The sequence below is a fragment of the Triticum aestivum genome, chromosome 4A (genome assembly GCF_018294505.1).
Source record: "Triticum aestivum cultivar Chinese Spring chromosome 4A, IWGSC CS RefSeq v2.1, whole genome shotgun sequence".
Lineage (NCBI taxonomy): Eukaryota > Viridiplantae > Streptophyta > Magnoliopsida > Poales > Poaceae > Triticum > Triticum aestivum.
The window spans coordinates 43,279,397-43,351,485 of record NC_057803.1 but is presented as its reverse complement, the minus strand read 5'-3'; the positions used below and the strand labels follow the sequence as shown (position 1 = coordinate 43,351,485).

Genomic DNA, 72,089 nt, shown 5'->3' with positions numbered 1-72,089 from the left:
TACTTGTAAACACTGTTGGTGCTACCCCACTCGTAAGCAGTTGTGCAATACACGACACATTGGCTCAGCTCGCTTCAACACTAGGCTATCAACCAGCTAACAATCAACAATCTGCTGTCTGACATATAAGCAATTATGTATCTTGTTACAGTGGTTCATGCAGTTAATTGAGGCCACAATGTAATAAATTCCAAATGTTCACACGCTACTCCAGCGCTCATGTGGAACACTCACATTAAACTCATCTTCATAAAAAACTTGAAAAGCATAAGTTAAGCAATTTTATACATCTCAATGATTCATAGAACATAACAAACATATACTAGTTCACAGTAAAAGACAAAGTTGTGAGAAGGTTTACAAATCAGGAAAAAACAAGCAAGGCTTCTCTCTGAGCAAAGGGCCTCCCGGCAGGCTTAAATTTCCTGGAGTTCACTCTGGTTTTTTCTTGTTGCCACCATTCAGGGTTCGGTTCTCTCATTCCAGAATAACCAATTATAATTGTGGTATCAGCTGGAATGCTGAACTGAACCATGCAGTGTACTGACCAGCTGAAATGCTTGTGCATTCCACTAAATTTAAGCACCGCTATTTGCAGAAATAAGCAGACCACAATGCCTCTTGTCCGCGCACCTGTCCAAAAAACCGTCGTGCAGCCGTGCCAGCTAGTCCTTGGTCCATGGATGAACTGGTAGAAAGTGCATTTCGGACTAGGATGCAGTTGTTTTCGCTCGTCCCTGCACTGCAATCAGGAAGTAAAACGTACGAATCAGCTTCTTTTAGATTGCGTTGGTCATTCTACCTTAGTTACTACCAATGTAGGGATACCTTGAAGACGGGAGGTTAGACGATGGCAGCGAGGGATAGTCATCTCATTTTGCGCAGTTGTACTAAAACTGAGGTGTGTGCTTTTGATTGCACGGATAGAAACGATATGGAGACAGACATCCCGAAACGATATGGAGACAGACATCCCTGTTTGCACAAATAAGATATACAGTTATCTAAACAGTGACAGATATTACTACTTTCCCCCATTTCCTCTTAGAACCAAGTCCTAGATTCATGCTACAGCTTTCCCACTTTCTTCCCTGTTTGAACCAACGCTTTGAGTCGACTGTATGAAATAGCTTTACTTCTAATCTACTACTACTATAATGCGGCAGTTTTGAAATTGGATTTACCGCTCCATCTTCAGTTCTCCCGCCCAAACAAGCATTGGCTCAAAATCCACCGTTCATTTCCCCTCTCATGCATATCACTGTCGTCCATCAAACAAAGGATGACATGATCTAACGGCTAAGAGCTGCCGGATTCGCTCCCGCTCCTTGTGCACATGGCCGACTCTGCTCTCCAAGTAAACAAATAAAGAAGTCCCCGTTGAATTTGGATTGCACCTACTGAAGTTAAGAAATGTCTAGAAACTGTTGCCACCTCCTCACATGCAAGTACGACAAGTTGGCAAATAGCTAGCACATTTTGGTTCCCCATTGTCACCTGGGAAATAAACACTCTTCTACTAACTTATTTTTTTAGATTACTGTAAAAATGGATTTTTTAGATGCCGCTATACTGCAAAGTTTACACTGTTCACATAACATAACATTGCATGGCTGATGCTAGCTAAAGTTTTATTCTGCTTCATCGAGAAATGTAATATTTTTATTATTCGCAGAAAAAGTGTAATATTTTATTTCAGCCATACATAAGCTATACCTCAAGCTAATATAGGACATGAGTGTCTGTCAGACCTAAATGACTTATTTAGTTGCACAAAATAGTCCATAAACATGCATGTAAACTGTCAAACAACTCTGGAACTATACATCAGTGGAACCCAGGAAACAGCATATAATAAAACTACAACTTTTATCTTGTAATCAAATTCTTACTTGGGACTCAGTTTGATTTGTGCAAGTGATTTGCTTCTTATTTCAGAATAGTCCTTAGATCATGCAAACAAACACACTATGATATCTACTCAAGATACGAGTACCCATTTCTCTCTCTAAAAAGAAGGTATATGAGTATCTATCATACAGAACATACGTGCAAAGCACGTGCCTTAGTAGAAGTCTAGGTGGCTTTGAAACGGCGGACGGAAGTAGAAAAGGATCCACACGAAGGGAGCTGGGGCAGTAGAGCAAGGCAAGTTTCGAAGGAATATATACCTGAGGGTCATCGACATGTCGCAAAGACGGCGTCCGGAGGCCGCATCTTGGCCACAATACCGCAGGGAGGAAGAAGGGGTCGGAGGCCCTCCCGAGTCAGCGCTCTCTTGGAGAGAACGGCACGGTCGCCGATCGGGACGCGCGGGCAGCCATTGGTCTCCTCCCTCGCCGCCGACGACAGCGTGAACGATGCACCTACACCCCTGCCTCGGTCGAGGTTGTTCGGCCGGATTTGTGACCAGCCGTGAGCTGAGAGAGAGTGTGGCCACCTATGTGTTGCTTAGATCTGGAGAGCATGAGAGAGTGAACGAGAGGAACCCTAGTAAAGCAAGCGCTAAGGCTCCTGCTTTTATATATAGTGGAGTGATTTTGTTGTACCAGCTTCAAAAAAATGCGCTCCTACGTGTACCCACGAGTGGGTGTGAGAGAACTAGTGTGTGCGTGCACCGCTTCTCTTCGTGAGAGTACAATAGACTATGCCCAAAGAATGTTCGCCGCAAGAGTAATAGTACAAGTGTGTGACGTGTGAGCTAAAATAAAATGTGTGCGCCGTCTTTTGTTTTTTAGAAGTTCTGAGGGTAGTGTGTGAAGAGCACATATGTGTGTGACGTCTACCTGCAGATAGACGGTGGGTGCGACGTGCGAGTCTGCGAGAGGACTCGGGAGAGTCGTGACTCGTGAGGGTGCGTGTGCGTGAGAGAGAGGGGGCACGTATCAATGTAATGCATGTGTTCGTAAATCATTATCCAACAAACGTTTGCCACAAGCCTTTTCCTGACGAACGCCATAAGGACCGTTAGATCGGCATCCGACAGTGTCAGTTTTGCCATGTCATTTAACAGAACAGCCACTCCTCCTACACACAAATCTTCCACGTGAGTGTTAGCAACTGCCGTATGCTCCCTCCGTTCTGAAATGCAGTGCATATAGCTTTATTGAAAATTTGAACCTCGCAAACTTTTACCGAGTTTTTGTGTACCAAATTGCACATGTAGAATACCATGTATATATCATTTCATTCATCTTCCAGAGGTAACTATAAAGTTGGGTGAGGAGTCTACAAAGAAAGACCATCGTATCACCCGCAGCAATTTCAAGCATCCTTTAGTGTCAAGGAATATCATAGGAACTCTATATGATATGATTTTTATAGGATTTATTCCTTTAGAGCCAATTGGTTCATAGGAATAGATTCATATACTCCACATTTCAAAGGAAATAAACATGATATCATTTCTATAGTTTTAGAGCCACTTGGTTCATATGAATGGATTCCTATACTCCCTTAATTTCAAAGGAAAATAAACATTAGTGTATATTCAATAGAAAAGTTCCTATGATATGAACCAAATTACATCTCTTTTCTAATCCTTACTCATAAGAATTGAGAAACATGTCATCTCTATATTCAATAGAGAAGTTCCTATGATGTGAACCAAATGACATCTCTTTTCCAATCCCTACTCATAGGAATTGAGATGCTCCATGTCATCTCTTTCCCTACAACTTCCATGTATACATCTTCTATTCCTAAATAGATAGTACAACCCACTAGTAGCTTTTTTCCAAAACATGCAACTATGGCACAAGAACTATATAGTGTGCCAATAACTTTGAAAGATGGTCGCTGGATGAAGCTAACCCGACAGTGCAGAGATAGGCAAATCCGAGCACTACTGGACGTTGGATATCATCAACATTCCACCAGATCTGCCACATGTACAATTTAGAAGACTCCATGGTTGAACTTAAGCATAATGCACAAACCTCAAAACACAAGCACTTCTCCTTTGTTCTAGAATCTTCTGTATCATAATTGATTATTATTTTTCTAAATGAATTGCCATTATTTGTTTTTTACTTTATGATTTACTCCCTCCGTTCCAAAATAGATGACCCAACTTTGCACTAACTTTGTACAAAGTTAGTGCAAAGTTGGGTCATCTATTTTGGAACAGAGGGAGTACAATGCACAACTCCATGAATCTTAACATTTTTATAGAACTTATTGATTTTGAATGAGATGAACTATAAGAACTAAACGAACATCTACATCATGCATATATGAATCAAAGCTTTACATCCTATAGTGTGTGTTTATTCATAATTTGGTTTCGAAATCTCATGCGTTAAATAGATGTGTACCTTACTAGTTTTGAGTAGAGTAGCAAATTTCACGCGGCCCCGGGTATATCAAAATGCAGGGCCCATGCATCATTGCCTTTCGGTCGAACCTACGTCCACAATTTTTTGTACGTATTATATCTCCACTGGTCCCCGAAACCAAAATGCTGCCTCGTTCCTGTAAAACCAAGCGGCCCACACATATTTAAGGCGTCGGCTCGAACCCGTTTACTACGACGTGGCCCCGCACGCCGTAGTACTCCTACAAACCCTACCGCCGCACTCATCATCGGTTTTCTTCAAGAGGACGAGGGAGAGGCCGATTTGTAGTGGAGGCGCTTTCAAAAAAAAGGATTTGTAGTGGAGACCCCTACCCTAGGGTACCCTAGGTAGCTGCCGCATGCATCATTGTTTCCTCTTTTCTTTATGCTCTTGCACCCTAGAGTGAAATGATGGTTGCTTCGTCCGTCCAGCTTAATGCGGGAAAGGTGGGGCTTTGTGATTTGACCCCTCGTCGCTCATTTTCTACTACTGCGGCGCTACAACCGGGGTGCCTCCAATTCCAACCGCTGCTCCGAACTGTAATTCGGTGCATCGCACATGGAACAAGATGGTGGATGAGCCACATGTTGGCCAAAGGGGTCATGTTAAGTGTGTCGCCATTTTGTGTGTGGACTGACCCTGCTTGAGTTGCTACGCCAACACGACAGGAGCAGCCTACCACTTGGTTTTGCTCCTTGGTGAATCCCGACTATATTGATCTAAAAATATACGTGCTGAACTACCCTCTCCGTCTCGGTTTTTTATTTTTAGGCGTCTTGGTTTATAGGGCCTGCATGTAGTTCTAGGTCATCCATTTGACTAACTAAATATGAGTTACTATGTCACAAAAAGTATATCATTGGATTCTTAAGCGGATGTAGTTGTATTTAAAAGTCGAGGGCGGGGCTTTTCCTGCGCGGTAGGCGGCGGGGCAGTTCCGCCTAGTCGGTTCGACAGAGACGCGAGAAGACGAGGGAGTAGGCTGCTGCAAACGTAAGTCTGTGTGATTTGACAGCGAGTTACTGCTGGACAGGTGGGGCCCCGTGATTTGACTTGCCATTATCATTTTAACTACGGCGCTACGACCGGCGTGAGTCTCCCAGATTCCTGACCACCTCCATACAAGTGCCTCTCCCAATGCTCCACCATGTAGTAGAGGCTGGCTCTTGCATGAGAGCCCACTTCTCCACTTTTTCCTTGCCTCTCTTTCCTCCACATATGCAAAAATGTCATGTAAAGCGCACTATTGTACTTACTTTTACTTGCTCCTACACGTGCTTAAGCTTGCCACATAAGCATAAAGTCTGATGTGGCAAGTTAATCAAGAAGAGAGAGACTAGTTTGGTGACCCAAGGAAGAAACGGTGCTAAGCGTGTGTACCTAGGTGAAAAGACAATTTTGAGTCTATAGCTAATTAAATGAAGCAAACTTAGCAACACCATTTCATTGGAAGAGGTCACTCCTTGGCAAATGCAATAAATACACGCGCTTAGCGCCATTTCTTCCTTGAGTACGAAGAAAGAGATAGAGAGGAGTAAAAAAATACACTTATAGACAACCTTGTTGTAGTATGAGTGACTAAGTGATGACTATGTATGACATGCCAACATCAGATAGCCTAACGCACCGTGTTAAGTCTCCAAGGGCGCGACCGCGCGAGCGACGTGACAGTCGTGGTAGGCGCGACCATGATACGGGCTGCTGGCAGCCCTTGGATCTAAGATCAAACGGTCGCATGCTAAGTTGCTGAAAATTTGCAGAATAACCCTCCAGGATAAGATATTCACCCATAGGTCTAGAATCACGCCATGCAACCGTTCGATCTCAGATCCAAGGGCTCTCGGGAGCCCGTATCATGGGAGAATGGAAAGCCACTACCCTGCCATTCGCACGCTGGTAGTTCGCTCCTACTCGTCCCCACACGTCCTTCAATACTACGGCGGTTTGCTCCTAGTCGTCCCATCCATTCACATTACGGCAGTTCCACTAATCCTAACCCTCCTCCCAAATCCATGGCGTCCCAAATATCCACGATCGGCGGTGAGTACAAGGTTAGAACCATCACCGGCGATGAGTTCGACGTCATCTACACCCGTTCTTCCGCGACGGTGAAAGGATGCCTTTCTTGCTTCAGCCGCATGTTCGAAAACTCAGATGATGAGTGGGTCACTGGGCTAGATGTTGAGTACACCACAGTCCTGGGACAAGAGAAGGATCTAAAGGATGAAGAGAGGAAGAAGCCCGCCATGATCCAGGTTTGCATACATAACGTTTGCTTGGTCTACCACATATGCCATGCCGACGTTGAGTGCCAAGATTTTAAGAACTTCCTCAAGGACAAAACAGTGAAATTCGTTACTGTAGACTTTGGTAACGACAAAGAAGTCCTGCATCGAATAGGCCTCATTGTAGGCAACACCTTTGACCTCCAGAAGAATCAGCTGGTGTCCTCTCGTCAGCCTTCAATGCTGACTCTGGCAGGAGCCATGGTTCATCCTTCGTATGGTAAACTGGAGAAACCTCATTACATGTTTCATCGTCATGCATGGCAGCGGAATGTACTAGATATAGACCACATCCACTATGCTGCAATGGATGGCTACCTTTGCTTCAATATCTTCAAGGGTTGGATGAAGAGCAACAGCCAAGTGTGCGGTTCAAGCAAAGAAGTATCTCCCAAGAGGAAGAGGGACAAGGACGAAGTCGAGGACGTGGATGAGGACTCACTACAAAAAAAAGACACATCCGTGACATTTTGGGCCGAACGAATTTTTTTCTATCATACATATGACACTTCTATGACGATAATTGTGACAAAACCCGGTATCATCATAGATGTGGTGGGCTCCTACTTCTATGACAAAAAATCATGACAGAAAATGGGCTTTTCATCCTGGGCGGGCCGGAGACGCAGCTGCATGACATTCCTTGGGCCATCCATGATAGAAAAACCGTGGTAGAAGCGAGGGGGAGGAAAATTTTGGGGAGTTCCCGGTTACGGTGGGAGGTCGAGGGCTGAGCGATGCGCATTTCTCTCGTACACGTACGCGCGTGTGTGCGAGGCGTTGGCTCTAACTGAACCCGAGCGAGGCGTTGGGCTCTAACTAAACCCGAGTGATTGCACTGCAGGCTACATGTTACTGAACCCGAGTAATCGATCGATGGCTGTTAACTGAACCCGATCGAGCGATTCCTTCGCTACTGCTGCTAACTGAAGTCGATCGATGCTGCCTCTGGATGAACAGTGAGCGTTGTGGGGGGGGTTGGATGAACAGTTCCCGGTGGGGGTGGATGAACAGGACCCCGTGGTGTTGCCTCTGGATGAATAGGACCCCGATCGATCGAGCCGGTTGGGGCTGGATGAACAGGACCCTGTGGAGGGCTGGATGAATAGGACCACCCCGTGGAGGGCAGGATGAACAGTAGATGGTGGAGGGTAGGATGAACAGTAGCCCGTGGAGGGGTGGTTGAACAAGAGCCCGTGGAGAGGGCAGGTTGAACAGTAGCCGGTGGAGTAGCGCGCGGTGGAGGCTGGATGAACAGGAGCCCGTGGATGAACAGTCGCAGGTGGAGGCTGGAGGAGGTCGACGGTGGATGAACAGTAGCTCGTGGAGGCTGGAGGGGGTCGACGGTGGAGATGAATAGTATCCCGTGGAGTCCCGTTTTGCAGTACGCCACACCCCTCCCGATGAACAGGACCCCCGTTTCGACCGTAGCGCTCCAACACAAGTCCGTTTCGTTCGTTTTGCGGTACGCCACACCCCTCCCAATCAACAGGACCCCTGTTTTGACCGTAGGAGGTCCGTTTCCTCCGTTTTGCAGTACGCCAGACCCCTCCCGATCAACTGGACCCCGTTCTGAATGTAGGAGGACCGTTTCCTCCGTTGTGCGGTACGCCAGGCCTCGTTTCCATCGCTTGTTCCATCCAAGCCCTCCCGATGAACAAGACCATGCATTCTGTTCTGACCCAGCCGGTTGGCTCTCACGCGTTTCGTTGCCTCCCGATGAACACGACGCATTCCGTTGCCTCCCCATGAACACGACGCATTCCGTTGCCTCCCCATGAACAACACGCATTCCGTTGCCTCCCCATGAACACAACGACGATGTTGTTTCTCCGTTCCGACCCAGCCATGTACACAAGTCGTTGCGGTACGTATGCGCGAGTAGGCGTTCGAGACCCCGCCCATATGTACACATGCGTGGCCGTATTTTCTTTCTTGCACCCTGGCCTTTGTACGTATGTGTATATGCTACGTGTGCGCCTCTACTACGACACGTGCATGCCCCTACATCAACCAGTATGTACGTACACGTTCACAACCAGAGTGACAACGCTACGTACGCTTCGACCAGGTGGGTCCCGACTGTCAGGCACTTCCTTGCCTGCGAAGATTTAGCTGGTGGGTCCCAGCAGTCAGGGGAGAATCGGTTTTTTTTGCCCGGACGCACTTCCTTGCGTGCGAAGATGTAGCTGGTGGGTCCCAGCAGTCAAGGGGAAACGTTTTTTTTTTCACGAAATACAGTGTCCCGTCCGTTGGGTCCCAGCTGTCAGGTGGAGGAATCATTATTTTCCGCGTAATAAGGAGGCACTTCCTTGCTGCGACCGTGGACCCAGCTGTTAGCCTCTCCACGTACAGTCCACATCCGACGAAAGTCGTTCCTTGACCACGTTGACCATGCCGCACCGAGAGCGCCAGAGCGGTGGACGACGGCGAGGCCTAGGAAGGGGACGACACGGAGGCAGGGAAGACTCGGCAGTTGTTTCCCACGCGGAGGGGAGTACGACTGTACGAGGGTTTATTGGTTCGTCTGCCGTCGCCAAAGAATAATAGTAGATGTGTGTGAGTAGAAGGATGGCTAGGCCAGCGATGGGAGTACGGTCAGGCGGTGAGGCCTGCGCGGCAGCACAGCCCGCCGGGAGGAGGAGGGAGCAGGCAGTCCCTCCAGCGCTTGTTTGAGCGGCTAGAGCAGGAAGAGCAGAGATTGAAGAAGCACGACGGTGGTTGGATGGACATCCAACAGTCAGTGCTTGTGCGTCAACCTTTTTTTTAGGAAAGTCTCAAATCTGTGGAAAACAGCATACAGCCCATCTGCCATTATTTCTAATAATTAACAGCCCATTTTCTAATTCTTAAGGTTTTTTTGGAGCCCATATTCTTTTTGTTAGCATTACAGCCCATATTGTGGCAACGGTTAAAAAATTATACAAAATTTTGCATATTTCGGTGCGGTCCGAACTGTTTTTAATCCCGAAATTTCGACTCACATTCAAACTGATTTTAAAAATAAATGTATATCAATATAAAATCCAACAAATTCTCCATGCATAAAAATTAATGTAATTTAAAATCTTGAAATGAAAAAAAGATATTTGAAACTAATTGCCAGTTTGATGTGTTTTAAAAATGTACAACCCATTTCTCATTACTGATGGGCCATTTTCTCGGCCAGCCGAATGAAAGCTCTCCTCGTCTTGAAAGATTTGCAGCCCAACAGGCCTGACAAAGCGACTTACTTGGCAAATCACAAAAAAACTGGGTTGTGGCCGTGGACCCAGCTGTCAGCCTCTCCACGTACAGTACTCTTCCGATGGAAGTCGTTCCTTGACCACGTTGACCACGCCGCGCGGAGAGCACCACGGCGGTGGACGACGGCGAGGCCTAGGAAGGGGACGACGCGGCAGTGGAAGCCCGCGCGGAGAGGACTGCGAGGGTTCACTGGTTCGGCTGCGGTGTGAGGCTGCCGTCGCCGCAGGGCCTGGCCAGCGGTGGGAATAGTAGGGGGCGGTGAGGCCTCTGCGGCAGCACAGCCGGCCACGGGAGGCAGGAGCATGCGGCACGACCGGCGCTGCTTTGGGTGGCTGGAGCAAGAAGACCAGAGGTTGAAGAAGCACTACGGCCGTTGGATGGACATCGTACGGTCACTGGAGCTAGAATCGTTCATATTGACTAAGTTGACAAAGCCCTTCGTCCCCGTCAACTTAGTAGGCCCACAAGTCAGCCTCCCAGCAAGGTGGGTCCCAGCTAGCCGGGGGAGTATTCATTTTTTTGTGCGTAATAAGGAGGCACTTCCGGTGGGTCCGAGCTGACAGCGGGGGGGGACGTTTTTTTCACGAAATACGGTGGCCCGTCCGGTGGGTCCCAGCAGTCAGGGGGAAAAGATTTTTTTCGCAAAATACTGGTGGCCCGTCCGGTGGGTCCCCGCTGTCAGGTGGAGGAATAATTACGTAATAAGGAGGCACTTCCTTGCTGCGGCCGTGGACCCAGCTGTCAGCCTCTCCACGTACAGTCCACGTCCGATGGAAGCCGTTCCTTGACCATGTTGACCACGCCGCGCCGAGAGCACCAGGGCGGTGGACGACGGCGAGGCCAGGAAGGGGACGACGCGGAGCCGGGGAAGACGCGGCAGTGGATGCCCACGCGTAGAGGAGTACGAGGGTTCACTGGTTCGCTGCGGTGTGAGGCTGCCGTCGCCGCAGAATAACAGGGGGTGTGGGTGAGTAGAGGGATGGCCTGGCCAGCGGTGGGAGTAGTAGGGGGCGGTGAGGCCTCCGCCGCATCGCAGCCGGCCACGGGAGGCAGGAGCACGAGGCACGACCGGCGCTGGTTTGGGCGGCTGGAGCAAGAAGACCAGAGGTTGAAGAAGCACTACGGCCGTTGGATGGACATCGTACGGTCACTGGAGCTAGAATCGTGCATATTGACTAAGTTGACAAAGCCCTCCGTCCCCGTCAACTTAGTAGGCCCACAAGTCAGCCTGCCACTAAGGTGGGTCCCAGCTAGCAGGGGGTATTCATTTTTTTGTGCGTAATAAGGAGGCACTTCCGGTGGGTCCGAGCTGACAGCAGGGGGAACGTTTTTTTCGCGAAATACGGTGGCCCGTCGGGTGGGTCCCAGCAGTCAGGGGCAAACGTTTTTTTCGCGATATACTGGTGGGCGTCCGGTGGGTCCCTGCTGTGAGGTGGAGGAATAATTATTTTCCGCGTAATAAGGAGGCACTTCCTTGCGGCTGCCGTGGACCCAGCTGTCAGCCTCTCCACGTACAGTATTCTTCCGATGGAATTCGGTCGTTGACCACATTGACCACGCCGCGCCGACAGCACCACGGCGGTGGACGACGGCGAGGCCTAGGAAGGGGACGACGCGGAGCCGGGGAAGACGCGGCAGTGGATGCCCACGCGGAGAGGAGTACGAGGGTTCACTGGTTCGGCTGCGCTGCCGTCGCCGCAGAATAACAGGGGTGTGGGTGAGTGGAGTGGAGGGATGGCCTGGCCAGCGGTGGGAGTAGTATGGGGGCGGTGAGGCCTCCGCGGCAGCACAGCCGGCCACGGGAGGCAGGAGCAGGCGGCACGACCGGCGCTGCTTTGGGCGGCTGGAGCAAGAAGACCAGAGGTTGAAGAAGCACTACGGCCGTTGGATGGACATCGTACGGTCAGTCGAGCTAGAATCGTGCATATTGACTAAGTTGACAAAGCCCTTCGTCCCCGTCAACTTAGTAGGCCCACTATACTGGGTCCCAGCTAGCAGGGGGAGTATTCATTTTTTTGTGCGTAATAAGGAGGCACTTCCTTGCGTGCGAAGATATAGCTGGTGGGTCCGAGCTGTCAGCGGCGGTAACGTTTTTTTCGCGAAATACAGAGGCCGTTTCGGTGGGTCCCAGATGTCAGGTGGAGGAAATCATTATTTTGCGCGTAATAAGGAGGCATTTCCTTGCGTGCGGCCGTGGACCCAGCTGTCAGCCTCTCCACGTACAGTCCACTTCAGATGCATGTCGGTCGTTGACCACGCTGACCACGCCACGCCGAGAGCACCAGGGCGGTGGACGACGGCGAGGCCTAGGAAGGGAACGACACGGAGGCAGGGAAGACTCGGCCGTTGTTTTTGTTTCCCACGCGGAGGGGAGTACGACTGTACGAGGGTTTACTGGTTCGTCTGCCGTCGCCGGAGAATAACAGCAGGTGTGGGTGAGTAGAGGGATGGCTAGGCCAGCGATGGGAGTACGGTGGGGCGGTGAGGCCTGCGCGGCAGCACAGCCGGCCGCGGGGAGGAGGGAGCAGGCAGTCCCGCCGGCGCTTGTTTGAGCGGCTGGAGCAGGAAGAGCAGAGATTGAAGAAGCACGACGGCCGTTGGATGGACATCCAACAGTATACAGGCCATCTGTGGAAAGCCTCAAATCTGTGGAAAACAGCATACAACCCATCTGCCATTATTTCAAATAATTTACAGCCCATTTGCTAATTCTTACGGGTTTTTTTGGAGCCCATATTCTTTATGTTAGCATTACAGCCCATATTGTGGCCACGGTTAAAAAATTATACGAAATTTTGCATATGTCGGTGCGGTCTGAACTGTTTTTAATCCCGAAATTTCGAGTCACATTCAGACTGATTTTAAAAATAAATGTATATCAATATAAAATCCAATAAATTGTCCACGCATAAAAATCAATGCAATTTAAAATCTCGAAATGAAAAAAAGATATTTGAAAATAATTGCCGGTTTGATGTGTTTTAAAAATGTACAGCCCATTTCTCATTACTGATAGGCCATTTTCTCAGCCAGCCGAATGAAGCTCTCCCAGCAGGCCTGATAAAGCGACTTACTTGACAAATCACAAAAGAACTGGGCTAGCCATTTTCAGAAAGAAAAAAAACTACTGGGCTGGTCTGTGGTAAACATAAAAGAAAAGGCTGTCTAGACAGGCCAGAGTGTCCCGCACAGCCCAGTATTTCCGAACGGACGTGTAGGCCGGGGCGCCTCTTCGTGAACCGTGGCAAACTCGCAACCGTCCACCGACTCTTCGCCTTTCCCTCTCGATTTGGAACTGCTGTCGCACGCTCTTCCTCTCCCTCCTCCATTTTCCTTCAGCCCTTCACCCTTTCTTCTGCCATTGTTCGATCGTCTTCTCCATGGAGGGAACAGGCCGGAAACGACCCCGTTATTCTTGCCCCGATCTGAAAGATGACGTGGTGGAGGAACTCATTGATCGGTGCGACGTCATCACCTCGGCTAGCATGGCAGGTTCGTTCAAGCCCATTCTCGACTCAACTAATAACATCATTACAAAGAACCCAAGAGTCAAGGAGCGGTTTGATCTCCCCTATCTTCTTTGCCGTGACCCTGATGACTGGCGCCGGCACGACGGAGGCCTCGCCCTGTGCCAGTTGATGCCGCTTGATAATGATACGTATGATGTTAAGATGCCATCGCTCGAGGGCAAGGCTTGGGCGGGCGCAAATGGAGATTGGGTTGTTTACATTGGGTCCAACTGCGAGTGGGAACTTGTGAATGTGTACACTCGTCACCGGGTTCCACTTCCAAAAATCTCAGCACACTGCCCAGAGGTTGAGCACACCGGTAATGTACGCACGTTCAAATACGATCATGGTGACTGTCTTCTACGGAAGATAGCAATTTGTCGAGTTCCCAACCGCTCTTGGAATTACAACAACTATCAAGTTGTTGCTATCTTCGACAAGCTTGTTGCCGTCCTTCGTGGTTCGACTCGATGGATATTGCTCAAAAATCAGTTTCTGTACACGGATGAGTACTGTGATGCAATTCAATACGAGGGCCTTGTGTTTGCTGCCACCACTCGTGGCACTGTTTTTGCATGGCATCCTAGTAGTTTCGGTACGTTTGTCTTCCACCGTAATTATAATTGTTTCATCCACATGCATGCGGGTTAGCAAGTTTCCCTTTACTAATTAACCTTCTTCTTGTGTTTCCAAGGTCCTGTGAACATCCCACCACCTATACTTGAAAAATTTTATAACCAAGGGGGAGATGACGATGGTGATGATCACGAGCATGAGGACGAGCAGCGCCGATATACTCTGTGGCGCCTGGCAACTAATTCCGATGGATCACCTCTTCTTGTGTGTATACAACCCACTGATGATGTTACTGGTAAGGAAGCAGGTGTCTCCCATGGTCGCACTCTCCGGACCTATTCCAACACCCGTTGCATGGTATTCGGGATGGATACTAGTGTGCTAGCGCCAACTCCTTCTCCCTGGCACAGAATTGATAGTCTTGGAGAAAACTCGCTCTTCCTTGGACAAAACTATCCGATGATGGTGAAAGGCGATCCAACTGCTGCTGACACATTTATGAGAAGCAACTGTGTCTATACCTCGGACATTTGGGTGGTTCCCTACCCTCGTACTGATATAGTAGGCCGCTTCAGCCTGGATGATCGGTCCTGCGTTGGTCTCCAGATCGACAACAGATGGCCCGTCCCAGAGAATCAGTTGTGGTTCAAAGCAAGCGTTTCCAACGCCGCGGAATGGTTGAGTTGAAGTTCATTTCATGGCTTGTTATTTGTTGTGTGGTGAAAACTTTAGTATTTATAATGTATCCTCGTTGTCGATGTGGGTTGATGACCTGTTGTATGTAATAAAATGATATGCCTGTGATAAACTTACTAAATTTATGAATGGCTTTCGAGTCGCTTCTCTAAATTTGTACTAGCTTCACATGCTTCGCGCGTCGGGCGGGTGTTTTTACTGTAGCCATATGTTAATGTGTTCGTTGTACGTAACCAGCACCTCGAATCCTCGATACTAGTATACTATATACTAGTAGGAGTAAGTAGTAGGAGTAGTAGGGTGGCATGGGCCAGAACAAGCATTCACGTCCAGGAGTACGGCACACGCCACCACCACGACATCCATCTGACACCATATTATTTCTTGGAGTCCGTGCTAGAGCAATCTCTTCAACCTCGTCGTTTCTCTAAGGCTGGTTATAGTGGGGAGTAACTTAGACTAGTGTCATGCATATGACACTAGTCTTTGTTACTACCTTCATAGTGCAAAGTAACATACAAGTAGTATCATAGATGATTGCATTTATTACATTATAGACTCATTTTGCTTTGGTTTGCGTTATGTTATAGTAACATATTATGTTACTCCAAACATTTCTCTCCTCATTAACTATATGCCACATAAGCAAACTTGTCTTGAAATGCGCTATGTTACTTGCTAAGTTACTCCCACTATGACCAGCCTAACTTCAGCCATCGCGCGGCGGGCGAGGTGGGGGTTTGCCGATAGTCGGTTTCCTTAACTGCGGTCCCACTTGTAAGGCCAACTCCAACGCACGACCCCAAACGGACCTCCGTTTTGCACGAACTCCAACGATAATTTTGACTAGAAAAGCAAGACCAAAGAAAACAAGAACCACAAGAATACATTTTACTACTCCTGTAAGTTGGATTAGTGCCTTCTCGATGCATTCATTGTTGATCTGCGGAGGCTCGATCTTGCGTGCTTCTTTCTTCTTCGAGTGTAAAGAAGTAGACGTTGCTTCCTCGCATCTAGTCTCATGTCTAGCCTCTATTCTAGTAGGAGTATCAACAAGTGCACTAATCTCATCCGATAGCAGAACCGAAGATTTGGTCGGGTTCTTCCTCCTTTTGCCGACACGTGGGACATCCAGCATCCAGGTCGTGTCATGAAAGAAAATAGAGTGGTAGTTGAAGCCACGAGATGTGCATCTTGGGTTAAACTGTAAATAGAATCTTACTACTCTTGAGTAACTCCAAAAGCGGCCACCGAAGATCTTTATTGGATTTGTTTTTCATCACCAGCACGTCGAGGTGAAAGATGTGCAGGTTCAGTGGGTCCTCTTGCGTTTTCACTGACATGTGGGGCCGCATGTGAGCAAACAGACGATGGGCTCCGCGCGTCCGCTGGCTGGCTGAGAAGAGAGATAGAGGAGGGCTGAGCACGGACTGCAGGAAATTTGTTCTACGTACCTCGATATAGTGGGGTGGCATGGGCCATAACTCAGTAGCATTCACGTCTAGCAGTACGGCACACGCCACCCACACGAGTCCCATCCGACACCAATTTTCTTGGAGTCCGTGCTACAACCATCTCTTCTCCCTCCTGTTTTCTCAGCCATCCGACAAGATAATTACTGTAGTATCATATACTACTACATGGATTTGACGGAAAGATAAAAATACATACGGATCCATCAACGTTCAACGACATCCTCACGCCCTAGTGCGCCGGGTCACCAACCGACGTGTGAGGAGCAGCGGCGTTGGCGGCGAGCTCAACGTGCTTCTGAACAGTGCCGTCCAAGGTTGCCCTGCGCTCCAAGAAGGCCAGCGTCCTATCGTCCTCCTCTTGCATGTAGTAGTCCTTGTGGACGATTTGCGCGTAGACGTGGGTGATTATGTCGATGGTGTCTTGCTGCGCCAGGCGCTGCGCGGCGAGCGCGACCTCGAGGTGGACATTCTCCGGCGCGACGGCGGGCAGTCGCAGGGCCACCAGTGCGTCGAAGAGGTTGTTACCATAGTGGCCGTTGAGGGTGGCGGGCATCGCAGAGCCTGGGCGCGTCGGCTGGAGGCTTACGTCAAAGTCGTCCGCAAGCTTCTTGACGACGGTGAACTTGTCGAGGAAACCGACGAGGACCTCGTCGAACAAGGAGACGAAGCTGTCGTCCAAGCGGCCCCTCGCCCTGGCGGCCTCAAGCAATACTACCTGGAGACGTTCCTCGGTGCCGGGCCGCAGGCCGGCGTCGTGGACCATCTGGCACAGCCGGCTGATGCTCGCGCTCATCGCCTCCATGGGTCTAGCGTAGCTTCTAGTCAACTGATCTTGCGATTCGAGTGATCACTCAGCCCTTGGTTAGCGTGCGTAGGTGCGTAGGATTTCGTACTACTCCTCGGCCCTCTACTGCACCTGCCTTTGGCTGTATGATAGGTGGGCCAGCCACCCCCTGGGGCCACGTGTCATTCACCCAAAGGCAGTTGCCGTAAGTCAATGAAGCTGCGTCCCCCTCCGTGCCGGTGCAGTATAGTCATCTCACCGGACCTCTAGTTGGGGCCAAACGAGAGAAGTTTGATGTTTACTGGTTTATTGGTCCCCTTTGCATTTTGCGCCAAGTTTTGACCTTTGATTTAACTATTAAATGTTAATGCATGTAAACAAAAATGTTGTGTAAGTCACCTTACGAAAACCAAATAATCCCAAAATACTTAGGCACGGTGCATTAACTCCCTCCTTGTTTCTTATTTCGTGACATATCAACCAATGAGAGATGTGGGCCGTGCATGCTTTCAATGACTTGAGACTACCAAACATGACATGCAGTGTTTAGTTCATTGCATGTAATCCTATTAGTACTCTAGTTAGGAGTAGCAAAAAACATTAAGTTCTCTCGCCGATAGGAATAAAACACCATGTATTTATTTACAGAGGGAGTAGTACATTTTTGGTGACATGCATTACTAGATATTGCTAGTCAAATACTAAAATCCAGATGGACGTGGTAGTACTCCTAAATCCAGACGGTGGTGCTACTAGTACTAGTAGTAGTACTACCAATGTAGTAGTAGGAGTACTAGCACTGTACTATCCGTTGGTCAAATTATTACGTGCTGCTCCTCACAGTGAAGTGACAAGACCCTGCGCCGGAGATGACACCTGAGTATAGGCGCCGTGTTCGGCATACCATAGTCAGCCTCACCGTCTGCAGTCACTATCATCATGGCTGTAGAGCTAGCCTGCTTACAACTAGCCCTGTTCGACATAATTTCCCGTGCGTAGATGCCCGTGCATTGCACGGAACACCAAGATTGGGGGTGGACGGCTCCGGCAGCGGCCATCGCGCCAGATTTTTCCACGGCCTTCTACTCCTAGATGTGGTGGGGAGGAGATGAGGCTGATTGTGAGAGACAAGGAGTTGTTTGTAAATAGGGAACAAGTGCGGGCATCTTTTTGCAAAAATGGAGAAGCTTGGTTTGTATGCGTCAGATCTAGATCCGACGGCTATTGGTGAAAGATGGGAGGCACAACATCATCACCAACTCAGGACCTGTTTGATTCGCAGGATTTTGAAAACGCAGGAATAGGTCACCCTGTGCGTTCGGTTTATTCGGTTTACATGGTTCGATTTATACGGTTTTTCAGTTTGTACGGTATTAATACTTCGGTAAATATGGTATGAAATTAAAATACGGTTCGGTTTCGGTATATACCAAATTATTTCGGTATGGTTTCGGTATATACCATAAAAACCAAAGTTGACGCGAATTTGGAAATGACGTAATAATAATTAGCAAATTTATGACTCAAAACACATACTATTCTACACAAATAGTATATGACTATATATATAAGTATATATGCATGCATTGATTCATCTGTTGATGGTTATGGACGTGCTTAGCATTTTAAAAATAGAAAAATGACTATGTTACAAGAAAAAATTACGTGCTTAGTAGTGCATTTGACTCATGTACAAGAAAAATGACAACTTGTATGGTTGTTCATCTCAAGAAATATAAATTTATTTTTTACTTCGGTTTATTCGGTTAACCGTTCGGTTTTCCGGTATATACCATAAAAACCAAGTTCAAATCGGTATGAAAAGTTCATACCATACCGAAACCAGAAACCATAAAAACCATAAAATTGGTTCGGTTCGGTTTATTTTCGGTATGGTTTTTCGGTTCGGTTTTTAAATGCACAGAGTGAGGAATAGGACACGGCAATATTACAAGTTTCAAACTGATATTACAAATGTTAGGAGTAATGCTGCACCTACGAAGAGGGAATTACTAGGAAGTTTACGTAAGAACTTTCGTTACTTTAGGTGGATGCAGCATTATCGTACAAACTAAAATCCACCGCCCTGACAAGTCACTAATGGGCAAATAAGTTTTCGAGTCTCTGGCCACTTGATGTTTCAAAAACAAATTCAGCTTCTGCGGAGAAATGAGCTCCACCGTGTACCCGCGCGGGTGTGGCTGGGCACGAAGCGTGAGTACGTGCACGGTGCACCTATTCTCTTCTTGTATACGTACACCACCTACGTGGGGTTGTGTGAGAGAGATACAAACCTAGAGAGATATAGTGTGTGGGTTCTTGAGAGTTTTTTTGTGGGGGGGGGGTCAATCAAAAAATTTAACATATGCAATGTGTGTGAAATAGAGTCCTGGATATAACATATATATAGAGGGGGCGATCCACGAGAAGAGAGTGGAGGTATCATCGGCTTGAGGTGTCCATAGAATCGAAGAGAGGGATGATGTGTGTGTGTGTGCGCGCGCGCGATCGATAAAGAGTGCCATCGAATTTGTGTGTGCCCACGTCAAAGATATAGAGTGGCTGGCCTACTGGAACGTGAGATGGGACATGTGCAGTTTGTCTCTGTGGCATGGATACCTACCTGCAGCGCTCGACTATCGGTGTGTGGTGGGGGAAGAGGGAGGCCCAATTAACTATAGAGGTACAATGGCTGGTATATGTGTGGAGGAGGAGAGAGGCCTACCTCATGTATTAAGGAGATCGATCTGCCTCATGTATTAAGGGAGATCGATCGGCATCCATGCATATGTGCAGGAGATGAATAAGGTTGGGAGAGAGACAGAGCTAGAGTGTTGGAGGGGGTGGTAGTGGAGTTGCTTCTAACAAATGGTGGGATAGGCTTGCTAGACAAACGGAGGGCACGCCCGCAATATCAATAAGAGAGGAGATGGCTGCTTGTTGTCTGTGCACGTGCGTGTGAGAGACGGGTCAGGAGGCATGCACGAATGATGAGGGGGACGATGTGGCTGTGGTAAGCAGACGTAACTACATAGGAAGATCAATCGCCCTTTGTAAGATAAAGGAGAGACATAACTTGTGAGGTACGTCGATCGATGGGGGGTAGTTAAAGTCGATCTAGGTATATGTTGGGAGATCGATCGGTATACATGCATGTGTGTGTTAGAAGCAAATGAGGCACGAGGAGAAGGATAGAGAGAGAGGGATGCATGTAGGAGGTGGTACGAGAGGCATACTATATCGAGGGGGAGGAGTGTGCGAGTACGAGAACGATGAAAAGAGTGGTGGGAGTGAGGCATGGACGGTGACAAGAGAAGAGGGGAAGCTTGTGTTTGTGCTAGGCACACCTGGCTAGAGAGGCATATCGATCGATGTGTGCCGTAAAGAAGGAGCTGGGGGGCCTACACACACCGTGGGTGAACGACCTAAAGTGAAAAGACGAATTTGCGCGATGGAGCTAGAGAATGCTGAGGGAGGGTGAGAGGGATGCGGGCGTGTGCATGCACAAGAGAAAGTTAGCGCTAGCTACAAAGATAAGAGGGTTGTGTGGGTGTAAAAGACGAATAGAGATCATATATACTTCATTATAAAAAGCGAATTCGGATATTTGAAGAATTTATCATAGTGTTTCAAACCGACGGATGTGTGAATATATATAACGGTGATACACATGGTGTGGTTATGAACATGGTATACTACATTTAATATGTTTTATCTCTACTCTTATAAAAAACGGAGTTGTTGATGATGGTGTGCCTGCCATCCTGCATTATAGGCCGTCTGATTTATATCTGGCGGATAGCAAGGAAACTATGATGGTTGAAGTTGGCAACAATCATGATTGTAGATTCTTATTGAAATAGAGAAACGAATTCAAATTTAGTTCGAATTGCAGCGGTAGTATAGACATTTGGAATGCACTAAAATGTTGGTATGAGTAGGTTACATGCATTATACAGCAAGCGAAAAAATTTAATCGGACATAACATGGATTCATACTCCCTCCTTCCATCTATATAGGGCGTAATGAGATTTTTAAGACCGCCTTTGACTATTGACAAGATTAATAGTACATGACATGCACAATGTGAAAATTATATCATTGAAAGAACCTTTCACAGACGAATTTAACGGTGTGCTTTGTGTAAGTTGCATGTCATATATCATTGCTCTAATATTTGGTCAAAGTTAGCATCGAAAAACGCATTAGGCCCTATATAGATGGAAGGAGGGAGTAGCTTTGAATAGCATTTGTATAGTAAAACGGGGCAAGACTCTCTCTTTGTGTGGTGTGAATAGTTTTATTTTTTTGTTTTCTTTTTGGTTGAGGGAAGTGCGAATTGATTTGGTACGTACAAGTACAATATTACTACACGTTAGGCTTGTCCCTAAAATTCAACCCGCGTCTTGTTATATCCCGAAAATTCAGATATCGTGCTCCCAAAACTGGCGCCTTCACAACCCGCGCCTTGCTATCCCGAAATTACAACGCGCGCGAAAACTCCCTCCAGCTGCCAAATCCCGACACGCGAAATCCCCCTTCTAACCCTGAGCCGAAAGGGCCGCTAGTTCAAATCGGTGGGGGGTACTTTTGTAACACACCCTACATTTTGGACAAGCGCGTTCCTAAGTCATGCTTCACCCCCTCCCATCACCCCCTTTTCGCCATTCGAAATCCCAGGCCGCCATAACCTCTCCGCTCCAGCCGCGAAACCCCACCCTCCTCCGTCCGCCACGTCACCGCTGCCCAGCCGGAGCCTCTTCCCCGACGATGTCGTCCAGCGCAACAGCTCGACGTCCCTCGTCCACCTCCCCGGATGAGGATCCGTCGTCCATCTCGCCGTCCCGCCGGTTCAGCCGCCCCGTCCTCCACCTCCAAGGAGCTGCTCCGACGATCGCCTCATCTATCACAGCTGCTCCATCCCCACACCGCCGCCTTAACCTGCTCCACCGGAACCGCAGCATCCTCACTGACTCCTCGGACGAAGCCGAGGCCTACTCGGCGCCACCAAAGAGGTTGTACACTCATCGCATCGCACCTTCTCCTTAACTCGACCTCCCGGCGCCGACGGTGCTCCATCCCGCACCCCCATGGAGCGGCTACCTTGAAGCCGGCGCCGCGGGCGACATCTCCACGGCGGCTCTCCCCTAGTGTGAGGCCCCTTCGGCGGCGGCAGCCATACCAGCCGGATCTGCTTCTGCTGCTCCGGCTCTTGCTCGATCGCTCGCTCGCCCAACTGCTGCTGCTGCTCTCCCCCTCGCTCGTGCTGCTGCTCTGCTCCGATTAAGCCACACTTCAGTCGACTGAATCGACTTTTGGGTCAGTCAATTTTCAGGGGTTGGGGGGCTCGCCGGAGTTAAGGAAGAACCACCCGCAGCGGGGACGGGGGCTCGCCGGAGAGGTACCCCACTATCTATCTTAGGGTTCAGGGTGGGGGCGGGGGGCCTAGAGGGCTGGCCGGGGCGGCGGTGGCGAGTTGTTTTGGGGCGGCGAGGCGGCGCTGGGGCCGGCGGTTCGGCCGGTGGTGGCTGGCGGCTCAGGGGGGTGCAGGTTGAAGATGAACTGCAGGCCCTCCCTAAACTACATGTCAAGTGCCTCTCTGCTACCATTGCGTTCAGTTTCGACAGTAGCATTCAGATTCCATAGTAAATTTCAGTTTCGACAGTTAAGTTCAGAGTCAACAGTTTTTACCTCATCTGTTGTAGTCAGGTGGTTTTTGGTGATGTTAATTTTACATCCATTTTACATCATCTATTGGAGATGCTATTAGAATCCCACTTGAGATTGACGATGTCTGTCTTGTGCTGCTTCAGCCTTGACGTCTTACGGCTCACCGGAGCTGCTCCAACAACAGAACGATCCGTCACAACAAAGTAGTGCCCTGGACGCCGTCTACAGATTCCTCAGATCTTCCTCCACACCTCCGACAGCCACCTCTGCCTCAACTGCTTCAGCGACCAACCCAATGATGCTGAGGTCGACACGGCTACGGCAAAGAGGTTGTACACTTGTTGCATCACTTATTACTATACATTCACGTCGATCCATTAGGGCTATTTTGGTTCAACGGAAAAACATCGATCCACTGGTTGTTACCATCACTCTAAATTTCTGCATGCTCTCCTTACATAATCTCACCATATTTTTTTCGTATGCATGTCAGATATTGTACACAGTCATGCTGAACATGTAGAGAAAAAGAGAAGAGTTTTGCGCGGCAATACAATGTCATGCAGACATCGCTCCATGGTGGGTTCAATGGCAAACCCTCCCCACCCCTCTCCAGATTGTAATCCAGAGGAAGATATCTGTTCTGAGGCGGATTCGGACGCCGCTGACCACTCCTATTTACCCCCCAAGGTGTTTGCTCTACCTTGGCATGATGATGTTAGTCATATCATGCATATGTTGCCTTGCAGTGCCTACTTTTAACATCATATATGTCATCTGCTTAGTTTAGACATGTTCTGTAATGCCACCTGTTTAGTTTCTATATCATATATGGGAATTATGCAGTCTCATGTCTTTTAGCCAGCCATAATATATGTGAAATGTGCAATGCCATCCTGTTTAACCAGGCATCATATATTTGAATGATATCTTGCCCATCCTTTTCTTCATTACATTTCCATTTGTCGACAATGTTTGTACATTAAACTACTCTTCCTGTGAATCAGCCATTTGGGTGGGAGATGGAAAAATCTGGAGTGAAAACAAGGCCTTCAGAGCAGACAGTGCTACCTGTCGAAGCAGATCTCTTGTTGGGTCCCGATAGCTCCTCAGAGATGGATTCAGAGACAGATGACCAGTCCTATTCCCCCACTGAGGTGTATGCTCTAACTTGGCACGGTTATACTGCTCATATCATGCATACGGTGTCTTGCATTGCATAGTTTAGACATCATATACACAATATTCAACACCATGTTCTTAGTTCAGACATCATATCGAATGCCCTCTGTTTAGCATATAAATCACATATGTGAATTAAATGATGCGATCCTGATTACTTAGATAACATGTAGGTGAATTATGTCATGCGATCCTGTTTAGTTATTCATCATATCTTTGAATTATGTTATGCTATGCTATCCAGTTTAGATAGACATCATATATGTGAAATTATGTCATGCTATCCGTTTTAGTTAAACAATATACATGTCAACTATTTCATGCCCTCTTTTTTCCACACTATCTATTGCATCTGTCTCTCATACAATGTCTGTACATTCAACTATGTTTCCTGTTTATCAGCCATTTGAATTGGAGCGGGTGATGCCAGTATCTAGCGGACTAAAAACACGGTCTTCAAATAAAACAGTGCTACCTCTTGGTGGAGATAGCACCCCGGTTGTACATGCACAAGAACCAGCCCTACCACACATAACCCAAACTCTCGCAGATTGTACCCCTACTACGATGGACAGAGAACCAGCTTCACCCAATCTAACCCCAACCCCAGCCGATAGTAACCCAGTTCCTGTTGACACAGCACCATCTCCACCACAGAGCTCCCAAACAAGAGCAGTTAGTAAGGCAGCTCCAGTGCCCATAGGGCCAGTACTATCACGGCGAACCCCAACTCCACCAGTTAGTACGCCTATTCCTGTGGAGGAAGCACAACCAGCTAGTCGTAGTTTAGCATCTATCGCATTTGATGTTGTTAAATCGTATGTGCGTATCTTCCCATCTTGGAAATATTATACTGAAGATGAAGGAAAATGCCAGTTGCAGGTGTTTGTCCAGGAGTTATGTGTAAGTAATGTTATTCATGGCAATTACTTTGCTTCGTCCCATACATCCTACCTCCATGATGGTTATAATACAGCAAATTTTCCCATTTTTCTCTATAGAGAAGGACCGATTTGGAAACTCAGGATGAGGTAACCTGTGCTAATACCTCTGCTATCTTCAAGAATGCTTGGTGGCAGTATCGGAATTACCTGAAGAAAACGTACTTCACCGGCAAAGAAACTCATCAAATTCCCTTACGTTCTCCTGAGACACATTTACTGGACGATGACTGGGAACGCCTTGTTCTGTACTGGTCCCGAACCAAGAATGTGGTAAGGTCTATGAGCTCATTTTCTATTTTTAAGTATTATATTCTTGCGTCTTACTGTACTCTGTTCATGTAGAACAAGTGCCTAAACCTGAAGAACAACTGTTCTAATTTAAGATTCCATTGCTACCATAGGACATAGATATATGTTTGTTTGATGCTTTTATTATGTACTAGTACTTGGCAATAGAAGACTTGGTAGTTTAATCCTGTCCACCTTACTAATGAACTGGTTCACCGAAATGAGTTTCATATACTAGTACATGCTAAACTTGTTATGTGTCTGCTTGTTTCTTCTTTTAGAATGCTGACAGAATATTGGGGAAGAGTGCCTTATTAAGCAACGGTAAAGGAAGTAATGCAGATAAGGTTCAGGATAGTGACACATCCTGTCTTGGTTTAGTGTTGGAGTTACTGGCCACTACCGCTTGCACAAGCTATTCAAACTCACTGTCTGAATCAGTTCGGTTTCTTGAGTCTCAACTACAAGCTGAAAGACATCGATCAGCTGTGCTGCGACAAGAAGCGGAAGGACTGCGGAAGTCCCTGGAGCATTCAGATGCATACTTTCTGGTGCAACAGCAAGCGTTGGAGGATTTTAGCGCCAAACAGGACAAAGCTAATCAGCTTGCTAAGCTTATTGCCAGCATGGTGGATACCCAGGATAACGTTTCTTGAGCTCTTCTGAAGTTGTTTCAGTTATGCTCTTGTTTTGCTGCCGCGTTTATTTGCACTGGTGGCCAATTTTGACGGCCAGTGTATATGATATGCTGCTTTGTTCCCTATATTTGCACTGGTGGCGAACTTTGATGCCCAGTGGATGTAATATGTGTAATAGCCGTGATAGCCTAGCGTTAGTTGCTTGCTTATTTATTTCCTTGTTGTCTTGTTTATTTGTTTGCTTGTAGTCATTGCAGTTCTTTTTCCGCGGTTAACTAGTGGCTGCAATAACCTATTTTTTAAAACTAGGCCACAATAACCATGGGCTAATATTTACTGTAGTGACACTGGGCCTCCTACGGGCCGTAGAAACAGTGGGCCTTCTACGAGCCGTAGAAACAGTAGGCCTTCTACAGGCCGTAGAAACAATGGGCCTTCTACGGGTCGTATCATCAATGGGCCTTATACGGGCCGTATGATCGATTGGCCAAACATGGGCCAATAACAGGCTGCATTATGGCCGTAAACGGGCTAGAGTTGGAATCGTCCGTTCATGGGCCAACCGTAATGGGCCATCGTTAATAGGCCGTATTTGATGACGCTATGAAAACGGCCCAACGTATTAACGGACCACAAATGGGCCGATTGTAACCACGGGCTGAATTTGGCCCACAAGCAGAAAATGACAGTAACGGGCCGTAAGTAAACGAATGCTGGAAATGAGCCCAAGAATAAATGGGCTCTGAGAAGGCCGAAAGATAACATGGGCTGGAAACGGCCAAACGGAATAACGGGTCGTTAATGGGTATAAAGTGATACACTGTTCATTATGGGCCAATTTCACCACGGGCCGTTAATGGGTGTAAAGTGATACACTGTTCATTATGGGCCAGTTTCACCACGGGCCGTTAATAGGCCAAGAGTTACATAGGGCCTCATATGGGCCAAAAGACGTCATGGGCCATACATGGGCCAGAAGTGAAAATGGGCTGGAATCGTATTGGATGGCACAGATGACGCTACTGGGCCTAATTCGGATAGGGCGTAACGGGCCTTGGGTTAGCGGGCTGTAAATGGGCTATATGCGAACAGGCCGTTAATAGGCTTTCCATGGGCCGGCCGCCACTTTTTGACCAAGTCAAATGGGCCAGCCTTTTCACAGGAATGGGCCTCTGTTGGGCTGTGCCACATGTCGACGTATCATAGGCGCCTTCCGTCCAATGAGTGGTTGACATCTGTCCCAACGATGAGCCGACACGTGTTCCCTCCAGCCAATGATGATTTTACACATGGAAAATCCCCATTGGTCGGGGTTGTTAACGGGTTATCGGATCCAAAACCCGACCCGATAGCTTAACGGCGTTCCGTTACGGTGGATGCCACGTGTCGGTCACCCTTGACGAAAGCACTTCTGTGATGCGCGATTTATCGTCATGGAAGTGGACACTTCCGTGATGATAATTTTGGTAATGTCATGGAACACTTCTACGACAGCACGGGTATGACTATCTTGATTTTGTCATAAATTTGTCATGGATGTACATGCATGACAAAAAAGCGACCTACTGTGACAAACACGTATCATCACGGAAGTGTATTTTTTTGTAGTGACTCCGAGTAAGGTGGCAGTGTCGTTGCTCATGGTGGTTCTAATGCAGTGTCTACCAGAATAGTTGCAAAGTTTAATTTCAGGTGTGCTTAATTTAATTTGAGGGGTGTGTTGTGCTGAGCCCCCAGTAGAACTATGTTATGTTTCTTCTCGTTACTTTAACTCTTCAGTACGCACATACTAGTATTTCTTACATTTCATCTTTTAGTTGGTATAGTACTACCACTCGTTTCTTCACATTATATACGTAAAATATATATGGCCAACATCATATAGCCGGCAGTTTAGTTGTCAAAGAATTTCAGGGTGCTTAGTTTTGTCAAAGAATTCCAGGATGCTTAGAGGGTTCTTGGATCCAAGGGACTTATTTTAGTCTGACTAAAAATAGTCTCTTTAAGAGGCTAAAGTTCCAAGCACCCCTGACTAAAGAGGGGCTAAAACTAGTCTTTAGACTAAAAAAATTTGGTCAGGGGTACCCCTACTAAAATGTGGATTAGTCCTCTCTCTACTCATTTAACTCCTCTCCTTTAACACATGCGAGTTCTGGATTGGAGGGTTTGGAGGATAATAAATGCTCATTAACTTGATTTTAGCCTTTTTAGTATTTGGATCCAAGCATGGGTGAGGCTAGCATGTTTTAGTCCCACTACTTTTAGTCATGGGACTAAAACGTATCCAAGCACCCTCTTAGTTTTATTTGAGGGGTGGGTTGTGCTGGACACCATTATTGTGACTAGCCTTTTTAATAGTACTATATGAATAATTTGGCGACGAGCGCTCTCTATATGTACCACCTTTTTTTAATTTCAATTTTTGCTCCATGGTGCAATCCATCGATAGTACTACTGTACAAAAGTATACATTTTTTAAAAGACTATAGTATTGTTCATCACATATATAGCCAGTTAAATTCTCAACCTAGAACGACGTGCATGCCATGTAGTAAACCGATACGGAGGAAGTATAGTAAAAATGAGGTGATTTTACCGAGCGATCGGCTGGGGAGCATGGCCTGTCATGCGGTCCCACGTGTCATGATGTACCAAGGCGATGTGTGTGTCCCTCTTGAGGCAGAAGCAATACTAGTACATGGTTTGAGATGATGGCGAACCAAAGTGTGGAATAATGGTTGCTTTGTCCGTCTGGGAAAGTGCGGCATTGTGATTTGACGTCTCATTGCTCATTACTACTACTGGGCCGGTACGAGTGGGGTTCATCCCCCTGTTGTTCTGCATTGTTATTTGGTGCTTGACATGTCGACCCAGTTGCAATATGTCCCACATGTCGGCGACAGGAAGTACAGAATTCATGAAAGGGAGCGTCGACGGAGGAGTATACTACAGAATTCATGAAAGGGAGCGACTTAGTTTTGGAAAAATATGTTTTTACGGAGTATGTACCCACTAGGGTTTATAGGGCTCATCTAAAAAACATTCGTTTTTCTGTTTGATAAGTCTCAATTCTACTATGGCCCTGTTTGGATCATGGGGTTAGAGCTAGTTTGGGTTAGTTGGAGACTCAAATAACCCAAAAGTATCCAAACAGGGAGGGTTAGAGTGGGTTAGTTCCATCTAACCCAACTATCCCGGTGGAGAGGTGCTTATTTGGGTTAGAGTGGGTTAGAAAATAATCTAACTCTAATTGTGTTAGAATATCCAAACAGGGCCATATACTAGTAGTAGTACCATTACATGTTGGATTTCGAGGTGCGTTAGATCACCCGACGCAAGCAGTGTCAAGAGGAAACTAACCAATGCATGTACAAGTTCATGGAAATTTAGTGGTCATTCATGCATTCGTTCTAATTAATGCCTCGGTAAACATAACTTCTTGAGAAAAACGAGCGTACTAATTACTTGTGCAAAATACGAAATTAATTCGACCACTCACCGTCTACCTTGGTTGGAGAGATTTTGAAATTGAGCCATAAACTGGAAAGGAGGGAGTAGTAACTTTTGTCTCGATTACTATTTGTGGCCTTGTATAGATGCAAAATGTATTTTTTTATAGTGTCCATGTATAAGTAAATGGAGGGAGTACTAACCAAAGTACATAGTAGGGACGAGGAGTAAACAGAGGGAGTAGTAAAATTTTCTCCTCGTGCTGCAAGCCACCGCGCGTGTGGGCGAGGGAGCGGGCGTAAGGTGTACTAGTAAGCAAGCTTCACCTCATCCTGCAAGCCACCGCGCCCGTGGGCGGGGGAGACGGCGTACTAACCAAGCTTCTCCTCGTTCTGCGAGTTGATAGGACACATCAAAAGTACTCCAGTGTATAGAGCCTTGCCTCTAAGGTACGCCCCACATGGTTTGCCTCTTTTTTTAATTTAACATAACGCGTCAAGTCGCAATTTGTTTGTTCACCCGTGGTAGACGATCCTCCCTCCACCAAGTGGACAACCAGTACACGTGCCAAATTACCACGTGGGCTGCCTTTTTCATACAGAAATGAGCTCCACCGTGTACCCGCGCGGGTGTGGTTAGTAAAGAGACGGGAGTACGTGCGCCGTGCGTGCACCTCTTCTCTTCGTGCACGTCCCCCACCTACATGGGTGTGTGTGAGAGAGATACAAACCTAGACATAATGCGCCGTCCATCCCCATGCCTCTGCCTAGTCCGACCACCAGTCACCACCACGCCCCAGTCCTCCTCACCTTATCTCTCATCTTTCTCCCTCCATTTTTATATACAAGGGGGCACTATCAAAATTACAATTTGCAGATATACAAGGCCACTAACACTAATCGATGCAATATTAATGGTGTTTGCCTCGTGGTACTAGCAAAGGAGGACATTAATTATCCCTTGCATGCATGCGGGAGTTTGTAAAAAATGCATCTTGATGTTCCGTGCAATGCACGGGCATCTTGCTAGTCCATGAAAACAACACATGGCAAAATTCCACGGCTTGGGGCGGCAACTGGCTCCGTCGGGCGGGGGGAGGGAGGTGTATCAGTGAGCTGCATAGCTCGTATCCAGCGGGCTACCCAGCCGGCTTGGATGCGGAATAACTACTCTTCGTAAGCCATTGTAAGAGTGGACAAAATGGTGGAGAAGATAGGGGAGCGGCCCGGTCATGAACGGGCGTGTGTCCAGAGTGGGTTTCTCGGCTTCCACACGGGCGGGTTTCATGGAGGCGTTTGAATGTGGCACGGAGGTGTGTTCAGCCAGGCGTGCCGCGAGTGGCGCCCTCGACTCTGACCTAGGACACCACGCCGTTCTTCCACTGACATGTGGGCTCTTTGGGTGCATGGCATGCATGCCAGTGACCCAACGCAGGCAGCGCACAGTAGAGGAACCTTTGGTGGGCCAGGGCGGTCAGAAGCGGGCATTTCATAAACCGATGATTGTTCATTGAGTGCGATGTCATCTTTTTCATGTAGATAAGCCTACTATGTTGATAGCCCGTTTGATACATTGTGATTCATAAAGACAGCTTCAAACATCAATGTTCTGCTTATCACAGATAAGATTGATTAATACCCGTAACAATCCATGTCCTTAACAAAGGGTGCATGCACGTATAGGTTGAACGTGTGTCTTGCGTCGTGTGATGTGTGCATGCAGGTGTGCGAGTGCTGCGTGCGTGCAAGGGTACGTTTCAGTGTTGCATGCATGGGTGCGTACGTGCGCATGTTCGTGAGTGCATGTGTACATTTCAGTGTTGCACACCAGCATGCATGAGTGTGTACGTGTCAGTGTTGCATGCCTACATGCGTGCGTGTCTTGCATGCGTGCATGTGTACGTGCGGGGTGAGGCTACACGTTAGTCGACTGACTTTTTCATCTCTGATCATTAGATTTTCCAGCCGTTGGATACGAAATCAAGGGCCTCCAGTTTATCATCAAACTCCACCCCCCCTGAGCCGCCAGCCACCACCAGCCGAACTGCTAGCCTCTGCCGCCCGCGGATGGCCCGCCCTCCCCGAAACCACTCCCCACCGCCGGTCCGCCGCCGCACTGGCCATCCCTCTAGCCCCCCCCCCCCGCCGAGCTTTTTCTCCGGGGATCCCCACCCCACCGCCCAATGAACGCCCCCCCCCCCACCGCCGGTGACTGCCAACCAGAGGTCTCACGACTTCGAATACCCACCGACCACTAATTTATTACCATTTCTGTCCTTCATATACGCGCTGACGGGTGGGCCCTATGGTAATGTGCGCTGCTGAATGTGGACCATTTGACTCGTTAATTGATCGTCTTATCAACAAATTACGGAGTTGTATGGTGAGCCAGTGACCGTATGATCACCCTAAAATGTACTCCTATTTTATTAACACAGTACAGACTCAAACTACCATTTCTTTCTTTCATATACGGGCTGACAGGTGGGCCCCACGGTTACGCGCCCCGATGGTGCAACACTAGTTGCGCCGCGTGGAACATTTGACTGGTCAATTGATTGTGTCATCAACAAAATATAGAGTTGTACGGGTGAGCCAGTGACCGTATAATCATGATATGTATTTGTTTAACAAAATACAGACGCAAGGGCTCATATATACGCGCAAGCACTCACCGCTATAAGCGCACACATGCGAACCCTACCCCTATGAGCACCTTCGAGAGAGTGGGCCAGCATATATGATCTTGAGATTTTACGAAGTCACCATAGGTGCCTCGTAGTCGAGTGGAACGTCTCCTCCCACTGAACGTACGTCACCGGAAAATACTGAAATTAACACAAGATAAATGCGAGCACCGGGACTTTAACCTTGGTGGGCTCGAGAAACCACTGTCCTCTAACCATCCAACCACATGTTGGTTAGCACGACAAAATGTATGTGGTCACCGTGATGAGCTTATTCTGAAGTCCAGTGACCATATCGTGCTTTCGCTTCAAATACAATGACCGTAAGTGTCGTCAACAAAATACGGAGCACGCATCAAATGCAAAGTCCGTCAGTGTCATCAACAAAATATGGAGACGTATCGTGAGCTAGATACCGTTGTACTATTGTATATGCTTATTTTCTTAGTGGCCGATTGCGTGTGTGGTGTGGTGGGCACATCATTTCTAGTTGTGGTGGGTCAACATGAAGACTCATGGGTCGGTTCCATCCTGCGCCACATATAGGTTGGACCGAGACGTGTTATGCAAAGACCCATGTGGAGGACTCGGCGTACAACACGAAGCTACCAGAGTCGCGGAGGACTCTATCCCCACTGGTGATAAGCCGACTATATATGATTTGTAACCCTAGGCCCTTAGTATGTTATACAAGCTTGGGGGCTAGTTCGTCGATAATATACACACACGCACAATGCCTGGTATTCACGTGTACTTTGTACACACCCCTATCACTAATATACAGTACCAGGAGTAGGCTCTTTCTTCAACTGCAATTGAATTCTAGCATGTGCATGTGTTTATTTCATATTATCGATCCATAGAGTGAGAGCGGTTTGAAATACAGGCAATGGATGCTTTTGCAATTCATATATAAACATTAATTAGTGCACTCCATGTTGTTAGTGTGAAGCACTTTATACATTTGTCACTTGCATGGATACATTCCAAATTGCTAGCTACGAAATAGAATACATGTCGAATTCAACATAAAGGGGGTTTCGAAGATTCGAATTCATAGGAAGTGCATTCATCTATTTGAACCCGAGATAATGGCATTTGTAAATCAGATGTAAAAGGGGCATCAATCTTTGTTGTGAGTTTGAACATGCTATATATATTCATACGCATATCTAACTTTTTTTTGCAACCAAGGAGATTATATCTGGAACCATGCATGAACTGAGGTAAGTTGCATATTTTTTAATATATACTCGTGTACAATGTATATTCAAATGTACCCCCTCCATTCCAAAATAATCGTAGCTTTAGGTTTTTCAAGAGTAAAGATTTGTGAAGTTTGACAAATCCTGAAAGTTCAATTCAAGAGAACCGAAAATGTTAAGGCCTTCTTTGGTTCATAGGATAGGAATTTTATAGGAATAGGAAAATCATAGGAAGTGAGATGACATGCATGTCAATTCCTATAGAGAAAGAGATGTCATTTGGTGCATAGGATAGGATTTTTTCCATTGAGTCTAGGCTAATGTTTTTTTCCTCCAAAACGTGAAGGATTGATTCCTATCCTACATAGGAATAGGAATCCATTCCTACAAACCAAAGGGCTTTTAAGGAATTTTTCCTTTGCAAATCTTATTCTATAGAATTCCTACAAAAATCCTACAAACCAAAGGAGGCCTAATGCTTCTGCTCCCAAATATTGAACGAAGCGCCAAATAGGCCTCTGGTCACCCGAAACCGCGCGAGACTAATGTTTTGGTGGTAGGAAATTACTGTCCTGACTCTGGCCCGTGTAGCCTATCGGCCCGATGTCCAAAGGTCTAAACCGGGGTAGGTTTGTAACTTCACCAAGACGCCAGAGAAGCATTCATACGCCGTGGGCGCCTACCCATGCGCTCGGCCGAAATCTATCCCGCCCACATTTGGGACACCTGACATGACTGTCCTACCGCCAACCCGCAATATGTCCAAAATTTTAGATGGGGGGAAAGTTTGTAACTTTCCCCAAATTTCAAACAAGCGCGTCTCAAACCGAAACATTGTTCCCCCTTAGTTCCCTGCCTCCCTCCGTTTCCCCATTCATACTCCGTGGGCGCGAAAACGCCCTCTCCACCAGCCGCGAAACCCCAGCCTCCTCCGTCCTCCACCCCATAGCGGCCAATCCACCGCCGCCCTCCTCCATCACGCCGGAGCCGGTACCCCGACGCCCTCAAGGACTTAGCAGCTGAAGCCGAGGCAGAGCTGCCTCCACAACGCCGACGCCGACGTGCGCCGTACCAGAACCACTCCGACCACGCCGTCCTGCGCCTCACTGCTGCGGCTCCACTGTCGCAACCGTCCACCGCCGCCTCGGATCTGCTTCCCCGCCGCCGACAGACGGCCACCGCACCACACTCAACAACTTGGCCATGGGTTCGTCCAAGGCTGCACCGTCCTCCACAACTTCTGGTTTCCGGCAAACAACAAGAAGATCGTCGGAAAAACAGAAGGAGGACACAACACTGCCAGCAGAAAGAGGTACTCCTCTTCCCTTATTCGTGCAAATCTTACGTCTCCGCTCACACCGTATTCATCCCACGAAAGAAACTAGTTGAGCGCTTCTTACTGCATCTTCTTCGTGATACTAAATGCACAAGGTTTCCTCCCTTTTACTATTTCACCTTTGCTAGAGGTCAGTAGCCCGCCTGGATTTCAATTCAGGGTCAGTCGAACCGCAATTAAAAGAAGCAGCACCCGCTTAGGCGCGCGGAGCACCTAGTCCGCCTGTTCCCCGGGGAAGCGGCGCATCAGTGTCTATCATAGGGGTGTGGGGCGCAGGAGCTGCTTGCGCCCGATCTGGAGGTCGGCGGGGCTTGAATGGATGGCCGGGGGGCGGTGCCAAGCACGGCGGTGCGGTGAGGTCGAGGGGAGGGCGCAGGCAGGGGAGGAATACTGGGCCGGTGGTCGCTGGCGTTTCGAGGAAGATCGTCAACACTGACTCGCTGGAGGTAGATGAAGGCGATCTGCCCGTTCTTTGTACATCGGACGGTGCAGAAAAAATGGACTGACCTATTTGCTTTCAGTCGACTGTTATTTTCATAGAATCCTGTAGTAATTTAGTGTGCCATGCATGTTGTAGAGCTATCATATGTCTCCCGTCATTTATTTCTCACCGACCTGCTATCTGCTACCTTTACACTGTACTAATTGTGCACACACTTCACCCATACTCACACTATTGTTTTTTTATGCATGGGTATTTCAGACTCTGACGCAGTGTTGATGAATGCAGAAAAGAAAAGACAGAAGTCGCTCCAGTGTAATTCGAAGATAAGCACTAAGCGTTCCAGCGCTCTAACGGGTGCAGTGTCAGCAGTTGGAGACAGTAAACTTAGCTCTGCAGTTGATGATCTCAATTGCCACACACAACCATCCCAGGTGCTTGCTTTAACTTCGCGCTGTCAAATGTGGTTGCATGTTGCATATGGTGTCTAGCTTGTATTGCTTCCAATTTGGTTAAATTGCATCTGCTTACTTTACACATTATACCTTTGATAATGACATGCCTTCCTGTTTTTGATACATACTACATATGTCTATTAACCATGTTCGTACATCAAACTAATGCTCTTTTGTATCCCTCGTCAATCACTTATGATGAGACAGTCACCCGGGTGGGTTTCTGTGAGACGCCATACTCGTTTAAAGAGTGCAGTGTCATCCTCCCCACATGATTCTCAAGAAACAGCAAGGCTAAATGAAGATAGTCAACGTAGCTCTCTAGTTGATCACCGCAATTCCCCCACACCACCATCGCAGGTGCTTGCTCTTACTTGGCAGTGTGATATGTAGTGTTCGTCTTACATGAAAGTAGTGTTCGTCAGTATCATGCATCAATGAGTTCTGAAGAGCAAATTTTATTCCTTTTTCTTGTGGGTTTGACTTGACAAGGCAAAATCAAGAAAGAGGAAGGAAAAGAGTAAGGAAGGCGATGATGGTGGTCCTCTGCAGCAACGTAAACGGAGCATCTGTACCGATTCTCCTTGTACTGATAGTGCATTACAAGGTCCAAGTCTCCGCTCCCCTACTCCACCATCCAAGGTGCTTGCTCTAACTTGGTAGTGTGATATCTGGTTGCATGTTGCATATGGTGTCTAGCTCGTATTGCTCCTAATTAGTGTAAACTGCATCTGCTTAGCTTACACATGATACATGTGAATATGACACGCTTTCCTGTTTTTGGTACATACTATATCTTATGATAAGGCACTTTTCTTGTGTATCCCTCATCAATGCTCCTAATTTGTTAAATTGCATCTCCTTAGCTTACACATTATACATGTGAATATGACACGCCTTCCTGTTTTTGGTACATACTACATCTGCCTATCACACCATGTTCTTACATCAAACTACTGTTCTTGTGTATCCTGCCCGCGTCTATCGCTTATGATGAGACAGTCATGCGCGTGGGTTAATATGAGACGCAGTACTCTTATAAAGAATGCAATTTCATCCTCTCCACATGATTCTCAAGAAACAGCAAGCCTAAATGGAGATATTGAACGTAGCTCTGTACCTGAAGACCGCACTTCCCCTACACCACCATCACAGGTGCTTGCTCTAACTTCGCAGTGTGATATGTGGTTGCATGTTGCATACGGTGTCTAGCTTGTAATGCTTCTAATTAGGGTAAATTGCATCTGCTTAGTTTACACACTATACCTGTGAATATGACATGCCTTCCTATTTTTGGTACACACTACATCTATGTGTTAACCTTGTTCTTACATGAAACTACCTCTCTTCTGTATCCTGCATCAATCACTTACGATGAGTCACCTTTATTCGTTGCATATTGCATATTATTTCTAGCCTGTTGCCATGTATTGCTTCTAATTTGGTCAAATACATTTGTTAGGGCACCCTTTTAATTTGGCAGAGTGATATTGGTTTCATCTTTCATATGGTTTCTAGCTTGCATCGATTCTAACAAGTTCAAGCACCTTGTGCTTAGTTTACACTTTATACATCATACATGTCAATATGTCACGCCGTCCTGTTTTTCATATATATTCCATCCTCCTATCATGCGGCTGCCTTACATGAAAGTAGTGTTCGTCAGTATCATGCATCAATGAGTTCTGAAGAGCAAATTTTATTCTTTTTTCTTGTGGGTTTGACTTGACAAGGCAAAATCAAGAAAGAGGAAGGAAAAGAGTAAGGAAGGCGATGATGGTGGTCCTCTGCAGCAACGTAAACGGAGCATCTGTACCGATTCTCCTTGTACTGATAGTGCATTACAAGGTCCAAGTCTCCGCTCCCCTACTCCACCATCCAAGGTGCTTGCTCTAACTTGGCAGTGTGATATCTGGTTGCATGTTGCATATGGTGTCTAGCTCGTATTGCTCCTAATTAGTGTAAACTGCATCTGCTTAGCTTACACATGATACATGTGAATATGACACGCTTTCCTGTTTTTGGTACATACTATATCTGTCTATCACACCATGTTCTTACATGAAACTACTCTTCTTGTGTATCCTGCATCAGTCACTTATGATGGGACACCTTTAAGTTGGCAGTGTGATATTGGTTTGCGTCTTGAATATGATTTCTAGCATGTATTGCTTCTAGTTTGATGAACGCCACCTATGACGAGACAGTTTTAACTTGGCAGAGTGATATTGATTGCACCTTCCATATGGTGTCTTGCAGTGTTTCTAATTTGTTGAAGTGCCTTCTGCTTAGTTACCACATCATAGGTGTGAATATGTCAAGCCATCCATTTTTTCGTACATATTCCATCCTCGTATCATGACTTTGCCTTTCATCAGAGTAGTGTTCGTCAGTATCATGCATGAATGAGTTCTGAAGAGCGAATGATATTCCTTTTTCTTGTCGGTATGACCTCACAATGCAAAATCAATAAAGCTGAAGGAAATTGGCAAGGCATTGGATGATGGTGGTCCTTCCGAGCAACTGAAACGGAGGTTCTCTACAGATTCTACTCCGCCATCCTCCCAACAAGATTCGCAAGACAACGCAAGGCTAGACAGTCAACGTAGCTGTGTAGATGATGAGCACATCTCCCCTACTCCACCATCACAGGTGCTTGCTCTAACTTGGCACTATTATATGTGGTTGCATGTTGCGTATGATGTCTAGCTTGTATTGCTTCTAACTTTGTTGAATTGCATCTGCTTACTTTACACATAATGCCTGTGAATATGACATGTGTTCCTGTTTCTACATCAGACTACTATTCTTGCATATCCCGCATCAGTCACTTATGATAAGGCACCTTTAAGTCGCCACTGTGATATTGGTTGTGTCTTGCATATGATTTCTAGCATGTACTGCTTCTAATTTGTTGAAACGCCATACAGTTTGAACTTGGCAGAGTGATATTGGTTGCATCTTTCATATGGTGTCTAGCTTGCAGTGCTTCTAATTTGTTGAAATGCCTTCTGCTTAGTTACCACATCATAGGTGTGAATATGTCACACCATCCTGTTTTTCATACATATTCCATCCTCGCATCATGTGTTTGCCTTTCATCCGAGTAGTGTTCGTCAGTATCATGCATGAATGAGTTCTGAAGAGCGAATTTTATTCCTTTTTCTTATCGGTTTGACTTCACAATGCAAAATCATTACAGCTGAAGGAAATTAGTCCGGCAGTGGATGATGGTGGTCCTTCGGAGCAACTCAAACAGGGGGTCTCTACAGATTCTACTCCGCCATCCTCCCAACAAGATTCGCAAGACAACACAAGGCTGGACAGTCAACGTAGCTGTGTAGATGATGAGCACATCTCCCCTACTCCACCATCACAGGTGCTTGCTCTAACTTGACACTATTATATGTGGTTGCATGTTGCGTATGATGTCTAGCTTGTATTGCTTCTAACTTGAATTGCATCTGCTTACTTTACACATAATGCCTGTGAATATGACACGTGTTCCTGTTTCTAGAACATACGTGTACATGATGAGCACATCTCCCCTACTCCACCATCACAGGTGCTTGCTCTTACTTGGAACTGTTATACGTGGTTGCGTTTTCCGTATGATGTCTAGTTTGTATTGCTTCTGATTATGTTGAATTGCATCTGCGTAGCTTACAACTTATACCTGCAACGATCACTTACCCATAAGACACATTTAACTTGGGACTGTGATGTAGGTTGCATCTTGCATTGTCTTCTAGCTTGTACTGCTTCTAATTTCTTGAAATGGCTCTTACGACGAGACACTTTTTACCTGATAGAGTGATATTGGTTGCATGTTCATATGGTGCCTAGCTTTCATTTCTTCTAATTTTGTTGAAATGCCTTCCGCTTACTGTTTTTTCATACATATTCCATCCTCCTATCGTACGTGTGAATATGAAACGCTGTCTTTTTTGTATATATTCCATCCTCCTATCCTGCGCTTGCCTTACATCAAAGTAGTGTTCGTCTGTATCATGCATCAACCAGTTATGCAGAGCTAATTTTATTCATCTTCTTGTGGTTTTGACTTCATAAGGCAATATCAGAAAATAGGAAGGAAAAGAGTAAGTTAGGGGATGTTGGTGGTCCTCCGCACCGACGCAAACAGAGACTCTCTAGATTTGCCACTGCTACTGCTAATGAAGTTGAAGTCCCAAGTCTACATGATGAGTTCATCTCCCGTACTCCACCATCGCAGGTGCTTGCTCTAAGTTGACAGTGTGATAATTGGTTTCATGTTGCATATGTTGTCTAGCCTGTATTTCTTCTATTTTGATTAAATTGCACCTGCTGAGTTTATACGTTATACATGTGCATATGACATGGCTTTCTGTGTCTAGAATACACTGCATCTATCTATCATACCATGTTCTTACATCAAAGTACTGCTGTTGTGTATCCTGCATCAGTCACTCATGATTGGACGCTTTTAACATGGCAGTTTGATAGTGGTTGCATCTTGCATTGATTTCTACGTTGTACTGCTTCTAATTTTTCGAATTGCCACTTATGACAAGACACTTTTAACTTGGCAGAGTAATATTGGTTGCATCTTTCATATGGTGTCTAGCTTGCATTACTTCTATTTTCTTGAAAATCCTTCTGCTTAGTTTGCACATCGTAGCTGTGAATATGTCATGCCATCCTGTTTTTCTTACATATTCCATCCTCATACGGTTGTCTTACATCAAAGTATTGCTTGTCTGTATCATGCATCAATGAGTTCTGAAGAGTGATTTTATTCTTTTGTGTTGTGGGTACAGCTTGACATGGCAAAGTCAAAAAAGAGCAAGGAAAATAATATAGTAGGGAGTGCTGTTACTCGTCGGGTGAAACGGAAAAGGTTCTGCCGTCGAGATTCTGCTGGTACTTATAGTGCAGTAGAAGGTCCAAGTCCACCGGCTAAATCTACAAACACAGTATCACCTGCTCCACCAGCTGCAGCATCCGCTTCAACTGTACCAGCATCTCAACCAGTTACTCGTTCGTTTGCTCCGGAACTGGCCAGTTCCCAAGCTGCCTTCACACCTAACACTACTTCCGAAGCACTGCTGACACAACAGGACTTGGCAAGATCAGATGAACCTCATGAGCATCAACACCAAGACGGTACCTGACCGAGTCAAGTTGCAGTTGCATGCTCCTTTATATGTACTCTCACAGTTTGATGTACACTAACACTTTCCATATTCGTTGTTGAACTAGCACCACGGCGCAAGCGGAAACAGACATCAGGGATAATGCTTGACAGATTAACAAAATCTAAAGGAGGAAGAATGGAGATCCATTTTGAGGCAGGTTTAAAAAGGCCACGTGATGCTACAGAGTCAGCCAAGTTAGTATCAGAGGCAGCCGTTGCCGTTAGGTGTCATGCACGTATCCTCCCAACGTGGATCCAGTACAGGAATGAGAAAGACAATACCCAGTTTAACACCTTCCTTGACCATTTATCCGTAAGTAATGTTATTCATCGCAATTAGTAATATTGTCTTGCTCTGTCCCATACTTTCTAGCTTCCTCCTAATAAGACTCACATTCTTTTTTCAACAGATGAGGTTCAAGTTGGATCCGAAAGATGATGCAACTAGACAAGCATGCACTCATGTTTTTCAGTCTGCTCTGCGACAGTATCGGTACCACCTTAGAAAATCTCACTTTGAAGGCAAGGCTAACAATGAAATCGCCCAAACATCTCCAGTGGAATATATTACAGATGAAGACTGGACAGCCCTCGTTAAACACTGGTCTGATCCAAAGTATCAGGTAGGCTATATGTATTTGATCAGACCACATATTGAACTTGTATTTATGTATGTGCCTTACAAGTGTATCTTCTTCTAGGCTAACTGTTTGAAGAACAAAACCAACCGTTCTAAAGTGAAATTCCAACAGACCACAGGATCTCGTAGCTATATTGCACACTGCGAGGCTCTTGTAAATAGCTGCTACTTCCTTCTTTTTTTGTGCCATATTATCGTATCTATATTGACTTGTTCCAAATACAGAGGAAATCCCGTGCGGACCAAAAAGAACCTGAACCGAATGCAGTGCAAATCTTCAAGGATTGCCACACCAGCAAGATGAAGGGCATGAGCACACCAGTTCAAGCCGCTGTTGTAAGTCCTTACTCCTCCTGCCTTGAACTGATTGGTACTGTGATGTGTTCATTTAACTACTTGGTTTGCAGCCAATGTCAGTTACTCTGTTCACTTTTATTCACAGTTGTCTTAACGTATCATTTCACCTTACATGGTTTAAAAGAGATGAAGGATATTCTTTTGGTCTTGATCTGTAATCTAGTTGTTATGTTCACGTGCGCACACAATGATAAAATAGCCTGTTTGTTTTATATCTGTTTGCCCATGATATGAATGATGTCATACTATGTTCATCCTACTTTAAACCATGTCTCTTTATCCTTAGATGTCAACGAATGTGAGGAAATAGACAATACAGTAGGCATGCTACATGGACATATGTTCCGAAAGTGATTTTATTATGTAGTTGGCACTACAATACATGCTAATGTATTACAGTAGTTCACCAAAATAAGTTATGTATAAACGTTTAACCTACTTTGTTTGTTTTTGTCTCATTAGTAACTTATCTGGTACACTAATCTACAAGTTCAAACTTTCAGGAAGCTATGGAACAAATGATTGAACAGCCACAACCACCTGAAGGTGACGAGGCTACTACAGGCACAATGTCACCTCTTGCTGCAGTGCGTCAGTATCTCTCCACTAACAGTGCAAAAAGCACCTTCCTGCGTAATTCTGGGTTGGTTGTCAAGGTAACCTCGTCCAAATCGCCTACTGAACAAAATCTTCCTGCTAGACAGAGTGATATATCTGTGCTCCAGACACAAGTCCAATCCCTAATGGACGTTGTTTCGGAAACAAGAATAGTGGTTGAGAAATGTCGTCAAGATATGAATGGTTTTGAAACCAGACTATCAGACATTCGCTTCGTTGTTCAAGAGCAATGGCGGAAAAAGGTGGAGATCGTGCTGCTCCATCAGATTCTACAGCCTGAAACATTAGCACTCAGGTCAAATGATTTGTGCTTCTATACATCTGATGGTGCTTTTATCTGGAAGGACTGTAAACTTTATGCCAACAGGCCTTTTGTTGTATGGTTGGAATTTATTTTGTTGTGATACAACATTTATGATGCTGCCTCAGGCTGCAGTAATTACGACGCTATTTTTGTATAGTGTAGGTTTATCTTAGTAATGTATTCGGCCTAAAGCTTCGTAGGAGCCCAACATGCCAACATTCGTCGGGCCCATTCCAATTGGGCTAAAAACGATTATGGGCCGAAATTGGCATGTAGCCCACTAAAAATATCTGGGCCTAAATCAGCATAAGCTTTCATATTTTTCTGGTAGGCCTGTGCCCATAGTGGGCCTTTAACGGGCCTAAACATAATTTGGGCCCTCAGTAAAAATAGGTCGTTTAAAGGTGTAAATATCTCGAGCCCATAAAATACATGGGCCTTTAATAGACCGAAAGTGAGATTGGGCCCTGATTGTGCCAAATAACCCACTGGACTTTAACAGGCCGAAATTCGGACGGGCCGTAAATGCGCCGACCTAATACACGGGCCTTTAACAGGCCGGAACTTCGGTCGGGCTAGATTATCGTCATTTTTATATGGGCTGTTAATGGGCCCGATATGACGTTGGGACACATATGGCCCATGGTTTACGTCCGGCATTAACTGGCCGAAATTGACAACAGGCCGAACGTGGCCCAAAGCTATAGTGGGCCTCTAATAGGCCGAATGTCAGACATGGCCGAATATGACCCAAATCCTTCACGGTCGTTTATGGGCCGAAAGTTTTGATGGCCTGTAAATGGGCCCAAATGAAGCCGGACCTTTAACAGGCCGGAAATACACCGGGCCGTAATTCGGCCCAATTACTTAGCGGACTGTTAACGGGCCAGAAGTGACCATGGGCCGCGTTGATGACAAGTTTAGGACAGGCCGTTGACGGGCCGATTTGACAGAGAATGTTGGGCCTTTAGCTGGGCCGGCCCATTATGGTCGGCAGAATCTAGTGGGCCTTTAGCTGGGCCGGCCCATTGTGGTCCGCAAAATCTTGTGGGCCTTTAGCTGGGCCGGCCCATTATGGTCTGCAAAATCGTGTGGGCCTTTAGCTGGGCCGGCCCATTATGGTCCGCTAAATTTTGTGGGCCTTTAGCTGGGCCGGCCCATTATGGTCCGCTAAATCTTATGGGCCTTCGGTTGGGCCGGCCCATTTAATCTTTGTGGGCCACTTTTGGGCCGGTCCACGTGTCAACATATCATAGGCCCATCTCGACCGTTGGATGAGTGACACCTGTGCCAACGCGGAGCTGACGCGTGGATCCGTCAGCCAATGAGAATTTTACACGTGGAAAATCGGCATTGGTCGTGGCTGTTAACGGGTTATCGGATCCAAAATCTGACCGGATAGCTTAACGGTGTTCCGTTACGGTGGATGCCACGTGTCGGTCACCCTTGACGAAATCACTTCTGTGACGCGCGATTTATCGTCATGGAAGTGGACACTTCCGTGATGATAATTTTGGCAATGTCATGGAACACTTCTACTACAGCACAGGTATGACTATCTTGATTTTGTCATAAATTTGTCATGGATGTACATGCATGACAGAAAACGCGACCTACTGTGACAAACATGTATCATCACGGAAGTGTATTTTTTTGTAGTGACGGAGGCTCCGTGGATGCTTCGAATGAAAAAAGCACCTGTCACTAGGCTTGTGTACATGTTGAGGAGCAAGGGGCTGCTAGAAGATAGCATCCACACCACTCCGGAAGAGCAAGTTGCCATGTTCCTCCATGCCGTAGGTCATAGCCAGAGGTCTAGGGTGATCCACAACATGTTCACGAGATTAATGGAAACCATTTTCATGTATTTTAGGCAAGTGTTGTATGTTGTTGGAGAGCTCAGAGGAGAGATGGCTAGGTCACCAACCAGGCAAACTCCTAGAGCCCAAGATGGTATCCATATTTCAAGGTGAGCACTACTCGTAGTTCATGCCTTTACATGCTTGTCGTGCAATTTTTAGGATTGCCATAACACCATCTTGTCATGCCATTTTCAGGATTGCACTGGCGCAATAGATGGTACTCATGTGATTGTTATAGTGACGAGATCACAGTCTGCAACATACATGGGTAGAAAGCACTACACAAATCAGAATGTTCTTGTTGTGGTTGGCTTCAATCTAACATTCACCTATGTGCTAGCTAGGTGGGAAGGATCATCCCATGATGCTAACATCCTAACTGACAGCATCAATGGATCTGATGGCGTCAATATCCCTGATGGCAAGTTCTACCTAGGAGATGTTGGTTATGCATGTCGGTCTGGTGTTCTTTCACACTTCAGGAAAACTGGGTACCATCTGAAAGAGTTCTCTTTCAAGAACTGTCCTAGGACTCCACATGAACTATTAATCTCATATACACTACTCTATCTAGCCTTCGAGGGACGGTTGAGAGGGCATTTGGAGCTTTGAAAATAGGTTTAATATCCTAGATCAGAAGCCATTCCACCCTTACCCTACCCAGGTTAAGCTTGTTCTTGCATGTTACATCCTTCATAACTAGATCCTACAATGGGGTTGTGATGAACTTGTCCCGGAGGAGGAAGATGTGATGCCTGATGATGTTGTCAGTTACGGCCATGATGTGAATGCATTTGACAACAAAGTCTGGAAGAAGAAGAAGAAGAAGAAGAAGAAGAAGAAGAAGAAGAAGAAGAAGAAGAAGAAGAAGAAGAAGAAGAAGAAGAAGAAGAAGAAGAAGAAGAAGAAGAAGAAGAAGAGAAGAAGAAGAAGAAGAAGAAGAAGAAGAAGAAGAAGAAGAAGAAGAAGAAGAAGAAGAAGAAGAAGAAGAAGAAGAAGAAGAAGAAGAAGAAGAAGAAGAAGAAGAAGAAGAAGCAGTCATTTGTTTCGTAGCTAGGACTAAAACGATGTTCAAACCGTGTGTGATAAGGTTACCACTAGTGAGAAGTGATGACCACACCTTGTGTCATTCGCAACCAAACAACCTGTAGCTCGTCTAGCAACTCTGATGTAGGCAACCAAACACCATGGTAACATTTGTTTCTCTGATGGATGCAGACAACCAAACTACATGCAGATGTTGATTTTTTTATTTTGCTCAAACAGACTTAAGTGCGACAAGTATGGAAAGTGCCCATGACAACCAATCGTGATATAAATTCCCTAGAAGAAACGCATCATAAATTACAAACGGGAGCAAAACGTGTGCCCTGGAAGGCCCGAACCCAAGCCGCGTCCTATACGCTTCTCCGACGCAGCAGGACAAGAGGGAGGTTCACATCAAAAGCGGTGGCTTCCACGACCACGAATACCCCGGAGATGCTGATGTTTTGGGACAGAGATTGAATACAAGAGATGAACTAGGGCTTGAGATGAGATGGTGCTGGTGAATATGTTGATGAAGATTGGTCCTCCCATGATAAGATGGTTGTTGGTGAAGTCGATGGCTTCGATTTCGCCCTGTCGGAGGGAATCACTTCACCGGAGAGCAAAAGTGCCCCTGCCTAGGTTCCGCCTCGATATGGCGGCACTTCGTCCGAAAGTCTTCTTCTCATTTTTCTAGAGTAAATGGCATCATATAGGAGAAGATGGGCCTCCGAGGCCTGCCAGGGGCCCCACTAGCTCGCGGGGGAGGAGGGCATGGGGGGTAGGGCGCGCCCCCAGGCTTGTGGCTACCTGGTGGGTCCTCTTCTGGCAATTCTTTCACCAATACTTTTTATATATTCCAAAATAATTCTCCGTAAGTTTTCAGGTCATATGGAGTTGTGTAGAATAGCTATCTCTGTTGTAGCCCTTTCCGGTCAAGAATTCCAACAAAATAAGAGAGTAAAGACATAAGAATTGCATCGTAAAGTGAAATGACAATCCAAAATACAATAAATAACAGTAGGAAAACATGATGCAAAATGGATGTATCACCCACTAGCTTATATATACCACCATTAGCACCTTCAATTTATCGAGCGATTTTCCACCGCCGCCACATCGTGTCTCCTAGGTAACCCTGATCCAAACCTCTGTCGGAAGGGGAATCATCTCCATCTTGCAAACATTACTCACTTGCAAACAATACACATATACCCAAAGACATGTTATCTCCATCCCAAAATATAAGACATGTTTGCAAGTGTGTAATGTACTGGATGAGGGTTCAGGGTCGACAAGGCATGGACTAGGATATGTTAAAATAAGAGCTACATAAAAACAAATCAATGGCTTTTCAACATATGTACTCTTCATTCTCAAATTAGATGATTTTTTTGCACCTTGCGTATTTCATCATGAATTTTTCAGGATTTTTTTAAACCAAAAAGTTTGAACTATTTTTTAAAAAAGTTAAGGACTTCATGGAGCTAGGCCTCCAAAACGTCCTACCCATCTTATGCAAACGGAGTCTAGCTCAGATGGTTAGATTCTATGTGGTGGAATCAGTCCAACAGGGTTCAAGTCCTATAGTCTAGACTTGACACTGGTGTTCGCATTTTTCTGGATATATTTCAGGCTTCCCGACGATGTTCGTTCAGTGGGAGGAGATGTTTCCGTCGACTACGGAGGCGCCTGTGGTGACTTCGCCAATCTCAAGATATATGATGTCGGCTCGGTATTTCAGATGTGCTCATAGGAGTAGGATGCGTGTGTTCGTAGGGGTGTGTTTTGTTACTTTGTATGAGCGTTTAAAGCATCTCCAATTGAAGATGTAGATGCAAAAAATAACTAACTTTTACATCACGAGGGCCTAACAACGATATACAACAGATGATGTACATGTAAAGAAAATTACATCACCTCCTCCAAGTGATGTAAAATACAACACTTAAAGATCCAAATTTGCACCACCAGCTACCTGGTGATGTAAAATGCCCAGTCACGTGCCAATCACCCAACCGCAGAATTTGAAACTCCCAGCGCCCGCCCAGCGCCCACCCACCTCCCGCTGCCCGGCCCCATGGCCGACTCTGATAACCCCGCTGCCGCCTTCGTCGGTCTGACCAACCTCGCCACGGCCACTGCTGGCGCTACAACCTTCCTCGACCCCGCTTCCGCCGCCATGCCGCCCCCATCCCGCCACACCGGTTTCGCACCACCTCGTCTGGTCACCACTGCGGGAACTGGTGTGCCACCGACGAAGAAGTTGCCGGTTGTTAAACCCTGTGGTGGCGGCTCGTACCGGCCAGCAGCATGCAACCCCGCCACGGGTCCATCTCAGGCGGCGAAGAAGACAAAGGCGCTGGCGGCTACTTAGGCCAATTCAATACTGCCGCCGGCCGTGGCAACTGTCGCTGAACATGGGCGTCCTCCTCCGCCGCTACCGCAAGCCACGCCGACCATGGAGGAAGAACCGGCCACGCCCGTGGCCACCGCCTCCAGTGTGCTCAATGAAATTTCACAAAGGCAGAAAATCCTTTTTCTTTTGTTTGTTCTTTTCATGTCCAATACGAATATAATGTGACGTTGCGTGTACGTGTATTTGTATTCTTGATGATGGAGCATTCATGCGTGTGATAAATGTCGCAAACGAAGATTATTTCTCTTAAGAGTATGCATCACAAGAATATGGTACTCAATTTGATGATGATAATCTCAACGTGGAGGACAAGGGCTTCATTGCCAAGGGAAGAACCGCAAATTATACGATCGTCGAATATGTGTTGATTTGCACCGCGTGGAAGTTGAGTTCGAAAGAATATGATTGTACAGTGGCTGGAGTGTAGCTATAGGCTGCCGCGCGACCGTAGGCGTTTTACACCTTCAAATATACTCCCTCCGTCTCTAAATATAAGTCTTTATAGAGATTTCAATATGGGCTATATACGCATGTATATGAACATAGTTTAGATTTTTAAATGTAGATTAACTCATTTGGCTCTATATGTACTCCATATTGAAAGACTTATACTCCCTCGGTTCCTTTATATACGGTGTATTTGTTTTTTATAAAATCTCACAATGTAAGGTGCATTTGTTCTAATTCCTCATAATTTCCTTATTAACCATCTAAAAATAGAAAAGTATCTCTTTCCTGATTATCTGTATCTTTCCTTGTAGCAAAAGAATGAAAATATATCTTTCTTTTTTGCACGTATCTCTTACTTTTTCTGGACTAATTGATTTACTCGCCACTGACCAACAGATTTTTCAAGGGTAATTTCGTCCTAACTTCTCTATAATTATATGCCTTAGTCATCGTGTTAAAAATAATACACGTTACATAAAGGAACGGAGGGAGTACATCAGATGTTGGAGCACTAGTTTTCCATTACCAAATATACATCATCTATTGGAGTTGAGATTTTTTTGAAGATATAAAAATCATTTTTTTTTGGTGTTGTAAATTATACAACGTCTATGTTTACATCTCCAAATATACATCTTGTATCGGCGATGCTCTTACATCTGTAATGAAGGCGATCCAAAAAATAAAGACCCTGATAAATGTCATACGTGTGGCACGAACACATGACAACTTCAAACGTTTTTTAGACAAGTTTAATGACGTGAGGATGCCAACTTTAGTTGTCAAGCATGACAAAAAATAAATAAATTCAGATGAAAAGTTTCAGTTTTAATTTATTTTCTTTCTATTTGAATGGCAATTTTAGTTGTAAAAAAGTTAGGTTCGTGAAAAAGAAAGTAATCAAATTACAAGACGGGAGCAAAACGTGTGCCCGGAATGCAGGCCGTGTCCAACCGACGCGCCCTGGACGGTTCTCCGACGGCAGCTGGAGCCGAGGGAGGTTCGCATCAAATGCGGTGGCTCCCACGACCACGAATACCCCGTGTGTCCCTGTGCCGTGTTGTCTGATCGAAGCCCCGCCTCTCTGCTCTGCTCTGTCTCCTCTGCTCAGCTCTCCCCCTTTCCCCAGATCCGACGCGAATGGCCTCCTACGACGGCGAGGACGACTCCGGCCGGCGCCGCCCGCCGCCGCAGCAGCACCGCCCGTCCGGCGGGGGCAGCGGCGACCTCGCCGCCAGCGCCAAGCTGGTGGCGGAGGCGGCCAAGGCGGCGCTCCAGGACCACAACCTGGGGAAGGTCGACAAGGGCCGCACCGCCGAGGCCGCCGCCGACCTGCTCCACGCGGCCTCCCTCTACGGCAAGCTCGAGGGCAAGCCCGTCGGCGGCTACCTCAACAAGGCCGAGGACTACCTCCACAAGTTCGGTGCCAAGGAGGGGGGCAGCGGGGGCGGCAAGCATCAGCCGAGCGGCCACGGGGGTTCAGGCGGCAGGTACGAGGAGGAGGATGAGTACAGGAAGAAGCCTACTAGTGGTGGTGGGAGGTACGAACAGGATGATGATGAGTACAAGAAGCCCAGCGGTGGTGGGAGGTATGAAGAGGACGATGAGTACAGGAAGAAGCCTACTAGTGGTGGTGGTGGCTATGGAGGTGGAAGGTATGAGGAAGAAGATGAGTACAGGAAGAAGCCTAGCAGTGGTGGCTATGGTGGGGGGAGGTATGAGCAAGAAGATGACTACAAGAGGCCTCCTAGTGGTGGTGGTGGCAGTGGTGGCTATGGTGGGGGAAGGTATGAGGAAGATGATGGGTACAAGAAGAAGCCTAGTGCAGGTGGATATGGAGGTGGAGGGAGATACGAAGATGAGTACAAGAAGAAGCCAACCGGTGGCCATGGTGGAGGGAGGTATGAGGAAGATGATGAGTACAAGAGGCCTAGTGCTGGAAGCCATGGAGGAAGATATGAAGAAGATGACTACAAGAAGAAGCCTAGTGGTGGAGGAAGGTATGAAGAAGATGACTACAAGAAGAAGCCTAGTGGTGGAAGCCATGGAGGGAAGGATGAGTCAGAAGGCGGCGGCATTGGAGACTACATTGAACTTGCACAGGGTTTCATGAAGAAGCAGGATGGCGAGGGTGGGCACAAGAAGACTAGTGGCCATGGAGGAGGAGGGTATGGAAAGGAGGAAAATGAAGAGGATAGCGGCAAGAAGAAACATGGTGGCCGCCCTGAGAGTGGAAAACATGAGTCGGAGGGCAGTGGCATGGCAGATTACCTGAAACTTGCTCAGGGTTTCATGAAGAAGGATGGTGAGGGGGGAAGCGGAGCTGGTATGGGGGACTACTTAAAGCTTGCAGAGGGGTTCATGAAGAAGCGTTGATTCATAACTGATCTTCACTACATTGTGATTGGTGAGGGGCTTTGTGTTTGGTTAGTCCCTTCTTGTTTAACATCTGTATGTTGTGGAATTTCTTATGATTTCCACCGACAAAGCTGTCTTGCCTGTGCTGTGTGCAATGTACTGAATGCCCAAGGTGCTACTTTTAATTTCAGGAGAATAAAAGATTGGATGAATAAACTTGTGTTATTCATGCTTTGTAAATAGTTCTGAATTGAAATAATTGTTGTAGTGTTATCATAATAAAAGTGTTGAATAGATCTTGGTGTTTTCTAATGGCTATTATTTGAATGTAGCTATGCTGGCGATATATCCTAGTATCTTATTATACTGAACTGAACCCTAATGCAATGTTGTGCGTATCTAAAACCCTTGGGCTAAATCTGAAACAAAAAAAGGCACATATGAAGATCATGATTAATATATGTTGTAGCACTATGTTTGCTGGATTCAGTTAAAGAGACACTCTGTTTCTTTCAGCAAGTGTTTTGACTTTGCCCTGTGAAATCATCTCTTAAGTGGGTTGGTTGAAAAACTGTTTTTATCTGCATCTTACTTTCCTGTTCAACCTATTGGCTCTGATTTTGTAGCTAAACTACTGAATTTTTTTCATGGTTGTTTTGAGGACACCTTTTCAACTGATGGTAGCTTTGGATATTTATGTCAAATGATGGTAGTTTCCGCCATCTGTGTACAGTTAAGTGGCAAACTAACGTTGTAAAGTAAACATCATCAACACCTGCTGAAGCACACCCTCAGCTGGTGTCATGTTATCAGCTTGAACTAACCCGCAAACATATACTCCCTCCGTCCCAAAATAAGTGTCACTGATTTAGTACAAAGTCGGCACTTACTTTTTTGGGACGGAGGGATTATGTTATACCAGTTATTGCACATTTCCCAGATACCATGGTGGGCAGGAAAAGCACCACACAAACATAACCTTTATGAGCGTGAGCTGTTCTTTCTTCCCCTATGGTCGAACATTTTGCAGTTCTTATCTTATCCTTCTCCGCGGCCCCTTCTTCATATCAGCAGGCAACCTTGTTTATGTCTTGCCTTGCATCTAGACTCCAAACTTGAAGTACTCCAGACCTACTTGATAATTTGCTAGAACTCAAGTAATTGAACACTCTGAACCATTCTTCAGCGGTCCAACCGAGGCAACAAGAGTATCCATCCTTGCGCTGCTATGTTGCCATCGCACAACGGTATCAACAAGCTTGACAAGGATAGGTCAGGTGAACATCTGACATCCTCCGTGCTTCTTTCCCTGGAGTCATCTTAAATCTCCATCAAAGGCCTCTGTGATGAACTATGCTGATGAGCGTGGAATACACTGTGTGCCTCAAATAGCCAAACAGCCGAAAAATCCTCCTAGCATGTACCAGTCAGCAACAGCAGAACATGTTGCTACTACAGTAAATATGAGTGGTGCCAGAAATCCTAAGGCATGTTTACATGGCTTTTGGTGATCGCCAAACTTTTGGCGATGTTGAAGATGAAACCGAGGGCTACATGGAGCCGTCAAAGATTTTTGTGAAGAAGCAGGATCAACATGCTGGCTTGGAGCGATTCAGAAGATGGTTTTTGTGTGGAAATTTCACGAACCTAGGCCAAGAGCTCATGAAGAGAAGGCCCAAATCCATATAACTTCATATTAAAGTTAGTACAAAGTTGCGACACTTATTTTGAGACGGAGGAAATATTGATTAAAACCAGCTCTTACAAGAACTTCCTTAGTAGAATTTTCGTTCACCACTGATAGTTCCTAGTTGAGATATGTTTAGCATGTGATTTTTCGACAGAAACTCGTAGCAAGCTATATGATTGAATGTGGAGCCTGTATACAGGGATCCGAAATTAAAAGCAACGTATTTCTGTAACTGACTTTTTTTCTGCCTGGGTCATGTTCCACGAAACCTGCCGCTTAATCATACAAAGAATTCCGTGATCCAATACATTGGCATTTTGGGATGATGCACCTGATTTTGTAGTCATTGTTTTCATTTTTCCTGTCTTCAGGTGAGCTGTGTGAGTTGAGTATCTTTTTTTTTCATACTTATTTTTATAGGGATTTCTCAGTCATGTGTTTCCTGGCATCACGATACTATCATGATGTTTTTGCATATACTATGTCTTAATAGAACAAAATAGTTTTATGGTCTTCAACGTGCACATGGTTAGCTCAGTAGTTTATGGTGAACCAAGGGACCGGTGTTTTATGAGCAGAAAAATTCCAAATGTCTTGAAGCTTGCTGAAACAATTATTTCGGCAAAAGTGCAATGCACCTCAGCCAGCAGCCGGCACACGCAGCACCATAAAGCACTGAAACACAGGTCCCCGACAGATGAGCACCACAAAGCCAGAACACATGCTAAATGTTCACACTACTGGGACACCACCCATGCGAAATGATGAGAGAACATGCATGGGGGCCTTTCATCAGGAAGAACCAAATCCAATGTACAGACATGCCTAGCCTCAGCACACCAATTCAATCACCAGCACGCCCTCAGGAACCACACACCACATGGGACTCAAAAGAATGGCACGAATCATGGACACTATGGATAAGAAGACGGACCATCAGATCAAGGTTCAGAACTCCTCGACGGAGGCGGCTTCGCGGGGCACCTCATAGGCGTCTTTCTGCCTCAGCTTCTTCACGCCGGCGATGAAGCACACCTTGTCGGACCGGAAGCTCTCCAGGTTCACGGTGGTCACCTTCACCCACACCACCACCTTGGTCTTCATGCCCTCGATCGCCGAGAGCTTGCCCCGGGACAGGGTCGCCTTCACGCGGGTGGCGTACCGTATCATGGAGGAGTCCTTGAAGCTCACCTCGCAGGGCTTGGCCAGGTGCACCACCAGCCTCGAGCTCGTCTGGTCATACTCGTAGCAGATGATGTTCCGAGGGAAGAGGCCCGGTGGGAGGTTGTACTCGCGCAGCAGGTCAGAGAGGGACTTGTTTGGTTTGCCTGAAGAAGAAAGAAATAGGGTCAGTCACTTGTAGTCCATATATAGTAGACATTTATGTAGCAATTATTCAATTGTCACTAGCTAGAATTGCATAGACCTAATGGCAACATGTGAACCATGGCATGAGAATGCCACAAACATATTGACACGCAGAAGGGAATTCAGAAGCAGCAGCTTCGAGCGCTTTAGCAAAGTTCAAATATATGAAGATTGATGTATGTAAAGTGTAAATGCCCAATTATGTATACTACAAGACTGGAATTGCAGTGGAACGAAGTGTGAAAATGGGAAATTCATACGAAGGATTTTTTGATCAGAAGAAAGATGTCTCAGAGCAATGTATACTGTATACCTACTTAAACCAAAAAACAAACAAACTGGAAGGTACAATTGAAGATGGCCTGCAAGTGGCAAAAAACTTGCCAACGGATCTGTTTTGTGAGCATTCACATTTTATTTAACGAACTACTCCCTCCATTCAATATTATAATATGTTCTAACTCTTTTCTGAATCGGAAGTATGTAGACGCACTTTAGTACGTTTGTTCACTCATTTCAGGCCGTATGTAGTCCATATTGAAATATCCAAAACATCTTATAATAGTGAACGGCGGAAGTACTTCAGAACATTCACATTTTATTTAAGCAACTACTGTCTTTCCGCGCAATGTTTTCACGTGAGCGGTCGGATTGCGGATCCGAGTATACCACTAGTTGTTCGCAGCTTCCTGTAAGAGTACAGATTAGGGGCTGCTTAGAAGAAAACATTGATTAGAATATGCATTACAGACTACCAAATCAGCTGGTTGGTGCTTGCTAACCCCATGACAAGCTGAAGACAGCCTTGCTAATACCGCCAAAGACCTCAACAGACCCAGTGAAAAGATTGCAAGTAAAACAAGATGTTAGGTGAGCAAGTCCCCCCTGCTCTGCACTATCCTCCTAGGAGCTTTTGCATAATGGCGTCAACAAACATTGGACCCATTTCAGTTTGGCCCCCATGTGCATCAGCGTCACTCATTGTATTCGTAGCACTTTGCAGATCGAAAAGAGTACTTGGATTAGGGCTACAGGGACGGAGCCAGATCCAAATCGTGAAGAAACGCTATGTGGATGGATACAGTCGTATTAAAGAAAGCACTCAATTGTTTTGCTTTGGTGTTACGCGTCAGCAAGAAAAACAGCGTTGCTAACAGCGACGGACGAGTGTACTGAAGATGTTGATAAGACGACATGACATGTAGCTTCAGACTAACTGCTATTTTCTGAGCCACAAAGCAACCACTGAGCAGAAATTGGAGAAATAGTGGAGCAGAGCGATCGATAGTACAGTACCTTTGAGCTTCTCGAAGACCCATTTCGCCTTCTCCTCCACGGTGCTTGAGATGCGCTGCAGATCAGAAATTGTTGGGTTATTCGTTGTGATTTGTGAATGATGAACTGAACCACTTGGATGTTGGAACTACTAGAGTGTAGTAATAATTAAACTTAGAATGCACAGAAATGTACTACTACTGAGTTGGTACAGCGAATGCAGAAGTGTGATCGAATCAAATAATGATTTTCATATGGCAGTCCACTCGGAAAAAGGTTGCATATGAAAGCAAGAACTTTCGCTGGTCTTGGTGGGAAAAGGAACGAATCTAACCCGGCTTAAAGGGGGGAAGAATATAGGAGAAAGATCTGCAAATAAATGCATTCAAGAACTCAAAATTTTCTTGGTCAGTAGCAGTAACATGTGAACCACGAAATGTTGTCAGGCAGATTATTTCTGAACTGCAACGGCCTCAGAAAAAGATGAGGACAAGAAAAACAGAACACCGAGCAATAGAAAAGAATCCGTCCATCCATCCACCCCCGTGATAACGGAAACCCGTAAAAATCTCCCGGAAACAAGCAAGCGAACCGGGAAATCAGGGACGGCATTCTACCCGGTCCAAGAGATTCACCAAGAACGAGAAGAGACTCACCATGACGAACAAGAACAAAGCCACGAAGGCGAGAAAGATGACGGGGAAGGGTGTGGAGGAGCACTGACCGAGATGTCGCCGCCGATGGCGGAGAGCTCCTGCTTGGCCTTGCGGGGGATGGTGAAGCTGCCGAGCTTGGTGAGGGCCTTCTCCATCCTTCCTCGGCGCCAGCGTCGGCGAGGGGCGTGTGGACGCGGGCGCGGACGGCGGCTGGCTGTGGCGCGTGCGTGGGGTGCCGCGGGATGGGCGACAGACAGTGGACGGAACCGGGTTCAGAGCTGCGGCACGCTCCACAGGAGAGGAGCGGAATAAATAAAGAGCGGCTTTGTTCGGGGTTCCGAACCGTGGCGCCGGATCCCCTGCGAGCGTGCGGTGCGGGCTGGCTGTTTGTTTGGTGGGAGAAAAGGAAAGGAGAGAGTAAAGTCTATTTTAAATCCTGAACTCATATGGCTTGTCTGTATTAAACCCCAAACTCCAAATCCCTGAAATCTACACCCCCAACTTTTTAATCCTGGTCGTTAGCCACCTTAATGCCGTTTGAGGGGAGGATTAGGTGACGTGGCAGAGTGGAGGCCGGGTTTACCTAACTCTCTGCCTGTCTCTCTGTTGTAAGCGCGCGCTGGCTGTGGGTGGGGAAACAGAGCTAGGGTTCGCCGCGAGGGCTGGGTGGGGAACAGAGCTAGGGTTCGTCGAGCGACGGAGACTGGGCGGCGATTGGCGGCGCCGGCAACCATGTCGTTCTCCTCCGGAGCTTCATCTTCTTTGCGCGGCGGCGGGCTTAGCAGGAGAGGCGGGCAGCAAGCTGCGAGGTCGCCGGTGCCATATCGGGAGCAACCGATGGACTACGAGCCAGCTAGGAATTGCAGCCTTTGCGGGAAGAAGGCGCCGCGGTGGATCTCGTGGAGTAGGGCGAACCCTGGTAGGAGGTACTATTCGTGTGTGGATGCTGAGGTATGCTGTCCAATTTCTTTGAAATTTGTTCAATTTCTGAATCTCTGTCCGCCTCTGTTTCTGAATCTCTGTCCAATTTCTCTGAAATGTGTTTGTGAAACAAATAGCATGGCTTCATCGATTGGCATGACGGCCCGACGACGCCATTTCTACGTGGATTGCTTGGAGATCTTCGGGATAAAGTATGGAGTGTTGGGGAACGTAGTAATTTCAAAAAAATTTCTACGCACACGCAAGATCATGGTGATGCATAGCAACGAGAGGGGAGAGTGTGATCTACGTACCCTTGTAGATCGACAACGGAAGCGTTAGCACAACGTGGTTGATGTAGTCGTACGTCTTCACGGTCCAACCGATCCAAGCACCGTTACTCCGGCACCTCCGAGTTCTTGGCACACGTTCAGCTTGATGACGCACCCCGGGCTCCGATCCAGCAAAGCTTCGGGGAGGAGTTCTATCAGCACGACGGCATGGTGACGATCTTGATGTTCAACCGTCGCAGGGCTTCGCCTAAGCACCGCTACAATATGACCGAGGTGGAATATGATGGAGGGGGGCACCGCACACGGCTAAGGAACGATCACGAAGATCAACTTGTGTGTCTAGAGGTGCCCCCTGCCCCCGTATATAAAGGAGCAAGGGGGAGGGGGCGGCCGGCCTAGGAGGGGCGGGCCAAGGGGAGTCCTACTCCCACCGGGAGTAGGACTCCTTCCTTCCTTCCTTGTTGGAGTAGGAGAAGGGGAAAGAGGGGGAGAGGAAGAAGGAAAAGGGGATGCGCCCCTTGTCCAATTCGGACCAGAGGGGGGGCGCAGGCCTCCTTCCTTTTGGCCTCTCTCCTCTATTCCCGTATGGCCCAATAAGGCCCATATACTCCCCGGCGAATTCCCGTAACTCTCCGGTACTCCGAAAAATACCCGAATCACTCGGAACCTTTCCGATGTCCGAATATAGTCGTCCAATATATCGATCTTTACGTATCGACCATTTCGAGACTCCTCGTCATGTCCCCGATCTCATCCGGGACTCCGAACTCCTTCGGTACATCAAAACTCATAAACTCATAATATAACTGTCATCGAAACCTTAAGCGTGCGGACCCTAGGTTCGAGAACAATGTAGACATGACCGAGACATGTCTCCGGTCAATAACCAATAGCGGAACCTAGATGCTCATATTGGCTCCTACATATTCTACGAAGATCTTTATCGGTCAGACCGCATAACAACATACGTTGTTCCCTTTGTCATCGGTATGTTACTTGCCCGAGATTCGATCGTCGGTATCTCAATACCTAGTTCAATCTCGTTAACGGCAAGTCTCTTTACTCGTTCCGTAATACATCATCTCACAACTAACTCATTAGTTGCAATGCTTGCAAGGCTTATGTGATGTGCATTACCGAGAGGGCCCAGAGATACCTCTCCGACAATCGGAGTGACAAATCCTAATCTCGAAATACGCCAACCCAACATGTACCTTTGGAGACACTTGTAGAGCACCTTTATAATCACCCAGTTACGTTGTGACGTTTGGTGGCACACAAAGTGTTCCTCTGGCAAACGGGAGTTGCATAATCTCATAGTCATAGGAACATGTATAAGTCATGAAGAAAGCAATAGCAACATACTAAACGATCGGGTGCTAAGCTAATGGAATGGGTCATGTCAATCAGATCATTCACCTAATGATGTGATCCCGTTAATCAAAAATAACAACTCTTTGTCCATGGTTAGGAAACATAACCATCTTTGATTAACGAGCTAGTCAAGTAGAGGCATACTAGTGACACTCTGTTTGTCTATGTATTCACACATGTATTATGTTTCCGGTTAATACAATTCTAGCATGAATAATAAACATTTATCATGATATAAGGAAATAAATAATAACTTTATTATTGCCTCTAGGGCATATTTCCTTCAGTCTCCCACTTGCACTAGAGTCAATAATCTAGTTCACATCACCATGTGATTTAACACTAATAGTTCACATCTTTATGTGATTAGTTCACATCTTCATGTGACCAACACCCAAAGGGTTTACTAGATTCAGTAATCTAGTTCACATTGCTATGCGATTAACACCCAAAGAGTACTAAGGTGTGATCATGTTTTGCTTGTGAGAGAAGTTTAGTCAACGGGTCTGCCACATTCAGATCTGTATGTACCTTGCAAATTTCTATGTCAACAATGCTTTGCACAGAGCTACTCTAGCTAATTGCTTCCACTTTCAATATGTATCCAGATTGAGACTTAGAGTCATCTGGATTAGTGTCAAAACTTGCATCGACGTAACCCTTTACGACGAACCTTTTTGTCACCTCCATAATCGAGAAACATATCCTTATTCCACTAAGGATAATTTTGACCGATGTCCAGTGATCTACTCCTAGATCACTATTGTACTACCTTGCAGATGTGCTTCCCTCTGGATTAATGCTTCTGGAAGGTCTGAACCTTGATGGTGCAGTTTGAGAGCTTGATGTACCAGCTTGAGAGCTAGCTGCAGCTGTAGTTCTTGCAGCTTGGGTAGTAGATGGAGTTGTAGTTCTTGGAACTTGAGAGCTTGCTGGAGGTGTAGATCTTGATGCATCAGTCTGTGCTTGCTGCAAACAAAATATACCAATGAACAGATCAAAACTAGTTATGGTTTTGCATAGTTCAGAACAAAGAAAACACAGATAAATATGATTATGTTTTTGCATAGTTGAAGGAAAAACAATATAATTAGTACCTCTGCTGCCCTCTAATTTCTCCCTCTCTTTCCAAGATATGATTTAGTTTTCTGGGTTCTGTCTGCATTACTTTTACAACCACTTTTGTTGTGTCCCTTAAGCCCACAAGATCCACAAGTGATCTGTATGCCATGCTTGCTCATTTTTTTCCTTTGGGTGCTTCACCCTCTTCTCTCCTCCTGTCATTGTTTTTTTCTTGCTCCTGGCATGACAATGTATCCAGGTGCCACTGGCCTAGGGTTTTGAGAGACATGCCAGCTTTCTTCTCCTAAAATAGGTTGCAGACAATGCTCATATATTTTGTTGAATGTTTCAACCCAGTAGCACTTGTCAATGTAGTCTTCTATCTTTCTACCACACTTGTAGATAGCTGCAATGGCATGGCAACAAGGGAGGCCTGCCAGCTGAAAGTATCCACATGTACAAATCCTTCTTTCAACATGTACTATGTACTTTTTTTCCTGCCTTTCATGTGCCTGACCTCAAATCCCTCCTTGCCATTCTAGAGCACCTCAATGTACTGTGTCATTTTAATACTGACTTGTAGTTTCTTCAAAATACTTGGACAAATTTTTCCCTTCCACTTTACCCCTTTGGCTCTCTGCTCTTGCACTCTAACAAGCATCTTTTTCCTTATCATTTCTTCTTGTGTAATAATTGGATAGAACCTAGATTCTATGATGGCATTGTTAAATGACTCACAAAGATTATTGTCAACTGATTCACAGTTTGCTCCAGGTGGGAAAAAAGCCCTAGCCCAATGCTTTGGCTCTGTCCTCATGATATCCTTTGCACCTTTAGGAGTTAGTTGAGCAAGCTTGGCCTTATTGTAATTAAAATCCTCTCTGTTACCAGCCTTAGCAACTGCCCAGAATCTCTTTTGGTATTCATGGTCCTTGTGTTTCTTCCTCTAGTTGGCATATATGTGCCTTGCACACATCCTGTGCTCAGCCTTAGGCAAATAGTCCCTCATGCTATTGATCAAGCCCTAAAAAGAGTGAAAAGCTACATAAGTTTGTATGTACTAGTAACTAAGTTTGCATTAGTAAACAAAAGTAAGTAAGGTTGCATTAGTAAAGAAAACTAAGTAAACAAAAGTAAGTAAGGTTGCAGTACTAAAAAAGTAAGTAAGTAACCTACCTATGTTACCCTATCCTAGAGTGCCCTATGTCTCGCTTCGACGATGTGACTACACCAATTTCACCTACCCTATCATAGAGTGTCTTTTGTCTCGCTTCGACGATGTGACTACACCAATTTCACCTACCCTATCATAGAGTGCCTTTAGTCTCGCTTCGATGATGTGACTACACCAATTTCACCTACCCTATCATAGAGTGCCTTTTGTCTCGCTTCGATGATGTGACTACACCAATTCCACCTACCCTATCATAGAGTGCCTTTTGTCTCGCTTCGATGATGTGACTACACCAATTCCACCTACCCTATCATAGAGTGCATTTTGTCTCGCTTCGATGATGTGACTACACCAATTCCACCTACCCTATCATAGAGTGCATTTTGTCTCGCTTCGATGATGTGACTACACCTTTTTCACCTACCCTATCATAGAGTGCCTTTTGTCTTACACCACTAATAAAATGCATGCAGTAAATTAAATGTACCTTTTGTTGGTCAGAAATGAAGACCCATCCTTCTCCTTGGTCATTGATATCCAAGTCTTTGATTAAGAGTGCAATGAACCACTTCCAGCCGTCATTTGTCTCTTTCTCCACCACAGCCCATGCTACTGGGTACATCTGATTGTTAGCATCCCTAGCAATGGCAGCCAACAGTTCACCTTGACATGCTCCCTTGAAAAAGCATCCATCTAGTCCAATGACTCTCCTGCACCCTGCTTTGAACCCTTGCTTCATTGCATCAAAGCAAAAATAGAATTGTTGAAATATATTTAATTCCATCTCTATTGGATCTAAGGTAATGGCCACTGTGCTGCCAGGGTTGCTCCTAAGAAGTTCTAGTTGGTAATCAAAGACTTTTGTGTACTCACTTTTCGTCCCACACAAGAGCTTATCCAGCACAATTTTCTTTGCTGCCTTGCATTATGAAACTGACACATCAGCAAACATGTCTTTGAGCACTGTGGCTTTAATGCTGTCAATTTTCCATAGTGGATTTGCTAGGATAATGTGCTCATATCTCTTAGCAATCACTTTTGCAGTAACAAGTCTGTTCTCCCTGTTTTGTGCACAGTTGTGCTCATCTTCATAAGTGATGATCTGAAACCTAGAACATCTACTTGTCTTTGCAGCATACAACATCCAGGGGCAACCAGGCCAGTCACATTTAGCTCTTACCCTTTGCTCTTCAGATTTTGGGAAAGATATGCTCCTTTTGGTTGCAAGCCCATACCTCTTCAGTGCTTTCACCAATTGGTTCTTGCTTTTGAAAACCATTCCCAAACTAAAATGTGGAATTTCTGAATCAGGGTTAAACCTAACAAACTGGCTCTTCCTCCTAACAAACTGGCCATCTTCATCTTCATCATAGGAGTAGTCCTCATCAGAGGACTCAAACTCCATGTCATGTACTGCTTCTTCCACATTTGCCACTAGCTCAATAGGTACTGGACCAGTAGACTCCTTTGCAAACCATATTTCTGAAGCTCTCATCTTCTTCTTGAATTTTCTGGCATGCTTTCTCAACTCCACTACCTCTGATTCCTCCCCACTATCATCAGTATGTGCTAGATATTCAGGATCATCTGAATCTTCAGACTCTGAACAATTTCCTGCAGTTTCTGGAATTGAAGCTATATTTTGGCTAGCAACAATTGGCTGAGATGGATTGACAACTTGAGAGCCTTGGGAAAGAGCATCAACTCTGATATTGTGCTTCACAGGGCTGCTTATAATTTCAGTAACCACACCACCTTCATTAGGAACCAGGATATGTTCCAAAATGTCTTGCTCTGGTACTGCATTAACTGCCTGCACATTGCCTTGAACAATCTCTTCTTCTTCTGCAGTGATAACAACATCTGGTTCATCATCATTTTCCATCAGATCATCCAATTCATCTTCAAAATCAGAGCCACTAGCATCTTCTTCTGGCTCATCTTGTTCACCATTATACTCAACATATATGTCAGCAACCCCTGCATCAATAATGTGCTCTGACATTTGCATGCAACCTTCATCAGTATGCAGAAACAATAATCCATTTACTAACTGTCTCCCAGGCATGAGAAAATATATCTTCATACTATCTTTCACAGTCAAATGATCAGCTAAAAATCCTTTTAGCTCTGGCAGTGATAACTTATCCCTCTCAAGCACTGACATTGCAGTATCTCCCCCAACATAATCAAGGGATGGACCAATGCGGATGAACTCTCCCCCATAATGAAACCTGACATTCAAAACATCTGCTGGATCCATGATTTCAGAGAGCAAAGCCTACACAGTGCATTATTTACATTCAGTCAGTACACTTCAAATTCAGAAAAAAAAATTACATTCAGAAAGCTACTGTACAATTAACACACACATTCAGTGCTGTCCTAAGATGAAGCTACTGTACAATAAACACAAATAAAGCTGCTGCAGAACCAACCTACTACAGAGCATGCATGATTTAGCTCTACTAAATTCAGATGCCCTAAGATGAATTGACACCTTCAGGCAACACAACACAAAACTGTTAAAAAAGCTATAAAATTGATGAAACTTACAATGCATATCATGTATCAGTCCATGAATAAGTATAGCCCCCAAAACATGAGATTAAACGGGCAACAAAATCCCCCCCCCAAAACCCCACCTTTCACCCCCTGTAAAACCCTAAACCTAACTCGGGGAGGGAAGCAAAAAACACCACAGATGATTCACGTATGAACACGACGACGCACCTGCTACTTTGCCGTCGGCGTGGTCGTCGGAGGTCACCGCGATCATCCGCTCAGCGTCGCCATTGCCGCCGTGGGAGAAGGCGATGCGTCAGGAGAGAAGGGGATTGGGAGGGCGAGTGTGCGAGGACCGGAACGAGCTGGTCCGGCTCAACCACTTAGCATCTCCAGCGCCCGAGCAGGACCCACAAGTCAGCAATCCCATCCTCCCCCCCATTTGGATACTGCAACAAGGGCGAAAACGACCGGGATTAGAGAGTTGGGGGTGTGGATTTCAGGGATTTGGAGTTTGGGGTTTAAAACAGACGAGCCGTACGAGTTCAGGGTTTAAAATAGACTTTACTCGAAAGGAGACGTTGGAATTGGTGGATGGCTGCCGAGTTTCAGTTAGTACTCCTACTATCCACGCCCAAATTTGAACTGGAATTGAAGAAGTGATCAACCCAATTTGGGCGCTCAGCGAGGAGGAGGATCGCGTGAGCCGGGGCTGCGGTTTGAGACGTGCACGGACCCAAAACTTGGAAAGTTCCCAGATCTAACAGCGAACCGCGTAACGGGAGCCAAGCGTATGCCGCATCACAGCTGGGGAGGCATCGCGCTTACTTGGGTGCCATTTACTAGAGTAGTACAACGAACGGCTGTTTCCCCATATTTTTGCACGGCCAAGAGCATGGCGCCTCACCGTTGTCGTTGTTGGTCCATTGCATTGCAGTTTGCAAGCCAGCCGCGCCGTGCACACAATTTGCCCTCCGCCACGCACAGACACAGCCTCGGCGTGCAAACGCCCGATTCTGATCAACGAAGGGGGCCGTGCTATGACCGAGCAGTGGTCAGCATGTTATCCAAGCAAAAGCGGCACAAGCAGAAGGTATCTATCTACGACGTACTCCTATAGTCCATCTGGACAAAGTCCTTGTCATTCACGGCTATCTTCCACCTAGCTACTGCTCTTTCTTTGTCGTCCCACTCGTTTGGTCGTTATTGTACTACCAAAGTAAAAGAGATAAAGGGAAGACACAAATGATTCTCTTCATCTGTTGCAATGTGGGAGACCCACTTATATACAGTCTGAAGGGGTGTGTTGGGGAGACACCCCTTCCCCAACAGACACCTCCTGGGAGGCATCCCTCCCATACAATTGATCACATATTTTATTTCTTAACACCCCCCTTGATCAATTCGTCATTTGTATATTGCAATCCAAAAACTCCTCCTAAAAACCCTGTGGGAAAATTTTGAGGAGAAACATTATAACGATATGCCACCAAAAACTCCTTTAAAAACCCAGTGGCAAAAATACAAGGAGAAACCATATGACATACGTCCGCACTTGTATTTATATTGTCTCGTTAAAAACCTTATATGAGAAACCATCATGGAAAACTCATAAAGGAAAAAAGAGTACAATATGAGTGATCACAAGACCACCAACGGGTTATAATTTGGGATTTACTCCCCCTGAACTTTGCAAACCTCAAGGTTATTTGATACCAAATCCACGAACCTAGTTCTGGAATATAAACATTGGTAGAGATATAGTGAATATCAAAATAATTTGTTTGCAAATTACCCTCTTACATTTCTGTAACTCGTGAGGATAAATATAACCCGTAAGCAATACAAGTGACATTATCTTGGTAGATAATGATAATCTCCACATGATTTCACATGTGGCCAATCATTCTAGAAGTCATCTACATTTTGTGATGCTTCAAATAAAATAGAATGATCACTGGAAGGACTCGTTTAGAGTCTATTCTAAAGGCTTCCCTCAAAATACTCTTCTAGCAAACCCAGTCTTTGATATGGCATTGTGGGATCAGATGATTTGCCACTATCAATATATCAAACCATGGTCCCATCTTGATTTTTCGGATGAAATTGATCAAGACCCTTTGTGCCCTGGATATATCCGAGGATATTCCTTACACAAACCTTATACCTTTCGGGAAATTGCACTCTCAATAATTTGCCAAAAACTATAGTGTTAGGCCTGACATATTTTGCAAGATATATGAGTGCTTCGATGGTATTTAGATATGGCAATTCATGCCCCACTATCACTTCACCATCTCCCCTATGTCTCAAGGATTTGTATCCCATATTAGGTATAACATGACCATATGTGTCTTTGATATAATATATCCATATTGAACTTCTCCAATACTTTCGGATATATGAAGACTGATATCTTAGGGGGATATGCTCAAGTCATAAACTTAGCATAATTTGGTTTAACCCAAATATCCGTCTTAAGATGATTGTGTGTATTTCATGTCTTATATAGGCTTTGATGATAAGATCATCGACACCACAAAATAAGGTGATGTAAAATCCAATCCAGGATTTCTTCATGAATACACGTCAACAATCATTAGTATGAGAGTAATCCTTGTCAAGGAATAACTCACTCGGTCGGTTGCACCACACAATTCTCCGACTACTTCAAGTCATAGAATGACTTCAGAAGTTCCACACATGCATGTTGCGATTTACCTTTGGATTCAGAATATTAAGTCATTCAATGACTTCAATATATACATCCAAAATACCCATGGGAGAGTATGTAGACATTACATACATCAACCGTATGGATCTGTACTGCCATTAACATTCAGTATCGAAACATAATTCCACTCATACCAAGAAGGTATGCTACATCGTAACCGATGTCGGGTCTCTGCGAAAAACCCTTGTGCTACACGCTTCGCTTTCTCACCACCTCATTTATTTTCGTTTTCAAACGAAAATTCACTTCTCTTCCCTCTGGAAGATACTTATGAGGAGCAGGTTTTACAATGGTAAATACCTCTCTTTTGATGAGCGAGTGCCACTCTTCCTTAATTGCTCCCTTTCATTTGAACCAATATAAGTGCAACAACACTCTCCATGGATTTGGTTCAGGGCCCAAAAGGATTCTAGCAATTCTCGAGAAGAATTTTATGTCGACATATGTAGACTTTCTCATATACTGTTTTTAATGATCAATTTCATTTTGTGGAATTCTCATTATGCCTCTTAACTCCTTGTGATTTCCCACAACAACGGAGTCAAGGTGTTTCGATGTCTCAACACCTAAAAATGTGTGCACATATGTGTTGGACTTTGGATGTCGCGCATCCCTCATGTGTCATTCAACCGAGGTTGAATCATATTTACTGATCGAGGAGGCAATCTCCTCCGTTTCTGCTGAAACATATGAGAACTTAATCTCATGCGACCAGAATTCTCCCCCTCTTGCTCTCATCTAGGGAGACGAGTGGTTTATTAGGTACCTCCAGTCGTTCTGGTACTTGACCATAGTGACACCTTTGTCATCAGTAAATATACTTGGCAGATTATTTGATATATGCTGCAAATTTCTCATAACTTGAACCTGCAGTTTAGATTCTTAAGTACGTGGACAAAATGTCTATGACATTTCTTATACATTTCCTGGTATTCTTTGTGGTACTCATCTTCCCCTAATGCCAGAAAATGTTCTTATTGCAAAAGCAATCAGCGTATGGGCTGCAAATAACTCCCTTGTAAGGGTTAAGGTATTCGGCGGATTAACGAACATACCACAGTTATTCCTCACATAGGTCCCAACCATATGTGATGGCCCATGATGTACGCTGGGGTGGTGACACCGGTATGCAACCGAATTACCGCAGATGGGAAATCCTTTAGTTATTTCCACGTACAAACTGCAAGGGGGTGCAGTATCATTTGATCTCATTTAGACCAAATATGCGGAGTGTGAGACCGCATGCTACCATTAGCAAAATTTTGGTAAATCACAATTCTGCAACATTGGCTATGCAATATTGAATCTCTTTCATAAGAGATCAAGCCAAACCATTCTGGTTATGTACTATATACTGAATATAACCATTGAATGCTCGTGAACCAAGTTCAACGACATTACTATTCCAATGGAATTATCCCACCTGAGGATAATTTGCTCTAAATTCATCAATGTGAGCAACTAATTCAGTAAACACATGGTTTTGTGTGAATGATACACATCTAAGACCATCTTTTAGATACGTCTATGAACACCATGAAGTACCAACATAACCCAGATAATGGTTGAATAATCCAAACATATTCTTGAATGCAATCAAGAGTATTGGATGGCTCATTTCAAATTTTAAGGTGAGAGTGCCTTAAAATTAATTCCCCGATGTCACATGTAGTGCACAAAACAATCTGATGATTGTTGGGAATATTGCAACTTGTCAAGTTGTAGCCAACAGAATTGTCAATAATTTCTCTAACCGTCCAATATCATGATGATAAAGGAGGAAAAATTATTACGTATGCAACAAGATTGAGTATAAACTAATTCATACACTCAATTATCTCAACTATCATGTCCGAGGGACAAGATGTTGCAATTTATACTATATGTAGTATTACAATTATAGGCCAATGATATTTAGGGATAACTAGGAGACTACACGAGATCTCCAAAATATATTTGGAATATCATTCCACAAGCATATCATTAATATAGAGGAGTCCATTCTCCTTCTACCATGCCAGCGTATTTTCTGGTCATTTCCTTTTAAAGTAGAACTTCAAACTTATCCCATTAAAATCATTTGCCTCGAGTGAGTCGGTGGTATGATTAATCCAATACTTGACCAACTCAATCATTGGTACGATATTTCGTACAACCGCCACTTTGACAAACTTGAAAGTTGTCATTATGATCATTTAGATTAAATGACCCATTCCCTTTTGAGTTATACACTCCATTTCTTCTTGTCATTTTTCTCCACTTTACATTCAACTCCTCGTGGTTCTTTAACCACAAAATTGCTTAGTACTATAAGCACTAGCATAAATTTCAGGTAATGGTATAGCACCCGTTAGGGTGTACCAGTTGATTCTTCACAAGAAGTTCATCATATTTTTACCCTGAAATAAAGATGGTGTTCCATTTACCTTCATAGAAGAATGTAAAGTACAGTAAGGACATACAATCAGATCAAGATCTGAGACTGCCTTATCATATAATCTCAACTTAGTGTTGATTTATAGACAACAAAATTATAAGCCTCAACGGACACGAATTCCTGACAACGAATGGATAATCATTCATGTAATGCTTATAACAATATATCTCGCCTCAATGAAGGCTCAAAGGGAAAATGGATATTCATCATCCATTACATACTCAGTTTGAGAACTGAGCCATTGCGATGGCACATAAATGCAAATATGCATATTCTTAGATAGCCATGACATTTTCTGCAGGTGCAGTTTCTTTGGAAACAAGGCTCCAGGTCGACAAAATCTTTAATGTCCATGACCCATCTTAAATAGTTACTCCCACCAAATGTCATCTCATCGCATTTCCTTTCCAAAAAGGTCAGCCATATGTTGCATGAAATTCTCATGCATTAATTTACCTTCTGTAAATTAAATAGGATGAAAATGCTATGGCTAAGCATAGTCATGCTGATGGTGATTCTTAGTGACCCATAGGGCAAACCTCCCAGAAGTACACCACAATGTGGTGTGGATCTTCCAAGTAAAGTTAGTCACCTCAAAAGGGACAAACCTTTAATTTCCTTAAAACACATAGAGGTAGTCGACCACCTAGTGGTGCCTTACTCTTATGGACAGTTCCCATTGATCATAGCCTTCACAACCTTACATATCTATAACACATGAAGGTAATCACCATAAAAAATGGCATAAACCTCTCAGTTGTGCATAAACTTAATTCATAGCTATGATGGCATCTCATAAGGTGTGTATGCATGTAAGTTAATCACCAAAATATGCAAGTGTTTTGCATAATTCTCTTCATAGCATAATATGCAGCATAGTCACCAATGCCTTGGATTCATCTCCCGATGGAGTATGTGACACTATAGTCACAACCAATAACAATTGCTATGAAATTGACAAGTATTTGGGAAAATATCATGAAAGTAGGCACCGACAATGTAGGCCCCATAATGGCTATGTCATAAGTTTTGTGCCTTCATTTTTGCTTTGAACACATGGAGATAATCACTACTAAGTAGTGTAGACCTCACTCTTATGGAGCTTCTCACAATTTTGTGTTAATTAAAAACACATTGAAGGTAATCACCACATGGTGGTGTAGACCTCACAGTTGTGAACAAAATTGATTCGTTCCATAATGCAAACCATAAGTTGTGTGCAAAATTGAAGGTAGTCACTATGTCAGAAAGACATAATATAGACCTCACAATAACATTGGATAATCTGCAATTAAGTAGTAGGTACCATTTGTCGATTCTTTATGACAAATGTAAATTTGACATAGTCAGGCAATTTCATACACTTCACTCTACTTTATGTTTCCCAAATTTGCAAGCAAATTCCATATTCTATGCGAATAATGAAATCAACATATTGTTGGGCAACCGTATTACTCATGCATGTAATACAAATAAATGCAGAAGTATAAACATACTTGTGCAACATATATGAGGACTTGGAAGGCCTCAAACGATCATTTCACATCATGCATAATCAATTATTATGCAATTCAGCAAGACCCAATGGTTTGTATATTTGCTCTGAAGCCTAGGGCATAAAACGCAAATAACAATAACCTTATGGTTAAATTGCTGAAAAACAGTACGCCTTCGGGCTAAACTGTTAAGATTTTAAGTCCAACTGTCATGACAGCTCGTTTGCAATTTTCAATAAGACTGAGGGCTAACCTTCATGGTCTTATAAGCTCGAGGGCAGAAACCGAAACTGCAAGGACTTATACAGGATTATAGAATAATCCAAGGGCTAATTGTAAAATAGCCAAGGAGATAGGCTTCTCCGTCTTCCCGTGCGGTTACCAATTCCATGGGGAAAAATAACCGCCCACCGTCGGTATGGTTCAGGCGCGCCGGAGCGCTTTATCTCACGGCGAACTGGCTGCCACGGGATCGAGGCCGAGCCACAAATGAGGGTTGCTTGCGCATCAGAAACTGCCTCCGCGCCAGGATTCGCGGTCGCCGCGAGTGCGACGCCGGCCATGAAGACGCCACCGCGTTGCTACACAGCAAGCCGGCTGCCATGGAGGGTGTCGTCGTCTGCCGCAACACCGATTTGGGGTCGTAGTCGGTCGGACTTACCAGAGTACCACTGCGTCGTCGAAGAAGAACTACGCCATGGCTGTTCATGCATCCTCGACGAGGTCACAGCCGGTTGAGCGACATAGTGGCCGTAGTTGTTGACTTCCGTTCGTCCGTTGGTCTTGTTCCCAATGCATTGAAGCCACAACAGAATTGGTTAGCATATTTATTTAATCAAAACGAGAACAGTCGAATGAGACATCTATTAATCCATCAGGATCAATTCCTCTGATCTTTCTTAGAGAGAAGTTTGGCGTCTGCAGCCGATCGCTCCTGGATATCGTGGTTGCTATTTAGCGCCACCGGCGACAACCGGCGACGTCGCGTCTCGCGCGGAAGTGCGCGACGAGATTCGCCTGGTCGATGGGGAGTCGCCGTCTCGCCTTGCGCCTCCGCAGTGTGCCGGCACCCCTCCGTAAGGAGCCGTGGCCGAGTGCCACCACGCCAGATATCGATCCTCGGAACATACAAGAGAAATCAATGAATTCATCACAAGAAGACAAAAATGGAATCACGCCACGGATTAGAAACCGTTTGGTTGATTAATTCCCTTTTGTACGCGATCTCGTCGTGAACTCGGCAGTTGCCGATCAAGATCGCCTTCTCCTGATCGATTTCTCCAACGGATGCATGTATGCCTATGCATGCTCCTCTTGGCCGTAGATGACTAGCGCCGCCTTGTTCTGTTTCTGTAGCGTAGTCGCTGCGCGTTCCATTGTAGCATGCTGCCGACGGCGACCAAAGGCTCGTGTCTGGTCGATAGAGTCTATCTGCTGATAACGTATTGTACTACCAAAGTAAAAGAGACAAAGGGAAGACATAAATGATTCTCTTCATCTGTTGCAATGTGGGAAACCCACTTATATACAGTCTGAAGGGGTGTGTTGGGGAGACACTCCTTCTCCAACAGACACCTCCTGGGAGGCATCCCTCCCATACAATTGATCACATATTTTATTTCTTAACAGTCGTGTGGTCTTGCGCGGCGCCCCCACCCGTAAGCTGCACACCTGGCTGCAACCATCACATAAACGCTTGTCAGTTTTTGAGGTGTGCTCTCACTACTTGGACCACTTGGCTTAGGAGTCTACTCTTGTTTCTCGGCAAATTACTTGTATTACTCATGTAGCATCATCTTTTTCTCGTGGTTTTCACCGGTTTTCATCAAATGTTGGTTTTCTTAGCAAATTACTCGTATCGCCCATATGAAGTACCTAGATTAGCTACATTTGATCCTCCCAATGTTTGGTTAGAAGATGCCCCTGAACTCTGTAATCTCCATGCTTGTAAACGATGCCAGGATTCTCATGAATGAATGAAAGAGGTTTGAAGTGTAAAATAAACTCTTCATCAACTTGCATATGGTTGGTGTGTTGTCGATTTGATCGACTACACATATTTATTAATTGTTCAAAAAGTCAACAAGTTTACCAAAGCATGAAAGTTAGTAAAAGGAATACATAAACCTTGGATTCAAATTCAACACAAAATTACTTTGAAAACTTGGTAGGGGCTGCGCGAACACATAGCCCCTCTATCACGAACTACAACGTCCACTTTCCCACAAAAAGAAGATGGTAGATCAACATAGATCAACGCACTCACAAAGTGCAATGTGAGCCATTGATCTAGACCATGATCCTTATTGATCACTCATAGACACCGTCCAGGTAAGTAGGTTTCAAAGTTGCCGACCCTCCACTTATATAGATGCCTTTCCTGATTAGATCTTCACAGTGTTTCCACGTGGGTCTAAACTAGACGCAATCACTAGTTTCAAACTGGTCACACACGTTGGCTAACCAGTATTTTCTAACCCATCTGCGTCAGAAAGGCCGAGGTATCCAAGAGACCAATTGTACATATAGCCCATTAACACAAGTACACAAAACAGACCCCTAGGAACATCCTATTCCTCGACCTGAGCGGGGAATAGAGAGGAAACGTGCAGCCCCTATGCCTCGCGCAAGCTTTGGGCTGACCCATATGTTGGGAGGGTATACCCTATTTTTCTTATTTTTTGTTTTT

General features: G+C 45.6%; 2 protein-coding genes and 1 pseudogene across 2 annotated transcripts; 1 reads left to right on the top strand and 2 right to left on the bottom strand.

The window, feature by feature from the left end:
- The first annotated feature begins 49,086 nt into the window (after positions 1-49,086).
- On the top strand, positions 49,087-50,709 carry LOC123085035 (uncharacterized protein At5g39570). The gene has a single exon (XM_044506593.1). The coding sequence runs from the start codon at positions 49,198-49,200 to the stop codon at positions 50,431-50,433; it is 1,236 nt and encodes a 411-aa protein (XP_044362528.1). The 5' UTR covers positions 49,087-49,197; the 3' UTR covers positions 50,434-50,709.
- A 1,986-nt stretch (positions 50,710-52,695) lies between these two features.
- LOC123085034 (uncharacterized protein At5g01610) lies at positions 52,696-55,737 on the bottom strand. The gene is made up of 3 exons (XM_044506592.1): positions 55,473-55,737; positions 54,770-54,824; positions 52,696-53,433 (listed from the first exon to the last, which is right to left on the bottom strand). The coding sequence occupies exons 1-3, from the start codon at positions 55,557-55,559 to the stop codon at positions 53,054-53,056; spliced, it is 522 nt and encodes a 173-aa protein (XP_044362527.1). The 5' UTR covers positions 55,560-55,737; the 3' UTR covers positions 52,696-53,053.
- A 15,830-nt stretch (positions 55,738-71,567) lies between these two features.
- LOC123088699 (uncharacterized) lies at positions 71,568-71,739 on the bottom strand (annotated as a pseudogene).
- Positions 71,740-72,089: the final 350 nt, after the last annotated feature.

Coding starts and splice junctions, on each gene's coding strand:
- LOC123085035 (XM_044506593.1), top strand. CDS start 49,198: ATGGCCTCCTACGACGGCGAGGACGACTCCGGCCGGCGCCGCCCGCCG.
- LOC123085034 (XM_044506592.1), bottom strand. CDS start 55,559: ATGGAGAAGGCCCTCACCAAGCTCGGCAGCTTCACCATCCCCCGCAAG. Junction 54,825..55,472: donor CCATCGGCGGCGACATCTCG/GTCAGTGCTCCT, acceptor TCTGATCTGCAG/CGCATCTCAAGCACCGTGGA. Junction 53,434..54,769: donor GGTCTTCGAGAAGCTCAAAG/GTACTGTACTAT, acceptor TTTCTTCTTCAG/GCAAACCAAACAAGTCCCTC.